The sequence below is a fragment of the Callionymus lyra genome, chromosome 9, assembly GCF_982586985.1.
Source record: "Callionymus lyra chromosome 9, fCalLyr1.hap1.1, whole genome shotgun sequence".
Lineage (NCBI taxonomy): Eukaryota > Metazoa > Chordata > Actinopteri > Syngnathiformes > Callionymidae > Callionymus > Callionymus lyra.
In genome coordinates, this window is record NC_141826.1 from 10,415,866 (window position 1) to 10,487,954 (window position 72,089).

Here is a 72,089-nt window from a genome sequence, read left to right on the forward strand (position 1 = left end):
ACTTGTTCCTGGTATTAAGCTATTTTTTCACTATACATAAATACAAAACTTAAGCAATCGTCACTTCATGAGAATGTGATACTAATGCAATACTTCTTAACTCCATGTGTTCTATTTGAGACATCATTTCTTCCCATACATTATTCCTGGAAAAGTGTCTCAAATGTATCAACATTAGATTGTAATTACACGTTAAAGGAGCATGACGAACCTTGTCACAATGAGCTAAACTCATAAATCCTTTCATAACATGTCTATTGTTTATCTTCTACCGTGTTTCTCTCAGTAAATGAAATCACCAATCAAGTTTAAAAACACAACAGGTTTTGATTGTCCATCATCATTAGACTACAAGACAGTTATAAAGCTCTGGTGCAAAACAATCTAACGTGACAACTCAGAGCACAGATCAGAAGGCAGAAGTGCAGTCTTCCACACTCTTCTGCCCTTCTCCTGCAACAGCCACCTGCCTTTAACCACATAGAGAGGGTGAATCTGCCCCGCTTAATAAAACCAAGAACAAATGTCTGCAGTAGAAGAGTTGTTAAAGAAAATCGAACTCAAATAAATACTTCCACTACTATTGTAGAGGACAGGAGCATTAAGTGTGGATTGTTGAATATCCGATCCCTGTCCTCAAAAGCTGCACTAATTAATGAACTCATATCAGATAAAACCATTGACTTATTCTGCTTAACTGAAACCTGGCTGTCTATAGATGATTATGTATCTTTAGATGAATCAACACCACCCAGCCACACTAACTTTAATGCCCCTCGACGCTCTGGTCGAGGAGGTGGAGTCGCAGCCATCATAAACTCTTGTCTGTCAACTTTTACTAGATTATATAATAATAATAGATTTTGGGCCATTTTTTAAAGTTTGAGTGAAAAAAATCGGTCGAATTATACCTTTTTTCGAGCCTTCAAAAAACGACATTTTACGCATTTTCGTAACAATCTTTTGCGCTCACATGATGCGTCTGATATCATACTTAAGTATTCCGACCTTTTTTTCCATTTTCGGACACGTCGATTTTGGGCCATTTTTTAAAGTTTGAGTAAAAAAAAATCGGTCGAATTAGACCTTTTTTCGAGCCTTCAAAAAACTACATTTTACGCATTTTCGTAACAATCTTTTGCGCTCACATGATGCATCTGATATCATACTTAAGTATTCCGACCTTTTTTTCCATTTTCGGACACGTCGATTTTGGGCCATTTTTTAAAGTTTGAGAAAAAACAAATCGGTCGAATTAGACCTTTTTTCGAGCCTTCAAAAAAACTACATTTTACGCATTTTCGTAACAATCTTTTGCGCTCACATGGTGTGTCTGATATCATACTTAAGTATTCCGACCGTTTTTTTCCATTTTCGGACACGTCGATTTTGGGCCATTTTTTAAAGTTTGAGTAAAAAAAATCGGTCAAAATAGACCTTTTTCCGAGCATTCAAAAAACGACATTTTACGCATTTTCGTAACAATCTTATGCGCTCACATGGTGCGTCTGATATCATACTTAAGTATTCCGACCTTTTTTTCCATTTTCGGACACGTCGATTTTGGGCCATTTTTTAAAGTTTGAGTAAAAAAAATCGGTCGAAATAGACCTTTTTTCGAGCCTTCAAAAAACGACATTTTACGCATTTTCGTAACAATCTTATGCGCTCACATGGTGCGTCTGATATCATACTTAAGTATTCCGACCATTTTTTCCATTTTCGGACACGTCGATTTTGGGCCATTTTTTTAAGTTTGAAAAAAAAATCGGTCAAAATAGACCTTTTTTCGAGCCTTCAAAAAACTACATTTTACGCATTTTCGTAACAATCTTTTGCGCTCACATGATGCGTCTGATATCATACTTAAGTATTCCGACCTTTTTTTCCATTTTTGGACACGTCGATTTTGGGCCATTTTTTAAAGTTTGAGAATAAAAAATCGGTCGAAAAATACCTTTTTCGAGCCTTCCAAAAACGTCATTTTACGCATTTTCGTAACAATCTTTTGCGCTCACATGATGCATCTGATATCATACTTAAGTATTCCGACCTTTTTTTCCATTTTTGGACACGTCGATTTTGGGCCATTTTTTAAAGTTTGAGAATAAAAAATCGGTCGAAAAATACCTTTTTCGAGCCATCAAAAAACGACATTTTACGCATTTTCGTAACAATCTTTTGCGCTCACATGATGCGTCTGATATCATACTTAAGTATTCCGACCTTTTTTTCCATTTTCGGACACGTCGATTTTGGGCCATTTTTTAAAGTTTGAGTAAAAAAAATTGGTCGAAATAGACCTTTTTTCAAGCCTTCAAAAAACGTCATTTTACGCATTTTCGTAACAATCTTTTGCGCTCACATGATGCGTCTGATATCATACTTAAGTATTCCGACCTTTTTTTCCATTTTCGGACACGTCGATTTTGGGCCATTTTTTAAGGTTTGAGAAAAAAAAATCAGTCGAAATAGACGTTTTTTCCAGCCTTCAAAAAACGACATTTTACGCATTTTCGTAACAATCTTTTGCGCTCACATGGTGGGTCTGATATCATACTTAAGTATTCCGACCGTTTTTTTCCATTTTCGGACACGTCGATTTTGGGCCATTTTTTAAAGTTTGAGTAAAAAAAATTGGTCGAAATAGACCTTTTTTCAAGCCTTCAAAAAACGACATTTTACGCATGTCTATTGTTTATCTTCTACCGTGTTTCTCTCAGTAAATGAAATCACCAATCAAGTTTAAAAACACAACAGGTTTTGATTGTCCATCATCATTAGACTACAAGACAGTTATAAAGCTCTGGTGCAAAACAATCTAACGTGACAACTCAGAGCACAGATCAGAAGGCAGAAGTGCAGTCTTCCACACTCTTCTGCCCTTCTCCTGCAACAGCCACCTGCCTTTAACCACATAGAGAGGGTGAATCTGCCCCGCTTAATAAAACCAAGAACAAATGTCTGCAGTAGAAGAGTTGTTAAAGAAAATCGAACTCAAATAAATACTTCCACTACTATTGTAGAGGACAGGAGCATTAAGTGTGGATTGTTGAATATCCGATCCCTGTCCTCAAAAGCTGCACTAATTAATGAACTCATATCAGATAAAACCATTGACTTATTCTGCTTAACTGAAACCTGGCTGTCTATAGATGATTATGTATCTTTAGATGAATCAACACCACCCAGCCACACTAACTTTAATGCCCCTCGACGCTCTGGTCGAGGAGGTGGAGTCGCAGCCATCATAAACTCTTGTCTGTCAACTTTTACTAGATTATATAATAATAATAGATTTTGGGCCATTTTTTAAAGTTTGAGTGAAAAAAATCGGTCGAATTATACCTTTTTTCGAGCCTTCAAAAAACGACATTTTACGCATTTTCGTAACAATCTTTTGCGCTCACATGATGCGTCTGATATCATACTTAAGTATTCCGACCTTTTTTTCCATTTTCGGACACGTCGATTTTGGGCCATTTTTTAAAGTTTGAGTAAAAAAAAATCGGTCGAATTAGACCTTTTTTCGAGCCTTCAAAAAACTACATTTTACGCATTTTCGTAACAATCTTTTGCGCTCACATGATGCATCTGATATCATACTTAAGTATTCCGACCTTTTTTTCCATTTTCGGACACGTCGATTTTGGGCCATTTTTTAAAGTTTGAGAAAAAACAAATCGGTCGAATTAGACCTTTTTTCGAGCCTTCAAAAAAACTACATTTTACGCATTTTCGTAACAATCTTTTGCGCTCACATGGTGTGTCTGATATCATACTTAAGTATTCCGACCGTTTTTTTCCATTTTCGGACACGTCGATTTTGGGCCATTTTTTAAAGTTTGAGTAAAAAAAATCGGTCAAAATAGACCTTTTTTCGAGCATTCAAAAAACGACATTTTACGCATTTTCGTAACAATCTTATGCGCTCACATGGTGCGTCTGATATCATACTTAAGTATTCCGACCTTTTTTTCCATTTTCGGACACGTCGATTTTGGGCCATTTTTTAAAGTTTGAGTAAAAAAAATCGGTCGAAATAGACCTTTTTTCGAGCCTTCAAAAAACGACATTTTACGCATTTTCGTAACAATCTTATGCGCTCACATGGTGCGTCTGATATCATACTTAAGTATTCCGACCATTTTTTCCATTTTCGGACACGTCGATTTTGGGCCATTTTTTTAAGTTTGAAAAAAAAATCGGTCAAAATAGACCTTTTTTCGAGCCTTCAAAAAACTACATTTTACGCATTTTCGTAACAATCTTTTGCGCTCACATGATGCGTCTGATATCATACTTAAGTATTCCGACCTTTTTTTCCATTTTTGGACACGTCGATTTTGGGCCATTTTTTAAAGTTTGAGAATAAAAAATCGGTCGAAAAATACCTTTTTCGAGCCTTCCAAAAACGTCATTTTACGCATTTTCGTAACAATCTTTTGCGCTCACATGATGCATCTGATATCATACTTAAGTATTCCGACCTTTTTTTCCATTTTTGGACACGTCGATTTTGGGCCATTTTTTAAAGTTTGAGAATAAAAAATCGGTCGAAAAATACCTTTTTCGAGCCATCAAAAAACGACATTTTACGCATTTTCGTAACAATCTTTTGCGCTCACATGATGCGTCTGATATCATACTTAAGTATTCCGACCTTTTTTTCCATTTTCGGACACGTCGATTTTGGGCCATTTTTTAAAGTTTGAGTAAAAAAAATTGGTCGAAATAGACCTTTTTTCAAGCCTTCAAAAAACGTCATTTTACGCATTTTCGTAACAATCTTTTGCGCTCACATGATGCGTCTGATATCATACTTAAGTATTCCGACCTTTTTTTCCATTTTCGGACACGTCGATTTTGGGCCATTTTTTAAGGTTTGAGAAAAAAAAATCAGTCGAAATAGACGTTTTTTCCAGCCTTCAAAAAACGACATTTTACGCATTTTCGTAACAATCTTTTGCGCTCACATGGTGGGTCTGATATCATACTTAAGTATTCCGACCGTTTTTTTCCATTTTCGGACACGTCGATTTTGGGCCATTTTTTAAAGTTTGAGTAAAAAAAATTGGTCGAAATAGACCTTTTTTCAAGCCTTCAAAAAACGACATTTTACGCATTTTCGTAACAATCTTTTGCGCTCACGTGATGCGTCTGATATCATACTTAAGTATTCCGACCTTTTTTTCCATTTTCGGACACGTCGATTTCGGGCCATTTTTTAAAGTTTGAGAAAAAAAAATCGGTCGAAATAGACCTTTTTTCGAGCCTTCAAAAAACGACATTTTACGCATTTTCGTAACAATCTTTTGCGCTCACATGATGCGTCTGATATCATACTTAAGTATTCCGACCTTTTTTTCCATTTTCGGACACATCGATTTTGGGCCATTTTTTAAAGTTTGAGTGTAAAAAATCAGCTGCTTCTTGGGCGTCCACCTCAACCTTTGCTAAGGCCTATCTCCTCAACGTGACGGCGGGATCAGTAGCTCATACGGTTTTGAGTGCTGCTGTGCACCCCTCGAGGCCCATGGCTCCAGTAGGACTTGGTTCCTGGTCAGGAGGGGGCCCTAGCAATGCTGCTTCAGGAGCGGCGTCCAGCTGGGGGTACATTTATCCAGTCAGGCTTCGCCTTGGGTTTCAACCAATAGCGAAGCGCTTAGAGGGCGGAGCACCAATATGAAGTAGAACCCCTGAGTTATCTATCATAGGCCGCCCTTCTCGCTGAGTTTTCAGTTGGAGGAAGTGCGGCGGGTGTTTCCCGCCTTTATAGGAAGTGGACTGCCCCCTGCTGGTTGGCGAGTTCATTAAGCTTTCTCAGAGACGAGGCGGTGCCTCGGAGTAAACCAATAGCGAAGTGGTTAGAGGGCTTCGCACCAATTCGTAGAACCTGAGATTATGATAGATAACTCGGGGGATTTACAGGCCAAGACAAAACAATCAAAGTCCACAACAACAATAACTAAAACACTCACAAGGAAAGCAAAACACTTATCTTGAGAAGAACACGAAGACAACCAGGAAGAAACGCAAACAATTACCATTCGCATGAAACTCTTCGATCGCTGGTCTGGAGGCCGAGGCTCCTTCTGCTGATTACAGATCAGCTCCAGCTGTGTGCCATTAGTAGGGTTGATGTGGGAGGTAAGGAGGAAAACAGGAAGTAACTATACAAAATAAAACCACAATAAAAGAGAAACATCAACACAACGTATGTTGATCCGACATTTAAAAAAAGGGGAAACTTTTTAAAAATCTGCCAAAAGATGAGCCGTTTGTTCTCATGGTGATCCTACTTTTTTTTTTTTAAATTGTTTAAGCGCTTTGTGACCCTGGTCTGGAAAAGTGCTCTATAAATATAAATGACTTACTTACTTACTTGTGTAGTCAGTTATTACTGCTGACATCAATACATAAGTTTCATTTGTTTCTATTACAGTCTATTACAGTTCTACTACAGTAACTACACGAATCCACCTGTTGCAGAACATGACCAGACAGAGGTAGTCTTTGCTCTTGAGGCTGTCGTACTTGTATACTTTGTCTGAATCTGCAAGTTCTAGCACATTGATGTTACTAACTTTCTTCATTCCTGATTTAATAGAGGCGTTTCTACAAGAACTCCGGCAAACTTTGAACGATGAAAACATTGACTGTGTGGTAGAAACTCCGGGACCTTCTGATCGGGCTTCTTCAAACTGGAGCAGAAAAGGAACAACCCATTTCTGACGGTGTCTTCATGGCAAAGGATGATGACATCACAGGTTCCGTGAACTACATCCACAGCAAAATTAAACATGTAATGAAAATCTTAAATTTATATTTAAAAGGGAGCACTATTATTTTTTTGTTTTGTTTTTGCATGGAAGTGACCTGCAAGAACTGCCCAGAACTGGTAGGTACCAGACCTTTTTCAATAGATTTTACACTTCAAATGATCAGAATCATACGACTTCATTAATACAATGTTTTCCAGGTTCTGTTGACTTTCGGACAAAGAGGATTCGACGTTGTTATGGCAGTAAGGAGACGGCAGGAAGTGAAAGATTCTTGAGAAAGAGATGAACCAACACTGGAAGTCCCTGTCAAGTCGTTGTGATTCCCTGAAAGAGTTGCCTCACATGGCAGCGTCACAGCAAGGTAAGAGTTTATTTAGCAAGTGAAGAACAGAACTAGTCCATGTACAGCTCCTCATTCTTTTTGTCTTAAAATCTATACATAAGTTTTTGTAACAGTGCATTATATTGAAAATATTGATGAAAATTAAAAAACGATTTCTTTACTTCCACTGTTGGAATAGAACGAGCACTTTATGGTTAAAAATACATTTAAATTTAAATGAAAATTACATTGTGACTTTGCATTTATTTATTTGAGTTATAAAGATTATTTATTGCTTGATAACAAGATAGCAATGGGGCCTCACAAAGGGGCCACCGCGAACACATACTCTAATATGATTGGGTATAGACGCTTTTGCAGCAGTGCATTATGGGGCTTGTAGGAGGCGCTCATTTCATATCTTGCATTTTAAATAATGAAAAGAATTCAACAAACAATAGCTTTTGTTTGAGATTTATGAGTCAGTTGACTGTTTTTCAAACCTCTCAATGTCAAGTATCAACATTATTAATAATTATTTATAAATTGTCATCAGTTTGTAGTTTAAGACACATCGTTATAGTACATGTCGGTACAACATTCATACATGTCTTGAACTCAATATATATATCAACCATATAGTTAGAATCTATCTAAAATGTCCATGGAGAAAGTATAAAGAATATATTTGCAATGTTTCAGGGCAACCCTTCATTGACCCCCCCACCAGCAAAGACATTGGAGTTCGTCCTGCTGGGAGTCGTGGGCGGCCTCGTCATTGTGTTGGTCGTCCTCATCACTTCACTCCTGTGCACACGCAGAAAGTAAGTGGGCCGTTTGTCTTCGTCTAGAGTTGTAGTCACATGCATGCCTCTGTCACGGACTGCTGATGGTTCTTTAAGCGACAGGACCCCGCTAACCTGCTGATGTGACTATACAGTTACAGGAGGAAACTAAAGGCTGCCAATGCTATGAAATCCGCATCTATGGTTGCTAATGGCATTATTTTTATTTTTATTATTATGGCATTAAACAACATTAAATAACTTAAATAAAATGGAACTGAAAAGTCTTGAGGTGTCTTTACTTAACAGTTACAAGCTTATTATATTGGATTAACTGTTTCTTTCTTCCCTTTTAATCATCATTAAAAGCTTTATAACTAATAAACCTGTAAACTGAGTCACTAAAAGTGTATTCACATCCATATTACACAATAATCACTCATATAATTATGTCTAAACAACACATTAAAACCATACACTTTTTATGAAGCCATAAACAGGTTTAATTCATGTGAAGCGATATTTAAACAATGAGAAAGTTTGAATTGAAGATTCCTGCTCTCACAAACATGCACATTGTGAGCAAATACAAACCAAAGCGCAGCAGTTATACAGTCACGTCGTCAAAATTGTGTCACGAAAAGCTCACAATTCAAAACTTGAATGAAGAAAGAAGAAACCGTGATAACATTGAATAAAGCACATTTAAAATGATTTGCATCACAAATTATATCACCAATGCCTTGCAAAAACTAGCCATGATAACTCAGAATGTAATTTCATTGTGCTTTTGAGTTTTCATTTGAGCAGTAAAATGAAGGAATAATGGGGATGATATTTTACTGACCCTGTATGATCCCCTAAAATATCTGATCCACTTAGAAATATACTGATCTAATTTACTCAAATGATTGTTTCTTCTTATATTTATATATGTACAGTAAATAGTCAAGTGAAATTTAGCAAAAGATTTCACTCACGAATGAAACAGCAGAGGGCGCTGTTGTTGTGATATTAAATAGTGGATTTGACTTTGGAAATAGACAATACATACATTATAAAATAATATAACTCATATATTGTCAACTCTATAATCAAACTTCAATATATCTTAAGGACGGTTTTGAAGTTATTTTTCTAACATTATAATGACATAAATCCTCCTTGTGGTGAAACGATCTGGTGCTGATTATCGTGTCAATCATGACTAATCGTCGTGTCAGGAACACCACAGAGGTGTCACCACTTTAAATTATCAGCATGGATTATACAATTTTATATTTAAAAGGTGCGAGACAATTGTAGCACATTTTGGTGTATTAATTCATTCGGCTCTCCCTCTGGTGGAATGAAGCCTTTTCCAGCTCTTTGGGTGAGATGCAGCGGACACCCTGGACAGCCGCGGACGGCAGTCCATTAGTTCATATTGAAAGACAACTACTTGTTCCTGGTATTAAGCTATTTTTTCACTATACATAAATACAAAACTTAAGCAATCGTCACTTCATGAGAATGTGTTACTAATGGAATACTTCTTTACTCCATGTGTTCTATTTGAGACAGATTGTAATTACACGTTAAAGGATTATGACTTGTCACAAGTCTTTTCATAACATGTCTGTTTTCTTTATCTTCTACCGTGTTTCTCTCAGTAAATGAAATCACCAATCAAGTTTAAAAACACAACAGGTTTCGATTGTCCATCATCATCAGACTCATTACACTTGAAGACAGTTATAAATCTCTGGTGCAAAACAACCATTCAAACATGATTGAAAAAAATATTAAATTATCAAGGCTGTTAAACAAACTTTTGTGATTCATTAAAATAAAAGTCCAACACGAATATTAGTAAGAGAAAATAAAAAAACAATATAAGTTTAGGGTTTAAGTTTTAAGTAAGTTAAGTTTGCACTTTACCAGGCATTTTGAGTGTAACACCAATGAGCAGTTCAATAATGTGAGCACCAGATTAGGACTGGCAGAAAACATCAAGGAACCAAATTCTTTAAACTATATTAATAAGTTCAAAACACATAGACATAAAGTTATTCAGAAGTTCACAACATAAAGTACCATCATCTCTGACCATCACAAATGGACAGACAACTATAGCTGTTTCATACAACTGAGTCCCTTTACCTCCTTCATCGAAACTTGAACAAAACAACCTGATTTCGTTTTAAAAGCTTGAAAAATTGAAAATTAGGGAAGAATGGGAATTATGTTCAGGAATATGACATATTTACATCTGTTTTCAAAAGATCACATGCAGAAGTTAAATGATTTGGTTAAATAAAAAACTTGACCTGATGTCAGTAAGATAAAAAAAACACTTAATAAATAAACGGTGATTTTGTTGACCAAGAATCTAATTCTGAGATTGTATTGCCTTGTAAGAAGATCCACGCCCACATTAGTTTGCAGTCACTTGTCACGTCTGTCAAGAAGGTTATTTTAAAAAGTTGTGTTCCAAAATGAAGATCTGGATCAGGGATGGGCAATAAAATGTTCTCCCGGGCAAATTATATACAGTGACTGTTGTAAGGGACCACCAAGCCAAGAGAAAGAAAGAAAAACATCTTAAATAAAAAAAAGAAAAGTAAATAGATTATCATTACGCCATGACATTTTATAAGAAAGCTAAATAAAATACACTTAAAGAAATGTATAAAACATGACCATAAAAGGTATGGTTATATAAAAATAAAAAATAGTTCCTCACAAAAAGGACACATAAAAAAAGAAAGAAGGAAGAAAGAAGGTCTAATAAAAATATGAAACAAAGTATGTGTTATGTGAGTTAAAAGGAACAAGACAAATAAACCAAATTGTTAGTAAGCTATCGGAGGAATTACTACACAAACATATTTTGCCTTTATTAGTACCGCATAAATATTAACTAAAAAGTTAAAGGGCTGCAATTTGCCCAGGTCTGATCTTGATCCACTAACAATCTCGATCAATTTATTCTGTGGTGCAGAATGAGCTTGCTCCTTTGTCGGTGTTATGTAGCTACGTTGCGGAAAGCAACGACCACCTGCTTTCCAAATTAGCTTATTGCTATCCACAGATTTTCAAAAGAAATGATTGAATTATCATCATAAAATAAATGAATGGCAATAATATTAAGGAACATGATTGCAGGACTCTTAAGACAAAAGTCAAGACTGGTCAATATATAACATGACTGCTGCTCTCATGCACGCATCAATGTAGCTGCTAGTAGCGTATAAGTTTGGATTCATATGACGCAATCGTGAATGACATCTTTACTCCAACACTGGATGGTCAGACAGTCACACGGTGCTTCACTGACATCGCAACGTGACTCGGAGCACATCCAGTAAACGGTTACAGTTCCCTCCGAAAAAAAAGTCAATGCCATTTGGATAAGAAACTTCATCCGACCCTGGACGTGTGAGATTGAGATCAGGGTGATGCGGCGATTAGAGTCTGGAGCAGCTGATGGTATAAAGACGCACTTGTTGCCATGGCTGCGTATTGTCTGAGGTGCTTATGAAAAAGAAAAGCGTCCTGCGAAGATGACTCACTGAGCAGCCAGGCGAGGAGAGAAGCCGATGACCTTGATAAATCACCTGCAGCTAGAAGTTCAAGTTACGTGGTACGTAAGCGTTCTGCGGTCACTCTGTGCTGTGGGCTCTGGAGCAACAATGTGGCTGCTGCATGTTCTCCATCAAACCACGAAAGGGATTTTTCCTGCGTCTGTTCCCCTTCCCATCCCTCGCTGCTCTCTTCCCTGCCCGGCCTTTCCCGAAACCAAGACAACCCTTGGCTGGTTCTGGCACCAGAGGAGTAGCTGAAGGGTTGAGTGGAGGAGGCGGTGGCAGTCCCTTCTGCTTCTTCACCTGCTTCTCCAGGTGTTTCTGGATTGCAGATCCCAGCACCGCCACCTCCACCACGGCTCCGTACACCTCCCACGTCATGCCCTTCTCGTCCCAGCTCACCTCCTGCACCGGCTCCTCTTCCTTCTCACTACAATCCTCCTCTACTTCTTCAGGTTTCTCTTCCTCCACCTTCGGTAGCTCCTTTTCAACCGGGACTTCCTTGATAGTCTCAGGAAAAACGGTGGCGGTTGGTGTCCTGGGGGTCATGGGAGCTGTACCCACCGAGCGGTACTCCACATCTTTGGTTTCATTCCCTACAGAGCTGATGAGAGACGCCGGGAAACTGAAAGCTTGGTCACCCTCTGGAGGGGTCATGGGGCTCGTGGCCACAGACTGACACTGAACCACTTCCAGACTGACTTGTGTGCGGATGTTGTGGCAGCCGAAAGGTGCCGGAGATTCAGGCACAAGTGGCTTCGTCACCGAGTCGTCTTTATTTTCTTCTGCAGAACATTCCGTATTGCTTGACGCTCCCTCTTCATCATCCCTTGGCTTCTCGGTTTGTTCGTCGGTTTCTATCACAGGTTCTACAGCGTAATCATCAGGCTCAGCATCGTCGGTCTCGTCATTGCCTCCGTGGTGGGTCACGAGGATGGTGATGTCCTGGTCCATGCTCCCCATCCTCCGCTGCTTGTTTGTGTCACTGCCGTCCAGAGGAGCTTTCAGCTGGGTGTCAGACCCAGGATTGCTTGAGTCTTCCTGATTAGGGGTTGGATCCACCACGGTACGCTCCTGTTTCTCACCTCCCCCCATTGACTGCACCTCTGGAAAAATGGTGGGTTTAGGGGTCATGGGTGACGTGGCCACTGAGCAGAACTGCGCCGTTTGACGGGTGTTCAGCTCTTCAGTGTCAGTCGCAATGGCAGTGGTGTTTGGAAAGAAGAACGTGTGATCCCCCTCAGGAGGGGTCATGGGGCTGGTCGCTGCGGAACAACACTGGACCACCTCGAGACTGACCTGCGTGCGCATGTGGTGTTGTCCGAACGGTGCGGGGGAGAACGGGTCGGTGGCCTGGGAGACGGTAACTTTCTCCAGCTGGACGATATTGTTTTTAGGAACATCCTCATCCTTCGGGGGTTCATTGTTATTAGCTTCGGTCTCCTGGATCTTCGATACCGGCTCGGTCGGGTTACAGTCCTTCCCCCTCGAGTCATCATCGATGGACTCAGAAATGGTATCATCTTCTGACAGGACGTTGCTTTCTGCGGAATTACTCAGGAGCTCCGACCCTTGACTTCCTCCCTCCAGCGTCCTGATGCTGGCGTCGTCGCTCTTCTCGCCGGGCTGCAGACCTCTCGTCTCGTCCTTCAGACTCCCCATTCTGCTTGAAAGTGGTTGACGCACCTGCAGCACAACCTCCGTGTTAATATCACACCAGTTGTCAACATCTTTATTATGCAAGCGTTTTCCCTGCAATACACCAGTGCGGTAACATGTATTCACCACAGAAGTACAAACACAAATACACAATAATAATCAAGAATCCACTTTTCTCTCAGCTACCTTCCAAACTCATGGTCAATAAAACGCAGCAAGAAGTTTGAATTTAAACTCTGAAAACAAGTCGTACCTCAGCAAGTCAGAGAGCAGCCTCCATCACGTTGTCTCCGAAACGAACTTCTCAACGGTTGTCTTGTCCGATAGTTTGTATTTATAAACTCATCGCTGTGGAGATTTTTAAAAAATGAGCGCAGCAGCAGCAGCGGCAGCAGCTCCAGGGTTGTCTCCAGAAGAATCTATCTCCGGCGATGCTCGCTCTTTAAGCTGCGCCCCTGTCTATTCAAAAGCTCCTGATTCCTGTTTCCCTGGAAACCACAGTTGGTTTCTGCCAGCGAGCGCTAATGTAACTACAAATATGTGCTCCACTATCTAATCATCAGTAAATCATAGTAATTAAAGAATGGTCTCCATAGTAACACAGTGCTGACGACGCACATTCAGGGTAATTTTTTTAATTTTAAATTTTAATTTTTTTAAGTGAGTAGAGACAAGGCGGGTTAACTGACCACATCCTTGACTGGCTTAATCCGTGCTAACAAAGGCAGACGTGAAGCTGTTTGACTCTTGAAATGGGGATATTTGGACGAGCGCTGCTGCCTGTGAAACCAGAGCGGTGCTCGCCGAAGGCGCCTGCGGGAACCAGAGCTGCACCTCCCACACAAACAAACACTTGTAAAACAGACGTCGTCTTTCATGCTCCTTCCAACCTCTTCACTTTCTCGACGCAGATCCTGCTCTGTGTGACGACTTGAGTGGGATTAAAGACATTTCAGTTCCTGGTCTGTGCAGTACAGTAGCAGCTTTCGAGCCCGAACAACGTGTACCTGCACAAGTATTCTCGCCACTAATTCAAAGGCCTCCACCAACTCTGGCCTCCACAGAGTTGTGTTGCCTAGCAACGGGTTTGTGCGATGTGAGGGAGGTGTGTAGCAGAGGGCCAAGGTAGAGCTTTGATCACACTCTCATCAGGAGCCATCAGCGTGCCAAAGGCCATGTTCTCAGCAGTGTGTGGCGAATAATGACCGAGGCTGATTCACTGATGAGGACTCTCCACGGAGCAGAGATGCAGCACGGTTGGATGCTGACAGACTCTCCCGAATTATCTCATTTTAGAGTGGATTTTAGGAGATTTCCAGTCCCACTGTGGATCTGATACATCAACTAAATGTATCATGTGATCAGTTTAGCAGATGTCTTTTTACATCTTGCTTTTTTATTTCTACATGCTGTTTATACTTTCATTATAATTGTTATACACAAGTAGCTTTTTGTTCTTTTTATGTTATAGCTATAGACATGTCCTATGAGTGATTGATTTTCCCCTATTTTTTGATAATTAAAAATGACGGAGTTCTTGACAGCGTAATAACTTAAATGGTTAAAAGCACAAAAAGATCAATTTTATAACGTGGAAACAAACTTGAATTCAGCAACAAAAACTATGTCTTCTTTTCATCTCAGTGAAACATCCATCCATCCATCCATCCATCCATCCATCTATCCATCTATCCATCCATCCATCCACCATTCATCCATCTGCCTTCCATCCTTCTGCCATCCATCCTTTTGCTATCCAACCTTCCTTCTTCTAACCATTTATCCACCTTTCTGCCATTCCGTCCGTCCGTCCGTCCGTCCGTCCGTCCGTCCGTCCGTCCATCTGTCCATCCATCCATCCATCCACCCATCCATCCGCCATTCATCCATCTGCCTTCCATCCTTCTGCCATCCATCCTTTTGCTATCCAGCATTCCTTCTTCTAACCATTTATCAACCTTTCTGCCATTCCGTCCGTCCGTCCGTCCGTCCATCCGTCCATCCATCCATCCATCTTTCTGCCATTCATCCATCTGCCTTCCATCCTTCTGCCATCCATCCTTTTGCTATCCAGCCTTCCTTCCTCTAACCATTTATCCACCTTTCAGCCATTCCGTCCGTCCGTCCGTCCGTCCGTCCGTCCGTCCATCCATCCATCCATCCATCCATCCATCCATCCATCCATCCATCCATCCATCCATCCATCCATCCAATAAGTTCCCCGCAATGACTGGGGACAAGAGGATACAGTCGACTACCGCAGCAGCTTTCAAAACTGATATTTGGACATATTTTCGGTTTCAAAACAAATGAAGGCAGTAACGACTTCGTAATGAGTCATGTGGTCTGTAAATTCCGAGTCAAGTACTCGACAATACTACAAATATATCACAGTTATTTTGGTGGATACCGTGGAAAGGTTTCCAGCAGAAGACAGGAAGATGTGATATCATTCTGACTTGAGGTAAAACTATGTTATATATAGTGTATATATTTTCTGTTCATGACAAAAAGGAAAAAAGTTTTATCCTTCTTCATCATGATGAAGACATTTCCTGTTTGTCTGTGATCCTAACTCACAGCAACTTGTAGATAAAGGCTCTCTGGCCTGCTTCTTGTCGAAGAACATTAAGTTGGCTTCATGCTGCACTGCTGGAGTGAGGCCTGGATCACCTACGCTGGTGTGGGGGAGAACTTTGTTTTTGCTGCCGGAACAGTCGAGGATCAGGGGCTGGTGAAAGTTGAAGTGAATCACTCAAATACACAAAGAAAGACTTGAAACAAACATTTGAAAATGTAAAATAAATATCAAAACAATTGTATTTGACGTTCAATGCTTTTTTTTTCACACTAAAATGTTGAAATCCTACAGATTTATTGACTTTGTTACTTTATATTCATACAAACTTAAAGATCATATATTGTTTCATGTCTGTGCTTTTTAGTTTTAGTGTAGTCCAGTGAAAATAGGTTTTCTTCTGAATTAATTTAACAAAAATATGACAAATTGTCCCCTTAAGAGTGTTAACATTTGAATAACTAAATTAAACAGTTTTAACCTTTTGATCATGAGAAGGGAAGATAATGCAATTATTTTAGTTTTCATACAACGTTATATACAAGGTGTGACGAAAAAAAAAGAGTTTTATTTCCTTAAATAATCACAATTATTAATAATAAAAACATACATCAGTTCCAAAGCTTCACAATCCAATCATCACTTGCTCTCCAACTTGTGTCCGAAGCCCTTGATGGACCCGGCTGCCTTGTCAGCAGCTTTTCCTATCGCAGCTTGGGTCTGTTTGTTGGCCTCCTGAGCAGCTGCAGGAAGGAAAAACACATTTATTACATGACAACATTTCAACTTTTCACTTTCCCTCTAGCAATATTAAAACCTAGAATTGAGTTATATCCACTAATGCAGATGATGTTCATTATGTGCCGCAGGGTCCTCGGGTAACCTCGCCGCTGTCGTCATCGAGCGCAGCGTCTCTGCTCCCATCTCTGCTTCGTTCGACACATTTGTGACGGGTAGTCATTAGTATTTCGTTGTGTCATCACTTTTTAAGGCTAACAACATTATGCCTGAGTTCTTGTCACAGGAACGGTGACTCTGGCAGGTAACTTCCCGCAGCCTGACAATCATTTTAATGAGAGATTTTTTAATAAAAATCTGATATCAGTTGGGAAATAAACAATGTTAGGGATGCCATGTTAGTGTTGTAACTCTAGAAAAATGCTATTAAAACACGACCTTTATACATTATATTATAACAGATATTATTTACCTATACTGATGAGGGTCCCCAAGATTCTTTTAAAAAATGTTATAAAAATCAATCAACAAGATTGAATGTCTGCTTCTTTTTATGTGTTGATAGTTTATGACATGATTTATGCTAGAATAAATAGCATAGAAATTAAAAGATTAAACATAAATCTAAGTATAAAAAAAAATGCTAATGACAGAAAACTGTCCAGGGAACTTTTGACACTTTTCTTTTCTGTTTTTCTAAATTGATGTGTAAGATCAATATTTACCTTATACTTTATATAGTAGCAAAATAACCATTTTTGAGCTGGAAGTTTTGAAGAAAGTTAGTTAGATAGTATATAATAATAATACAAATTTTGAATTGAGCAGAGATTTTGGGGATTTTGAGTGTGAAACTCTACAGAATGTAAAACAATACCAATCAAAAATTAACAAATACATTCTTAACACACATTTTTAAAACTTTTTTTTTTCAGACGAACAAGTATTTAAAGCCAAATTTAACAAACATGATACATGTATTTGAAATAAACAATAAATAAAATAAAATAGTGGATCGTTACTTTTCACGCTCGTTAGCAAAGGGAGGATATTTATGAAATACTGTTGGAGAAAATTATTTAAAACTCAATGTATTATATTATTTGTTCGGAAGGAGCAATTACAGGTCAACATTTCTTGATGATTTAGACCTTTATTCATTCATTCATTTGTATATTTACTACCGGTTATTGGGGTTTAATTGAGTTGAAACTTAACCCAGCTGCTTAGGTCAGGAAGTTCCTCTCACTAAACCATGTAAAAACCAGGCTAAACATAAAATAAATATATATATATATATATATTTTACAATAATTTAAATCATCAGAATACATAGAATAATCAAATTATATATAATATATATCTGAAAACCTAAAAACAACATTTTGGTCTTAAAGCATCTTAAAGCGAATAAACTTACATACTATAATAGTAATAAAACAGTTCATCTTTCATATGATCTACCTGCTAATCCAAAAGGTCACAAACATACATCCTTATGATGCTTAACAAAAGCTTCTTCATAACTTTGGTACTTGTGGTTGTGATTAAATACATAACACAAAAATAAACCAGGAGTGTGGATTCATCCAGAAAAGGACAAAGAGCTGTGATGTTTTACCAGTGTTGGCTGTTTCCTTGGAAGAGTCTGCAACCTGCTGCACGGCCTCTTGAGCTGCCTGCACTAGAGACAGAGAGTTTCAGGAGGTTGCATTGAAAAGTTCAAGTGACTCCATACTTGCTGTTTCTGTGACTCCTTTAGCTGCCGAGTGACCCGAACTCTTCAGACCCCCAAAGGTCTTCTTGAATGAAGCCATGTCTCCGTCCCAGCGGCGTCCTCGCACCAGTCTGAGGGCAAAGCTGCTGGACCTAATGTTTAATACTGTCGGGGTGAGACTGAGACAAGGGAGCTTACACGCGCCGCCTGGATTAACTCGGACAAAACAAGCCCAAAGAGGCCAAAACAGATTGGCATCCGAGCAATGGCTGCCCCGTGCCAGAGTATTCTGCACGCTCAGCAGATTCTGCAGTAGCCGGCCTTTCACGACAGGAAAAGAAAAACTAGACACATTGAAAATTATCTACCACTTTCATATGTTTCAATTTCACTCTTGAGATGTAAATCATTTTGTTCTGAAAGTTAAAAATTGTCAGAGAGTTTAGAAAAATAAAGAGTTTTCTCAAGGTTTTTTTCGTTAAGAAATAATTCCATGATTCCAGTAGTACTAGTATTTTTTTTTTGATACATCAGGGCAACTTAAAACAATTAAAATTAAACAATCATAGTGTTTTATTCTACTTTCATGATGTGTTTTTAATAAAGTTTTATATTGCATTGCTTCAACATTAAGACTTGAAAGAAAAAAAAAAGGAAAAATACTTCTGGGGGCTACATAAATAAAAACTACGAATTTCATTGAGAAATTAATTATAAAATACAACTTACCTTCTGTGAACTTCTTATGGTTTATTATTTCTCTCCCATTGGATTTTTCTTTTTAGCATTTGAAATATTGTTATATCAACAAGCTCCATTGGCAAATCGCAGTACTCGGTCACACAACAAACTTTTGTTGTTGCTCACCACAAATCCTACAAATAAATCTCGGATCCAGATGGTAATCCTGAACAACCTTGACGCAACAGATGATTTATTTTTTTGTACCTCATATATTATATACTATATAACTATCTTAATCAGTCTCTCTACCACTAGACCGGTTGATTGTTAAACATAAATCCTCCAATAATAAATAATAAAAATAATAATATTAAACGCCTATTCTGAGAATGCAATTTAAGAATCTCGCCGCTAGATGTCGCTACTTCACGTAATCAAATCAATCATCAATCATCATCTTCAACAACAAAAGTTGGTGTTTTTCTTTTATTTCCTTTTTTTAATTTTTATTTACAGACGATTTGTATATCTGGCTCAACACATAAACCTTTTATATTGACAAGTCCTGCAATTTAAAGCACATTTTGATATGACAACCATTATGATCTCAAGACTCGATATATTGACTTTGACCTGTTAAAATCTTCAGTACGCACAAACACACGCACACACAGACATGTTTACTCTGTCCATTTCTAACAGATAGTTTACTGGAATGATTCACAAGCAACTATAAAGATACAATGTAAAAAACTTCATAAAACGTCCAAATGAATTCCCAAAGAAATGTAAAAATAAAAGTAACAAACGAACCCACAAACAGGCATTGTCGACACTTAAGAGGATATTATTGTATTAATATCTGCTTGCAACCGCACATATTTAATTTTTTTCCTCTCCCAATGTCTCATTGGAAGATGATAAACATCTATTGCACGTCTCTAAATACAGATACACACAACGTCACAAGCCCTGGCTCTGGTCTCATTTCATTGGGAGGGAGTCAAGGAAATGAGACAGTGAGGACGGTCCTACATGTCAATAAATACCTACATCCAACACATTACAGTAAGAACAACATTTACAATATAGAATCATAAAAGATTTGTCTTGAAGGAAGAACAATTTCTGTGGGAATGCTCGTCTTTTTGTGGTTTTGTTTTTTGCAACGGGGGGGGGGGGGAATTGTAGTGGTATCAGCATGTCCTTGTTATTATTAGAAATGTTATTGTGCTGCTGGTTAGACGGTGATCTGGAATGATGGGTTTATGCCTCTGGCTCGTAGTCTTGGCTCTCCTGGGGAGAAGAAAGACATTGTTAGTGGAAAGTCGGGGTAAAGTTGGTTTTAATTAAGGATTTCTTGGATGGTTTGTGGACTGGAAAAGTGGCCAAATAGTAACTGAGAGTAAACATGGAAACCCTCACCCTTACGAAAGAACAGTCAATCTATGTCAATTTAGAAACAAATACAATCCGTCCTGAGGGTTCTCAGTCTTCCACAGAAAACTCATTTGATAGAATCAAAGCCTTTCAGCTCAGCTCTTTCTTCACCACCAAGCTACTTATTTGTGCTCATATAAAATGCCTGAATTGAAATTAAATAAATAATAACAATTAACAAAACAATGTTATCAATTAGATAAGTTATTATAACAATGACTTCATTGTTTGGAATACGCGTTTAACCTTTGAATTGCAATTAAATAAAACAAATGATTTTGCTTATTTTCGTTCAAATTAGTCAGTTAGGTCTAGGTTGTGTTATCAGTCATTATTTTTACATTTGATATTACCGACAAGCGATAAATTATATAAAATGACCTAAATGAGAATAAAAAAATCTTAGAATTCAGAATTCTACATAAATAATTCCAAGTACAAAGATTATATTACTGAATATGCCATTATTATATAAAGTCTAAAAAGGTCTAAAGCAGGGGTGAGATATTGCATTTACACAGGGGCCACATTTTATACAGGCTGTTGTGAGGGGCCATCCAGAAAAAAAGAGGGGAAAAGTACAAAATGAAGTAATAATATTAACCTAAATATGTTCAAAAATATTATTTTTTTTATATTTAAATCTATTCAATCACTCACAAAAATGAAAAAAGCGGAAGACAAAAATCCTATAATAAAAACACTACAGTCATATTCAGAGACTAATAATGATAATATAAATAAATACTGATACTTTCTACGTGATCTTTGATCTCACGAGGGCCACACAAATACAGTCAAAGAACTCCATGTTGCCCCTGGACTGCAAATAATTTTCATGTTATCACATTTTAATGTTATGCTGTTGAAACTTATTGATATTGAAAACATTACCTTTGTTTAAACTAAATAGAACTAATAAATATTAATTATAAATTATATAATATCAACAAAAAATAATATGAAATCAACCCAGCTATAAATGAACAAGCTTTTATTTATAAAAAAAAAAGATTAACTTATCAAGACTACTATGACACGTTTGTTTTTAACGCAGCAGTGCAAGAGTCAGTAGCTCTCTAGCGCCTGCAGGTGGCAGCACTGTCCTTCCACCGGACCACTGACGTGTCGTGATCTCCCAGCATGCGTAGCTGCGCCTCCTCAGACGTGCTCACGCAATAAGGACACAGCTCTGCTAGAGAGTAATACTCTTGTAGCTGGTCTGAGAGCAGATTGGAGTCGGGCGAGCGGTGACTCACCGGTTGATGCTCAGCCTGCAGATCAGGCTCTGTATTTACAGCAATGCAGGGAGATTCTGATTTTTTTTACCCAGAATGCACAGAGGCGGCGTTATTACCACACCCAGAGTGAGGGCTCATGCATCTCTGGCTAAGGATGGGGGAGGGGAGAGAAGAGGCAAGAAGAGATGGAAAGCAGGGACAGAACTAGTGGCTGCTGGGAAATTGTCATTTACATCCAACTAGATGACATCATCATGAGTGTTTCACTGATATTATATTGTTGTTTTCCTCTGACAGTGAAATGATTTATTCTGATTTAACTTAAACTTTAAATAAAATAATAAGCTGGACGTGATGATCTAGTTATCTGTCATCTTCAGTCGGGGGCCCTTTGACTGTATTTTTGTGGCCCTCATGAGGTGAAAAATCGTGCAGAAACTAACAATTTTTATTTTGTATTTATTTCTATTATTCATTACTACTCATTAACGATGACTATTTTGATTTGTTTTATGACTTTGTTTTAAAAAACTTTTGTCCTCTTTTTGAGAAGATTTGTGTTATCTCGGGGTCAACGAAACAAGTGTAAAATTTAGTAATAAAATCAAGCTAAAAATGCTAAAATTAGTAGTACCTTTCCCCCAAATATTTTCACTCAACCCTTGTGTTATGACTTGGTCAAGGTGACTCGCAGGGCCGAAAACAAATGTTCGAGGTATCCCTTGTGTTGTCTCTGGGTCAAGATCATCGACCACTGATGCTGCATATGTATTTCTGGAAGCCACACTGAGGTGAAAACAATTTGGAAAAGAAAGTACTATGCTATGCTAACTTTAGCTTTTTTAGCTTGATTTTATTGCTTGCTTTTATACTTTTTCCTCCTTTTTTTTATTTTTTATTTACTCACAACAGTCACTGTATAAAAATGACCCCTGAAGAAATATAATTTCTCAAAACGCTCTTAAACTAATCAATTTAATTATTTTATTTAGTTTATTATGTTTAAAATGTTTATTTCGTTTCAAATCATAACCTCTTAAATGTTGCAGGTAAATTCCCATTAGTACACAACATAACCTAAATCTTTCCTGCTAGCATGTTAGCATGGCTAAATCTCCACTTCTAGTAGCACCTGACATTAAAAAACCCTCGGTCCCGAACACACGCCCCGGTGACTCGTCTTTTTAACTCATCTCAGCAGGAGCCACGAGCAGAACCGTACGATCCGTCTCGAACGGTGTCACAACATCGAGCTGCTGGATGCCGACGCCGCCGAGCACGAGTGGAAAAGAAATGCAAAAAGCGATTGTGTCGTGCCGATGGATCACCTGCTGGGAGTCGTCATATGTCTCCCCTTCTGGCTCCAGCATCCCCTCGCCCTGGCCCTCCATGGCCTCCTGTCCGTACTCCTCAGGCTGCAGAGACAAACACAGGAACACATGACACTGACTCAGTCATATTTATTGTAGCAAGTAGTGCTACAGACTGCTCGCACAACACACAGTCAACAAGAAAAAATGGCTGTGGCATTTTAGCTCTCAACCTATCAAAGATTTTGAAAGTCCTTCAAAATATTTCAGGATCCAGATGGTCATCTGAAATTCCAACACAAATAAATACACTGTTTCCCATTATTAGAATTTGCAGTAGAATTCATTTAAATTTAGTCATCAGTTGGTAAGTTATTTTGTCAACGGACAGATGATTGCATTGTTCTCCTTGGCAGATGTATAAATACCTAAGGACTAAGTATTAATGATGTTTTTTTTTAATTACAATTTCAAATCTTAAGACAAATTGTCAATGGGGCAAAAAAAATGAATCTTGCATTATAGCTTTCTTTCTATCACAGAAGTTGAAAAATCCTTCAAAAATACTGGAGGATCCAGATGGTCATTTGACATTTCAACACAAACAAATGGAATGTTTCCCCATTATTAACAGTCCCAAATAATTAATTTATATACAGTCATCATTTTTCCAGTTATTTTGTCAACGCATAGACAGGCAGACTATTGCATTATTCTTCTTGGCAGATGTAAAAATACCTTTAAGTACTAGGTACTGATGATGTATGTTCAATTCGATTTTATTTCAAGTGTCGAATCATGAAGTTATCTCAAGACACTTTACTGTTTAAAAAGACAAGATAGGATAAATGAAAAAACTAGTACAACAAATCAGCGATTGGTGAATCATTGTGACAGTGACAAAGAAAAGGCAGAAACCCAGAGCAGAACCAGACTCAGTGTTGATGGCCTCCTGCTGGTGTTAAACTGTCAACAGTATCAACATGGGAATTGACCCTAGATATTAATTTTAAGAAAATGCTGGATGAAGAAGCAAACTATTAAGTGATGTACTAAATTACCGTCTGGATCTGAGTGATTTGAAGGATTTGTAACTACCTGCAGATCATCTTCACTCTTGCTGTGTGTGCTCTGTGAGCGAGCTACAGATCGCTGCCGGTACCAGTTGTTCCATTAAACTCATTGCAATCATTGATTTTTTTTCCAACCCTCAGGGGCCAAATTCGGCCGACCAAATCATTATATAGTCCAATAAGAGTGAAAAATAATGTTGAGACTGATAAAAGATTTTTGGCCCCTTCTGTGATTGAGTCTGACACCGTTTTGAAATATAAAAATATACATTTGATCCTTAAAATAATTGAAGGCAAGAATACAGGATTTTATTATAAAACTATACTAAGCCCCATAATGCACTGCAGCAGTTGACGCTCCTATATGTCACAGGAAGAAAATATAAAAATATCAATCAAAATAGTATCAAAAGATACAGATTGTTTTGTGTCAAATATATGCTTTTGCGAAACATTTCAAATGACAGCAAAGCATGCTGGGAGCCTCGGCTGAACTCATCCTGACCAGTGTCAAGCACAGACGTAAACCTTTAATCCATTTACGTCTTACACACTAAGCAACTCAACGAAACATAAACATGCAGAGCGCAGATGTTTCTTACACACAAGAGCCACTCAAATGCAAAATATGAGAGCAAAGGTGTGAATAATCTTGTTAGTCACAGTTGAGTTGAGTTTTTTCTGCTGAAGGCTCCTGGTCATGTGTCCCACTGACTCACTCCGTCAAGCCCACTCAGGGCACTTGGACTGCTGCAGCTCTGTTTCTAACAGCGGCGGTGGTACTATCTCGGGTCGAGGTCCAGAACTACCTGACGGGCTTTCACACGCTACCGAGTATTGCTTCATCGTGGCTGCATCTGCTACCTGGATCCCTAAAAACAAAGCTAGTGGGTCACATGCTTATTTTTAAATCTGAGTCAAGTCAATTAGGTCAGAGAACAGACCGTAATCCTGGGTGTGCTGTTACAATGGTGCCACAGCCATGAGCAAGTAGAGCCACAACGAAGCAGTATTGCTTCCAGTTTGCATCGCATGCACTGATTAAGGGTTGTCAGGTTTCAGAAAAATTAAAAAATCAAATTCACTTTTTTAATGTTGATCTATACCTTAGAACTAATTTAATAATTAATTTCTCTTAGTGTCTACATTGAAATGTTATGTGGGATAGTATCCTACATCTTCTATGGCAGATCTATGGCAGACATTGAATGTAACCTGGAAAATAAATTGATTTATTGCATGATAAGTCATTTTTTACATTCATGCAACATAGCGAAAATATTACTTTTTAATGATCAATTTCTCTGAAATTCTACATTCATCGTTTTGATATTGTTTCTAGGACAATAGTCTACATTTTCAAGAAGAGATCCAAGGTAGTCATTGAGAGTAACTTGGGATAATTATTGATTTATAGCATCATAAACCAGTCTTCTTTGACAATGACATTCACGCAACATAGCTAAAGTATTAATCTTTAAATGATCAATTTCTTAAAATTCTACATTGAAATGTTATGATATTTTGTGGTACGGTAGTCTACGTGTTATATACAAAATCTAGGGCAGTCGATGATTGTAAGTCGGAATAATTATTGATTTACAGTATCATAAACCAGTCTTCTTTGACCAATCCAAGCTTGTAACATAGCTACGTTTTAATGATCAATTTCTCTAAAGTTCTACATTGAATCATTATTATATTTCTCTGGGATTGTAGTCTATGTTTTCTAAATGTGAGCTGAAGCAGTCAAGGATTGTAAATTCCGATAATGTGGGATTTATAGCATCATAAACCTGTCAATAACTATGTATTAATTTTTGATTATCAATTTCTCTGAAATTCTACCATTCTTCTAGAAAAATCTGAGGCAGTCAATTATTTGTAACTCAAGGAAAGTATTGATTTGTTGGATCTTAAACTTAACATTTTAAATGATTGGAAAATCTATTTACATTTTTAAACAGTAGCTAGAATGACTGTGACAATGAAGGATTACAAAGGCAGGCGAGCTAAATTAAAAGCAGGAAGTGTATTTTCTACATCTGGCGTTTGGGGAATTTATCATAAAGTTTAACAAGAACAATCCAGATTAAAGTGCGGCTCATGAATGGATAAAACCCAAGGACGGATAGAATAGCTTGACCTGCAGTACGTTGTTATTGATGTTGTGTTAGCCAATTGTTCTGTTAAGATGTTATGTACAGTATGTTATCTATGTTTTGGTTTAGTGACATAACGCTTGATTAAAGATAGAATTTGAGATTGGTTCTTGGCTTCTGATTGGTTTATATTTCATGGTGCCCTCCGTGGTTGCATAGATTTAGACAAAAAGGACCATAGTTGATTAAAAAAATAATGTATATAGAGTATTGAATGGGTAAATATAAATATATAGAGTATATAAATATAAGAAATATCAAGTGTAGCGTTTGGTGTAAGAAAGGTTTTTCTTTTTTAATATTTGTGCCGACACATTTACAATTTAAACATCCTCCAACCAAATCCACGATGAGCCACGATGAGCCAAGTGAAAGCATATAGTATAGTAGCAAGTAGTATTCAACTGACATATTTAACTTCCAGAAATGTGTTATAATAAATTTGATTACGTCGCCAACACTACATTTACGGATTTGTTTGCTTCCGCTAGCCTTAATCCAGGCCAAAACATGACCTTTAAGATAACAGCTAACCTTTAAGACAACCTTTAAGATAACTCCAGTTTTGCCATTCAATCTCTTTGTTTACTTCAACAGACTATATTTTGGGAAATAATATAGAAACCAATCTTTTTGTAAACCTTCACAGAGAAACAAGTGAAGTGTAGGATTAGGTATCGAGCTACAGTTCTTTTGTGCCATTGACCTAAATGCCTCTTCTCTAAGTGCAAAGTTTCAATACCTGCATGTGATAAAATCTTGATAATGTGTGGATCTTTCTGAAGAAAAACTAATAAGTGAAAGAGACAGTAAACATCAGATTAATTTGACACTTGTTAGCGATTGCTCTTTTTGCGCTTGAAATTATTTTTCTGCAAGAAAACCCCTTGAAGTGGCAACTTAACAAAGCTGAAAACTTAACTTAAGATTTGCATGAAATTGGTTTCGAAAAAAATTATCTTTCAGTTACTGATATTGAAGTGAAGGTATTGTTATCATCACCTGTACTGAACATTTTTTTTAATGTATACCCAGCGCTAGTGATGTATCCTAACTCATTTTTATCCCTCAAGCACTGTTATGACAGGGATCAGCCTGAGAGTGCTAATGCAGCCGAGCTCGGTCCCGATCGGAACAAAGCAACAGAATCACGTACTTAATAAGAGTGTCGGCAGTCTGAGTAATTCTCAGATCGACTCGTTAAGAAGCCCATTAGAGTAATCTGTCAGATCTGCAAGATTAGCTCGAGAGGAGAGCTTCCAACTCGGAGGTTTAAGACGGGGACAGGGCTTTCACGTGTGATCGACAAATATAGACAACGTGTCGGCAAACATTCAAGACTGCCAATTGAATCTCGTTTCAGATTAACAACGGCAAGTGTGAAGCGTCTACGTACGTTCATGTCAGACGGGAACTCGTCCTTCTTCCCCAGACCGGTGGCCGCTACGATGTTTCCCATTGCTCCGGTGGTCTTCTCCGCCACTGGAGACACACAAACACACATGTAACAACACCTCTACACATTTAACTCTTTAAACTTAAAACTTTTTTTAAAGCATAAATAGCAACAATGTATTTTACAATGTATCAGATTTACAATAATTTGCGAATATCATTAAAAACAACCTAATAAGTACATTTATGTTGTTGTCTTTTAGAGAAGTTAGCTCATGAGCTGCTAATTGTTACCATGTTTTATTTCATACTTTTATATGTATTAATAAGTACTTATCCATTTTCCCTTCTATCGTGCAACCTACACATGATACCACATGAAAGAATCAGTATTAGTATGTAGCATGTCACTTGCTCTACTTTATATGATATAAATTCTCAGTACTGTGTCATTAGTAACTGTTTTAAATGCTATTAAATTACATTTTATGGCTTGTAAAGTACTTATGAAGCAAACAGTGCATTTATCATTTAAGACTTTATCATTATTTACTTTTGTAATAAGGCTTGAATACGGTTTAATCTCAAGTCCAGTTGTTCAGATTCTGCACAGTTGCATCTACAGTATCTAGTTTAACCCTTGTGTTATCTCTGGCTCTGGGTCACAAAACAAATATTTTTTGTGGCCTCCGGGTCACCTTGACCCAGAGATTACACAATGGATACCACAAACACATTTGTCTTTGGGTCTCCGGGTCACCTTGACCCAGTGATAACACAATTTAATCTCTTTCCATTAAAGAAACCTCAGTCTACTTGATAACTTTGGTACTAAATAACTTAAGGTCTTCTGGTCCTGGTAAACTATTTAAAAGTCAAACTTGAATGAATCTGCTTTTTAATCAAGGCACCTTGACTTTGGAACGGCCTTGATAAGTTTCTCACGCTTTATTTTACCTGCTGGAATCTCATTTTCATTGATTTTTTTTCCATTTTATTTACCGTTTTCTGTGTGTATTAAAACTTTTTTATAGGATTTTCAATTAGATGTTTATCATCTAATGTCATCTATCCACTGACGCAGTTACTCTTCATGTCCTCATTCATTGTATTTCTATTTAACACATAGTTTTCTACTAATTTATGCTGATATTTAATCAAGAGAAGAAACTCACCTGTGCCCACACTGTCTTTGGCCTTGTTACCTGTGTACAAAAAAAAATATATTAGACATATAAACGACAAGTGCTAAACAAGGTTTTGTCAATAATTTCATTGTTCGTATTTGAAATAATGCTTATAACAGATGATGAATAGCGAAAACACACGCTAGCAAGTATTCATCTTATGCATCCTGGTTGACATTTCAAACCTTGAGTCGCATGTGTTCACAATAAATCCAACCTCACGACTAAATGCACATCCGAACACGAAGGCGGTGAGCAGAACAAACCGAGCTTCTCTGATGAGTGGACACTCAGCACGAGTGTCTGACTCTCGCTGCCATAACAACAACAACAGGTCGGCGCTCTCGTCCACCGGCGGAAACGTTATTGTCGGATAATCATCGGTGAGGTAAATAACAGCAGCTGGAGGTTCATCATTTATAACCTCACACTTAACACTTTTATTGGCTGATAATGAATTGGTTGTCGGGGGTCAAACGAGGACGCTCGAGAGTTTGTGGCTCTGCATTGATTCCATTAAATGTCAACAGTCTCTCTAACTGGGTTTTTTTTAAAAAGGTTTGAACATGTGCCGCACCGTCACCCGTCAAAGGGATTTGCTTATTATGTCACAGCTCCAACTGTTGTTTCGCTTCCACCGAGATGAGTCAGTGAACTTTCTATTTTTTAACTGCATCACATCGTTAAGCTCCCTGACCTTTGGCAGAGCACATCCATCATGCTTTCGTCGGCCCCGGCACCGCGGCGCACCCCCGCTGGTCCCTCGGCAGCCTCTCCACTGGGCCGACCGCAGAGAGGAGGGACTACCGTTAAATACCAGCGTCGGTCCGGTGCCGATCAATTAGAAAACGTTAAATAATAATAAGCTTTGTTGCTATGATGAGCATCTCACCAACTGACACAGCAGTTTTAGTCTAAAACTAGGGGTTATATAAATGAGGGGTCCCCAACTTTTTTTTTGGCACCAAGGACCGGTTTAATGTCGGCATTATATTGACGGATCAACCTTCAGATAAAAACTGCAAAAGGTAAATAGCACGACCGGTTGATGAACGTTAAATCATGAAAAATAAATTTCTCCGTAGTGCAGAATCAGCAATAGATCTAGACGTTGTTTATGCAACAAGATTGTCACGTTTTCTCTCGTTTAAACTAGTTTACAGGTTGTTTTTTAATTAAACTTGACTATAACTAAGATCTTGAAGTGTCAAGAATCAAATGCTAATGTTAATTCTGAGAAAAAGTTTCATCTTTCAAACAAAAATAAGCATTAGAATAGAAATTATTAAAAAAAAAAGTCTATGTGGTCCGGTAATACATGACGCATGGACCACTAATGGTCCCCAGAACAGAGCTTGGGGACCACTGATACGTTCTACTGTTTGGGAGGTAAAATAGAAAAAGAAAATTTAAATCTTATTTTTATATAATTAAAAATACAAGCAACCAACATTGGTACCAGTTAACATTTAATAAATAAGTATAAATTCTAAACCTCCTTTAACAATAGTAGTAGTAAATTATTCATTTACTAACTAAACATCAAACAATATTATAAAAAATATTTTATCAATAGTATAATGTAGTAATCTTGATCTTTTAAAAACATTTTTTAGATTAAATACTTAATATAGAGAAGTTATTACACGTTAAATAATAGTAATGAATAATATGTTTGTAAATTTGCCCCTTTCATAATCAATATTGTGTCCAGAGCTCTATTGATTCTATATTTATTTAAACATTCACACTGTGTCTCCACTCACAGATCGTTTTATTATCACAATCCTTCAGATCTCACAATAATGTGACGGATTAATCCCACGTACTCTTCGTGTTTAATGTCCACTTGTTTTCTCATCTCCATATATATGAATAATTCATGATTCACTGCGTGACATCATCCGAGGGAAACTATGTAACACTTCCTGCGCTGTGGTGGAAGCCCCTCACTCTGTCAGTCCGTGAGTGATAATTATCGGGGTCTCATCCTCGCCGTGCTCCGGCAGACTCAGCTGTCAAAAGGTGAGCCGCTGACCTATCAGAGCAGCTTCACCCCTCCTCCAATCGTACCTGGCTTCCTCCAGCAGCAACGTGCTCAGAGAACAGGATCCAGACTCGTGTCCACACAGAAACAACGAGCCTGGACCTTTTCTTACAGCAGCTTGACATGTGGCACTGAATAATTGGGGAATCGAGCTTCCAATTTTTTCCGGAACAGGAACCAGCAGACGACTGGTTGATGGCGGCGCTGACAAGAATATAGCAGGATAGACTGAATCCCATGACATGGGATAAACTAATGAATGACTACTGAGTTTTGTCACATGGCTTCAATTACATTACAATTAGTTTTAAGTTAAATATTGATGCAGAAAGAGTACTGTGAGGCCTTCGTTTCATTTAGGGTTTTAACGCTGATTTAATAGATTCGATTAGATTAGATTGACTTTATTAAACCTCTGGAGATCTCCTTCGGGAAATTAGATTTCAAGTACACAGCAGACGATAGACGGTACAGCAAGTTTTATTAAAGCAAGAACATTATTCATAAAGATATTAACAGTTTTGAATACTGTCATAAAAAAAGAGTATTATATTGTTTTGCACAAATATTTATATTACATAACGAGCATACATTTTTGTTATGCTTTTAAAACATTTACCATAAACTATTATTTGCCTTTATTTGAATCTAAAACTGTGCAGATCATTATGCTGGAGCCCTTACCAGCTTTCAGCATACGAGGCAAGAGTCTCTAGTCCATCACAGGTCACATAAAGGGAGCGATATATATATATATACATACCAATGAATATGTTAGAACAGAGGTGGGTTCATTCATTTCCTTAGGGGGCGCTATATCTTTTGTGACTATTGTGAGAGTATGTGTCTGTTTGTACAAAATTATATTTCTAACCCACTCTGCTGTGATTGGTCAACCTGTGGTTAATCCTGGAAGTCTCCACCTCCAAAGGACTTGTTGTATAAACGAAGCGGGGTGCAATTTTAGCTGGCTGGAGGTGAATGAAGTCACCTTTTGTAACCTCTTGTTCGCCAAGATTTCAGATGGAGGAGAACTTTATAAAGTAATAACTTCGAAACATGGTCATGAGGATATTTCATACTACATTTTGGAGAGGAGAACTTCAACATGTGAGTCAGGAAAGTGAGTCAGGAAAGTCGGATTATTCTCATAAAAAAAATTTCAATATTTAAAAATAAATTACAGGGGAAAAAAGGCGAGTATGGTCTGTAACCAGGATGTTTGAAAAATAAGACAGTGTTATTCAATTATTATTTTTTAATTATTTAAAAGATCTATAAAAAAAAAAACATGTTAATATGACATTAATCATTTTGAATAGTATTTACGTGTAATTATTTTGAGGGACAAACACTCCAAAAAGGAAAAATTAAAGGGGTGGATAAATGGATTACTCTAAAATAAAGATGTTTAAGAAGTTAAATTAAGAGATAATAAGTACAAACAAAACCAGTTTGCTGTCAGAAATTCCACTGGAGTTTTATAATTTTTCTATAATTGTGTGAGGGTGGATTACTTATAGTCAGAGGCCAGGGCAGTACTTTGCCTTATTTAGATTTATGTATTAGTTTTTTGACTGTGGGAGTAAACCAGTGACTGAATTAAATCAAGTACAGGTAAAACAACCTCCACAAAGATATAAGGATTCATCACTGTATACATTTTAAAGTATTTCATATTTGAGTGACCATTAGATGGACTTTATAGGCAGTTGTCAGAAATCTAAACTCATATTTCCCTGCTTCCTCCTCATCTAAGATAAGAATCCAACTCTTCTTAGATCATCAGTGTTTCCACGTCTGGAGCGAGTCGAGTGGTCTGTCCAATCAATCGTCGGTCACCGGCTCCGGTCGCTCTGACCTCTGGAACAGTGTCCATTACAAATTAGGCGGAGCCCGGACAAAAGCAGAAGCTCTGGTCGTCTGTTTCTCACCGGGAGGTATAGCCGACGCTCTTCACAATCCGCTGCCATCTGATGCAGGGACATGTGGCAGGAGCTGCTCCCGCTGACACTCGGCCCCACCCCCACCACCACCGTCGCCACCGTCCTATAGCTCCAGTCAAGTCAGGGCGACAGGACGTTCTCGGAGCATCCATCACTTTCACCCACTGACGTTAAAACTCATAAAGCCTCTCCTTCTCCATGAATCATCGGCGGAATCGATCGCGTCGGGCGTCACCGGGAACGTCACCTGAGACCCAGCGATCGATCCGTCTCATTGGGTGTGGAAGCGTGCGAGGGGGACCGTCTTACCTACAAACATGACTCCTTCTTTGGTCTTCTCCGCTGCCACGGCGACCCCTTCCTTGGTCTTCTCGGCGGCCACGGCCATCCCTTCTTTAGCTTTTGACAACCCCTTCATGAACACGTCCATCTTGGCTACTGTGAAGAGGGGCGACACTTTCAGTCACATGTCCAGCTCTTTTATATTCACATTTCTTTCCCCATTATGTGATGCAGGTTCAGTACACAGCGCCTCTAGTGGACCATCGTAACAACTGCACCTCACCTTGTAGTAAAAAAAAAAAACGAACCCATCCCTTCTTTTTTACGCATTAAATATTAACAGGTGAAAAGATTTGAATGGAATGCTTAATTGTGCTCATGAATTATTGCTCGACGCTAATGTTACTCGGATCTTTTGGGCTGCACATCATGTCCAGGACAGTAGCTGGGGGAAGGGAAGCTGCACACTTTCCTATCTGCAGGGGGATGAACGACGCGTTAATATTCGCTTTATTCCAGCTTGACGCGTCAGGTTAACACGCACCTACACACCAGTAAAAAATTGGTTAAAAAAAAAAAAAGAATATTCAGCGCAGGCCGGCGAAGCGTCCAATGGCGACGGTGATGCTTTTGCTTGTCAAATGGTGGTGACCTCTATTTTAGGGGATTTAGGAACGAGCGTGAGCGACCGCGGGGGGTAAAAAAAAAAGAGGGATCTTACCTTATTTACAAATAGTCCTCCTTTGGTCCCGTGGTGGCTCGGCTGCAGGTTCGACTCGCTGTTTAGGAGGAGGGATCTTCAAATGATGACTAGGTGGGCCTTCCTCGGGATGATCTTCCTCCAACAGGGACGGCCCCTTTCACGGTGCGGTTGAAACTATCACGTTCCCCCCTCCCTCCCTCCTCCCTCCTCCCTCCTCCTCCCTTCATCACAGAGTCTTTCCACGGATCGATCTGCCAGCAGAAGTTAATACTATTACAGACGTGGGTCGTCATCTTATCGCCTCGTTAACTGTATCAATCACATTTTACATTTCTCATTAACTCTACTGCGTGACGTCAACGATTCACAGGCAGAAAAAAAACATTAAAAAATGTATCAAAACCATTCACAATCTGCTCTTAGAAAATCTCTGGCTCAGGGGCCACATTTGGTCGTTTGAGTGTCACTATCTTGCCACCCAAATGGGGAAAAAAATATACAAGTAGACATTTTATTAGAATCATAAATATGTTCTTAATCTTCGATTAGATTGTGTTATCTTATACTTCTTTTTATTTATAGAAAATGTTTTCTTGTTCCATATATCTATCTATGTATGTATCTATGTATCTATGTATGTATGTATGTATGTATGTATGTATGTATGTATGTATGTATGTATCCATCTATGTATCTATCCATCTATGTATCTATGTATCTATGTATCGATCTATCTATCTATCTATCTATCTTTTAACTTTTATTGCCATAGGATTTTTTTGTGGTGGCAGTACAGAACAATAGAATGACATACTACTGTCCAGGATGTCCCCTACCTCTCGCCGAAGCAACTGGGATAGGCTCCAATGCCCCCCATAAGGGAATCAGCGGCAGAAAATGGATTGGATGGAAGATAACACAGAAAATAAGCAGTAGAAAAACAGAACCAAGTACCAAGGCAGACATTTTATTGCATGAGATGTTTTATTTTTTATCAAAGAAGTAGTTGTTTTTTCATAGTTGTACTTATTTTCTTTTTTATACTGTCCGGTGAAGTTCATTATTATTTAAAATGTTATGTATGTTCAGATTTAGTTATTTTTCTTATTTTAAGTAGCTGGAGAAGACTATGTGTAAGAAAGCAATACAGCATAAATAAATTAACAATAAATTGGCCCCGGGTACAATAAGTAGTCTCCTAGTAGGTTAATATAACAGGATATAAATAAATACATTAAATATGGAAAACAAGTACATTTAAAATGTTTGACAAAATTATTTTTATTTATGTCACATGATATGATGATGGTTATAAAGTATGTTTAGTCAAAATTAATTCAACACTCAAGTGGCTGTTGAGATTGGATGAAAATATCAAATACTAAATGATGGTACATGTATTAATACAAACCAAAAACAGCACGTCTGACATATATGATGCATTTATAAGAATATAATGTACTAAGATATCTTAAGGACGAGTATTGTTGTAGAAAAATTGTTATTCAAATCTTATTAACGGACTTTAAATACATATGAAGCAGTTCAGACATAATCAATACACAACACTCAAATCGATTTAGATGTAGTTTTATCTCAGGGATATGAGGGATAATTGTAAAACAAACACAGTTACATTCACTAAAACCACTGCACTGAGCAAACACGTGCGATCGCGTGGGCGAGTCCATTCTACGCAGGGTAAGGGGGGTGTGAATCGATTCATGCTGTAACCTCGTGACAATTCGAAAATCGATGATTTTATTCTGGTGAAGGACACGCCACACTGATGACTTAACGATACATTAATGGAATAAATAAAAATAATAAAAACATCTTTATATTTTCTCATCTTTCTGATTCTATTAAGAGTGGAACATTCTGGTTGGATCCGTCACGCGATCGTTGCGATTTGTCACAATGATTCTTCATCATTTGGAAGTCGCTACAGTCACTTCACGTTTTTCCCACGTATCACTGTTTTACTGGACCAACCCCCCCTCCTCACCCCATCACCCACCCTCTGACGTATGTGCGGTGACGTAATCCTGGTTGTAGTGGGCGAGGGATTGTGACAGCCTTCCCCTCACATCCCCTCTGGATGAAAGGAAACCCCTGATATCTACCTCTGCTTGGATTTTTTTCCCGATCTCATCTGCGTCAGTGGTTCTGACACGTGGGGAGGGGGGGATGAAGGTGCCAGACCACCATGTTGTCCTACTTTGAAGATGCATAAAACCTGCTGTGGTCGCGCTGGCAGCCATGACTGTTACACCCACTCAGTAAATGGCCCCTGAAAATAACCACCGTGACCCATTTTTTTTTATTTTTTTAATAACACAGTCAAATTGAGATTAACGTCGTACAATACATCACATCCAAAGCAAAATGGCCGTTCTTGTTATGATTCCTTTTTTCTTTTTAGATGATCATGTCATTTCATCGTATGAACAAGAATTTATCTTCTGTCATACTTCATTATTAATTCATCAAAACTCGCTCGACTTGATTAAAAAAACAAAATAAATTGTCGCGTCAATAGTGTAAAACGCAAAACTGATATTATTATCTAAATATCTGTAATAATAAAATAAATAACAAACTGATGCCAGACGAGGGCACTAGATGTGACAAGGAACGAACTGCTGTACTTTAAATGTTGATATAATATGCTTGTTTTTAATACGCAGAATAAGAGATTTCTTATTAAACTAAAAGTCAAACGCTTTAAATAAGTAACAGATCTTAAAGCGATTGAAACGCGTGTCTCTGTCCATGGTGCTGAAAACGACTCTGTCCATGGTGCTGACTCCGATATATTTCCAGACTCATCCGGGGTTTTATCCTACGATATCCGATCAATATAAGAAATCATTATAAAATAAACCATGACGCTTATTTTATTATCTCATGCCTGTAGTTAAAAGCACTGAACGAGCCTTTAACGTTTTGTAAATTGTTAGCAACGCGCGCCATCGTGTGGCTTCTTTGATAATGACAGTTTAAAATTCGCTTGCATTCTATTGATTTGTAGAGATCCAAGTTATGAACTGAACCTCCTGACGTGTTTCTCAGAGCATGGTTTGAGGCGAGAACAACACAAGGGTTTATTTGGCTGCCATCTCACAGCATTTTGGGTCTTTAAATACTGACCCGGTACTGACAGAATCCAATCCACTTAAAACTAACTATATGTTTGTGCCGTCTGCTTTTAAAATAGCAGCAGAAAAACCTTTTCAACCTAATATTGTATTATTGCCATTTTGCATTGTGTAAAAGCAAACATATAATTTGTTAATTTAATTCCTAATTAAGAATTCTGTTTAAAGTTTTATCATCATCAAATAAATAACTTCTAAATACAGATCCAACACGTCTCTCTGTGGTCCAATAAAGCTCTTCTATCACTCTCATCTGTCACAGATCAGCCGTCTTCTATGTTGGCGTCAGGGAGGAAATCATAACAAGATGTAATTCAAGATATGTGTCACATCTACAGCAACGCATCAACATCTTAATGTTTCCTACAGCTTCCTACGATGTTCTTTGCTGGGTCGAAGGCAGAAGACATCACACTGCAGAAATGACTAACTGCTCATCAAATTACCCTGAACATCTTCTCAATGTAGCTCCAGATAATTATTGTTCCGAGAAAAAAAAAAGTCTCATTCATCAGAAATATAAACAATTTTCCGACCACAGACTCTTCTTCTCCTTCACATTCTCAGATCTATGTCCTTTGCTCTGAATGATGGACCCGATAGTACCGGTGGAACTGGTAGTACTTCTTCAATCACTGCGTTAAGTTTGTTATAAGTGCTGTCAGGAGATTAAAACAAATGTTTAGTTAAATCTCATCTAACATTACCGTGAAACTCAATTATCGCAGCTTATAAGAAGATGGATATTGTATATATATGAAAAACATCTTTATAAATAACTTGTTTGTATTTAACGGGACTCAAAGAGATGCAGTCATTAATATTATAATGTTTTTAAGACAACTATCAAGTGTTGCCTGCAACCTTTCAGTTCCACCAGAAGGGGTAATTATGGCTGTGTTTTATTGACAAAATAATTAGAAAATTAAATAAATTTACTTAAGTTTAACATATAGTGCTGTAAGTTAACACATTGAAAAACAAGTGATACACGATTCACCAGACAAATTAACTAACACACATTCACACACACAATTGATAAAAGGAACAATAACTTAACATAAAAACTATAGCTAAAGATTGAACATTTTTTTGAATGATGCACATTTTTTTTTTTTTTACATATTTTATCATTTTACAACCCTAATTCTAATATTGCTAGATTATTTTAATTTAAAGTCATTATAATCCAAGATTATTTTATCTCAACATTTATAGATTATTTAATGTCCTGTCATTTACTCCTTCAAGTCTCACTGTCATGTGTTGTTGCTGCGTTTCAATACTAATTTAATCTACATTGCTCCAATCCCTTGCTATGACATCACATGACACGAGTTAAAACAGATAAATAAAACATACCTGTCTTTGTTCACTCACAGCCCAAAACATCACGGATCAGCCACACGTTGCTGGAGGATAACTCTATTCAAATAACAAATAAAACACACATAATGAAAAATAAAATATAAATAGCCTATTCAGATATAAGAAGTCATGTTTAACCTTTTTTTTCTTGTGTGACTATATCTTATAACAAAGTTTCAATATAATACTGACAGAATAACAAACTATGACGTGTGAAGAGATTGTGACATCCACTGGACATTATAGTGAATCATCAATTATTCCAGTGATTGTCACGTTTATAAATATGTATTCTTATTTGCTTAAGTGGTACAAATCCACGCTTCCTCCTTTCATTACACTATCTTCAAAATAAAATAATAACAATAATAACAATAATAATAATGATAACAATCATCATAATCAGCATACATTATTCTTTTTTGGCATAAAAAAAGACAGCAGACAACTACGGTCCATTACTGCCCCCGCATGGATGTGTTTATTAATGCAACGAAGAAGTGCATTGTGGGTAATATACCGCTCTGAAGTGGACGTCAATATTGACTCGATCCCTCAGCCCTTTAGGGGGTTTACTTCAGCTCCTCGGAGAATTGCAACGACCCTTAAGATGTGCTTAGGGCGAGTGAGCTAAGGCACATGAATCGAGTATTGAAAGGTAGACCATGTTCCTGTCACATCGACTTCCTCTGTTCTCCTGACCTTATTAACCTGGTGCATGTCACCTGTGTGTTCCTCACACCTGCTCTCTCCATTGTTCCGTCGTTGGTTTTTGTTTAAATGAAGAACTTTACTCTTCCGTTCTGCATCTGCGTCTGGCTTTATTTAGAGCTGCACGGTTTCATTGGGAGGATAACACGTCATATCTCCCACAGACACTCAACAGCTCTCCACCAGAGGGCGAGAACCGCCGACTCTGGAAGATGAAACTTTTTTTTTTGTTGTAAAAGACAAAAATCCACGAGCAGAATCATAATTTGAGGATTATTCATCCGCCTCAAGTAGGAGCCGTGAGTCTATAAAAGTAAAGTTGGCAGGCGCAGCAAGACTCAGAGCTTCAAGGAATTTTGAGAAGAAAAACAACGGTGGGACTTTGTGCTCGTCTTTTGTCACCGCTCACAGGTGGAGCCTCTTCAGAACGAGAGCCACGTTCCTCTGAATTCAAGACTTCACGTGGACGTGGAGCTCATTCTTGACAGCTTATTTTCACGTTGAAGGTTTTTGTGGAGAAACAATAAACACTGGAGGGAAGGACAAAAGATGAACTGAACCATGAAGAAAATAACTTATTTAGGTGAAAATGAATCTGTTAAAATTAAACTGTTCTCTTGATAAGCGAGTGAAGAAGGTGAACACACATTAGGAGTAATTTGACAGGCCACAAGATGGCACTTCCTGCTTTATAATCTTTAACTCAGTTTTGCTAATTTAATGAAAACCTGAGATCATTTTCAAATTTTCAAATTGTTTCAAATTCAGAGCGCCATCTAGTGTTTTTTCCAAATAAAGACACTGACTCATGATACAAAATAAAGACACTGTATCATTCTTTTGAAAAGCCACTAGATGGTGCTCTGTGCTTTATAATATTTGGCTTAAATTTACTAACTCAATGAAACCTGGCATCAGTTTTCAAGTCACTAGATGGCACTCCCCTGCTCTGTATTCTTTCTATTAAATGAACTACTTCAATTAAATCTGGCATCATTTTAAAAGTTCAGTGCCTTTTATGTATCATGATTCAGTGTCTTTATTTTGAAAGGCCACTATGGCACTCTCTTCTTTATGTGTATGTATTCATTAAATTAAGTTGAAAAAAATAAAGCCAAGCTTCATTTAATTAATACATTTAAGGCAAATGTTATAAAGAAGAGAGTGCCATAGTGGCCTTTCAAAATAAAGAAACTGTATCATGATACTTTGCTACCTTGCTCTTGCAAGGCTGTTTCATGAGGCCTAATTTGTAAATGTTTATGGTGTTGCAGGTGAAACTTGGTTATCGAACATTAGTTAAAGTCCTGTTAAACTGTATAATGTATAATGTTTATTAACGCTGTTTTCAAATCTCTCATAATGCACTGCAACAGTTGGAGTTAAAATCTGAAGGAAACCTTTTTGTGTTGTGTCCTTGAATAAGGTAAAAAAAAAGTCTGACCTTTGGGCCCCTCTGTCAAGTTTGATGCCTTTTTTTTCTGAAGTAATTAATCATTACAGGACATTATCAAAAAACATAAGAGTCCTTTGGTGATGAATAGTTTCTGTCAAATGCTCTGCAGGTCACAGCAGTTGATTTGGTTCTTCTCAGCCGAACCAAGTTTCCTCAGTAATCAGGAGTGTAATGAGCATCACCCTGTAAAGTCTCGCCTCCGCAGGGTTTTCTTATTTCAATGAGACTCTCACTGTTACCAGCTGACTACAGTCCATTGTTCCGACGCCCTTTTAACCACATTTGAATTTTTTTTTAAATTGCAGCAGGGGTCGATGAAACCACTCGTATGGAAGCACATCAGTGCCATTAGAATACTGTATGGTTAAACTGAACATTTAATTTCATCATTTAATTAAAAAAATAACAATGATTTCAAGTGATTCATTGGTTTTTTTTACACATAGAGTTCAATACTTTAATTTCAAATAATTCAAATAATACCTTTTATTCATTCAACAATTGACATTTGTAGCCTTTTAGATTCAATATAAAAAGGTTGGTACAATAGGGAGTATTTAGTGTTCAGTTGGTCTTGTCAGGTGGCATTACTACACCAACATTTTAAGAAAGAACCTTGATGATATTCAAAATATTACATACCACAGTGGTCCCCAACCTTCTCAAAATCAGGGCCCACTTTTAAGTATCAAAAAACTTTGCAGCCCACCTCTGACCCAGTAAATACGAAGGCATTATAATGTGTTCTCAGTTCCTTGTCACATGTATAATACTCAAAGGAAAAAGAATATAATGAAAAGAATATTTGAAAATGTTTAATATACTTTTAAACTTAACAAGTTCTAACATTTAAAACATTATTATTTGTGTTTTTATTTTTATGTAATTACATCCACCCTCCCACAAAAAAACGATACCATTTTGGAAACGATTTTGTGGCCCACTTGCAATACCTTAGCGGCCCATCAGGGGGCCTCGGCCCAAATGGTTGGGAATCACTGACATACAATATTAAAAAACAAGTTCATGTTTCAATTAACAGTTATTTAATTAAATTACATATACGCCATATTTTCCACACTGGATTCAGTGGTCAATGAATGTTTTTTTTCAAACTGTTTCCATATATAAAGCGCACCGGATTATAAGGTGCATTAAGGAAAATAAAAAAAGTCAGATACAGCTAAATTTAACATTTGCGAATTAGAAAAAACTATCAAAATTGTTACGTTATAACATGTACAAGACATTTCGCGTATTTTTTAAAATGAAATGCTTTAAATTGCGCCCTACAATCCGTAAAAATTCTGTATGTAACACAAATTAAATTCCAAAAAAAAGAACAACAAAGTAAAAATAAAATTTAAATCCCAGTTTTAGCATTTGAAATGTTTGAATGTTGAATTTTACCATGTTCATCTGATATACTTCCATACACTGGGAGCATTTTCGAAGTCAAACCCATGAAAATTGGATGAGATGTGCTTTTTTAACTCTCAACTCTCCCAGAGAATACGACCGCTCAGGTTGTGAACAAGTTGTCGGGGCTTTAAAAAGTGTAAGTGCAGGCCAAGATGAGAAATGGGCTTCGCTGATTTATACCACTTGTGAAAGAAAAATTGGGAATGGAACGCTCCATCTCCGGCTCTAAAAAAATCACTAGACGGGCCAGATCTCTCAGTGCCACTCAGCCCCCCCTCCCCGGGAACCGACTTTTATATATCACATGCTTTTACGACATGAGCTCCAGCATGATGCATCTGCCCATACAAAAGTCAGTCACAGCTCCGGTTATACAGCACCGATCAATCAGTGTCTCGACTCAGGCTGAGGGGGCGCTATAGCTGCACTTTTACAGCTGCTTTAAATGAACACTAAACCTGGTCAGACTTTTTTTTCCCCTTCTTTTTTTTTCCCCCAAACAACATGCAAGGCAGGCAGTGGACCAACAGGTGGCAGCAGACACCGTCGCCCTCAACACGTGAACCCCCTCATCATCATTCCATCAGTGAGCAGCATGATCCCCAGCACCAGATCAATGTTTCATGGGCTGCTGAAGGAAGATCTCCAGCAGAAGCCGTCAATCATCGAATCATTTCAGTTTGGAATAAAAACATTTTGATAGAGGCTTTAAAAGGAAGCTTCGCCTCACTGATCGCCAGGAACTGGAGAGTCCTGACATTTCGCTTCTGTTCCCACTCACTTTACGTTCCTGTCATTTGGGGTTACGCCCCCCCACCTCACTCCTGTCCACCCTCCACGCTCTTCCTACTTAGCTCTCCACACCCGCTTATCCCAGCTGTCCGTCATCCCTTCCTCATCAGCCCGGCCTGAATTAAGCATCTGCCCTTGTTCCCCGAACCGCCTTTTTTCTCCCGTGTGTGGCTCACTCTACACCTTGTCTTCTGTGAGGGACACTAGGTGGAGGACACCCTGGACAGCAGGCCATTTCACTGTAAAGCACATAACGACTGAATTATTCTCAGATTTACGGACAAATTAAACTCACTTGTTAACCATATTTTGGGGAAAGCACAGAGTAAACTAGAAAACGCTTCCAAGTAGATTTGTTTAGATGGCGACCTCTGTGGCAAGGAGGGGAACTACACTAGATATATTTCTATTATGTAATTTAAATAATAATAATAATACATAATATTTTAAGGCGTCTTCTGTTAATTTGTTGGCATTACTACTATGTGACGTTAAATTGTAACGTTTTTATTATCATTATTATATTGTTATTATTGTTATTTTCATTATATGTATTTTTTGTATGTGGACTGTAGGTATATTTATTTTTGGTTTCTACTGCGACATTGCTGCTGTTCAAATGGAGATCTCCCCACTGTGGACCAAATAAAGTCATATCTTACCTTATCTTTTGTTGTACATGTATTTTTGTATATTTCGATTATTATATCCATTACATTTGAAGGAATAAGGAAAATGACAGTCGAACACTTTAAGATATTTACAGATTTAAATATACAAACAGACCAATAATAATATTGACTTAAAGTAAAAAACAATGGGCTTAGTTTCCATTTGACAAGAAAATACTCAATAATAAACAAAAATAAAGAATCAATATAGAGAAACAAGCCCGCCGCCATGTTGTCCTGTACAGGGAGGAAAGACACTGGAGAATGTTTTTTTTTTCAGTGGACATTCAGACTGTTACATGGGTTCACCAGTTTGGTCAATTCAGTTCATTTTGTTTCAAGTCAGACATATCGAATCAAATAAATATAATCACTCGTGTTCTGCCAGAAACACTAGTACAAACAGCACCTGGAGGTGTGATATAACAACAGAAGCTGTGGTTCAAACCATTCCAACAGCATTAATAATCGTCCTGCAGTCTGTATTAACAGCTCTAACTGGCAGGAAACCTTGTTTTGAGCCTGTAAATAAAAAGGAAACATAAAGAGGGCAGATCTGCATCTGTTCATAAGCTCCAGCCTTTCTAAAGCTCTCGGGAACAATTAAAAAAAGAAAGTGTTTATTTTGTGTTGCTCGCTCACTCCCTCCCTGGTATTAGAGACATTCTTTTATTCTACAGTTTGAGGACAACAATAACAGGTGCTTTTAAGAAAATCAACAAATTACAGATGATGTGTCTCGACTAATGTACACGTTGTTAACATGTTTGTTAAGTTCTACAGACGTCGTAGCCGCTGTGTGTGTGCGCTGGCGTGTGTCTACAGTCGGCTGATCGAACTCTCCTCTGGGTACTATAGACCATGTACTTGAATGAAAGGCATTATGCAAATCATAGATACAAAGTGCTTACAGCTATTCTCCATCTTCTTTATGCATGCAGACCTAATTCAATGAGTGTGTGTGAGAGCACTCTCACCAGTGATGGAGCCGGATATACCGCACCTGAACGCAGGCCAAGCCATACAGATTAACAACGTGACATACTGGAAGCAATATTGCAATTATATCATCTCAATTTGTTTCGGCAGCCCCGGGGGCTGACCACATGAGCGGACGGATGACTTATGTCGCATGCATGTGTCATCCTGCAAATGAGCTCCTAACCGCAAAAAAAAAAAAAAAGGTTGCAGACGTTGCTCTCATTCGTTTATTTTTGGCAAGTTACATAAACTCATCCAGGCTGGGAGGAGGCCGACACTTCCATGGACGTGTCGCCGAGCAGCTCTCCTGCCTTAGACGGTGGCATGAGATTGAATCTGTATATTTACAGGCCTGTGATTCTTCTTATTGATGGTTGGGATTTTCACCTCGGAAGCAGCTGATTTATTGATATCTTCTAATCCCACGACTGCTAATTTAAGCAGAGCAGTTGTACAATGTCATCAGTGACAGACAGAGAAATCAATCCGGAGCGAGGGAGTTATAAAGACGGGGGGGAGGAAGGGGAGGAAGGGGAGGAAGGGGAGGGAGGGGGAGACAGTTGCAGTGTCTGCCTCTGCCCTTGGTTTCCCCGCCAGATGGTACTGCAACATCGCAGTGGAGCAGAATGCTGCAGGAGGGATGAGTCGCCTGCAAATGAACGCAACAGTTGCTCCTGATGTGAGAAAATAATTCCTATACCTTCTTTGTGCTTTACATTGAGCAGGCGGAGGGGATCACGAACGACTAGCTATTGATGGTTCAAAACCACTCGCATGCTGCTTGGAGTCGAACGCTGGTTTTGTGTATATCAAACACTGTGAGGTTGTCTTGTCAAGTTCCCCCGCAGCCACATAAATCTGAGGTTATTTCATCATCTCACTACGCTTCTTTATGCGACTCATCGGCAGGAAAAGTGCACTCGGAGAGAAAACGACACCATCTTAAAGGCAAAAAAATGTTGATTACAAGAAACATCTGCCGCTTAAAACAAGCACGACTGAGATTTAGAATCCATAAAGAAAAATCTTTTAACAACATGATGGTTTCATGTTAAAGCAATTCTATGTAATATTTTCACATTATTATCATTTTTCCTGTTTTCTAAATGTAACAGTCCACTACACCACATGGCTCAAAAATGAAAGTAGATTCATGTTCACAGCACAATGTTGTCTTGCTGACGTGAGGGTCATGTGACTGACAAACAGCCGTGGGTCAAAACATTTTTATATAAAGTTCTGAAATACTTTTTGAAGTAACCAGGTGAAGAAAATCTAAAAAAAACAATCACTTGCAAGCACTTATCCTTTCATAAACAAATAAGAAAAGGTGAAACTGAGAATTTTACGAAATTGCTGTTACATTATTCCGTCACCAGGAGGAGCCATAAACACTATTAAACTACCTATAGATAGGCTCTTTAATTCACCTTTTTACATTTTTCACTTTCTTTTACTTTCAAAACACATTGTAAGGTCAAATTTGTATTTAATATGATATCAGCACTTAACACAATGGCAGAGAATCTTACCTATAAGATAATCTAACACTGATGTGTCAAACTCAAGGCTACCATGGCCAAATGAGGCCCATTGACTGGTTGGATCAAAATCAAAGTAGATTAATGTTCATGTTGATAGGGTAACCTATTAAGATACCAGTGTTTATGATAAGATAACAGACATATTAGGATATTTTGCTGAAGGAGGACAAACTAAAGTATATTTAAGATGAAATTAATTAAAATGAACATATGTTTTTGCCTATAACTCAAAAAAGGAAAGGAATACTTTCATAATAATTCCAACCCTTGGCTGACATTAGGGTGAGTAGAAAATAAGTGAAGTATGAATTTTGGGTGAACTATGACTTTTGTGATTAAGTAAATAAATCCTGTCAAAATCAAGGACGAAGGGCAACATCTGTTTGTATACATAATCATATAGAACATGCGACACATAGATACTATAAGTTCCATGATGCACAGCAACAATGATATTCTCACTGCGCAATCATATTTTGTCTCAAAAAAGTCCTTCAACACATGCAGTACAACTACTTATATCTTGGAATAAACTGTGATATGACAACTACAAACCCATTATTTTATGTTTAAAGAATCTAACAAACTATGACGGTCATGTTTTATCGCCAGTTTCTTTTGCAGAAATGAGATAAAAACACAAGAAGACTTCACAACATTCAATGCAAATTTGTAACCGAGGTTGTGAAATATCTCGCCGTCTGAGATTGTTCCTGTCACGAGTGCGTGCCGAAGTGAGAAACAAACCCGCTCATGAATCCGAGTCTCCACAGAAGTCGAGTATTGTTTCTGTGCTTTATTGCCAGTCTTGGGGGAAATATACGCTTGTCTTTTTAGCTCCATATTGGTCGGACGCAAATAGATGCACACTCTGAAAAGTGCTTGAAGAAATTGCTGTGGAGAAAGTTTTCAAGCGGCAAAAACAAAATGATCTGCGATTAGCCTGAAGACAACAACTGTCTCGTGGAAGCAACGAGCTCGACTTATGAACACGGCATATTTACAATAAAACACTTTTGAAATAAGTTCTGGACTGGAATCTGCCAAAGTGGTCTTTGTAGTCTACTGAAAAATGTCTCTCATCAGAGCGAGCTTAGCAGACTGAGACACCCGCCAAAAAGGCTGTGATTAGAAACCTGGTAAGCTAATGAGTTTGCACTTCTATCTTCTCAATTTGTACGCTCTTTGTGCCAAGGCCTTTGAGGCGTCGCTGTGCCAAGAATTGTAATAGTCTTCTCATTGTTCGCTTGGGAGTCCAACAATTTTTTCTTTTGCCGCGGGAACTTTGGGGAATCCATCTCTTAACTTTTTTCACATGGCAGGAACAGGAAGAATAAATCTCTGCAACTTATCTAAGGAGAGAAACTCGTCGAGCATCTGAGCTGCAATGCGGCATCAGAAGCGAAAAAAAGCTATTTCTGTTAAATATCTCGGAAAAGTTATTTACTTTCTTCTTATTATCCGCCTGAACCCCTGAGCCATCGGTTCTATAAATAAACCGGATATTTTCCTGAAGGCATTATTCGTACCTTCCCGTCGTTAACTGCACATCTATCTGATAAAGCTGCAAACAAAGAAGCCTTTTCCACTCGGGACTTCCTCAAATTAATGGAAGGGCAGCGAGCACAGCGCTTATTTACGCTTAAGATGCTGGCTGGTGAGATTCGCTGGGAGCTAATCTAGAGGCTGGTTGAGTCTTCAGGCATGTCCAATCCTATCCATTCAACCATTAACGCCTGTGAGCAGACCAGAGGAAACATTACAGCCCTCAGAGAAACTCAAGACGAGGTCTCTTTATTCCCAGAACTTGCTGTTCCCTTAAAGTAGCCCCAGTAATAGCCTCGGTCACGAGGAGACAGAGAGGACATCGAACCCTTCGACTCGCTCATTAGTCCGTGTCTTTACCAAACTGAGGTGACTCTGTTCTTTTTGTTTGGTCGTTGATGCCATGATTAAAACTTTTGAAAGTTCGGCGCTAGTGTGGGCCGATACTTTTCTCATCCGTTTGATTCTTTGTCAGGAATGTCGAACATAAGTTCTAAGGAAATATTTAACCATCTATTTAAAATTGAAATAACTTAAATAAGTTCACGCGTGTTGAAGAAAACCGCTCATTATTTCAGCTTTTTCGCATCAGTCATGTTATTCGGACAGGGGAGGTCATTATCTGTTAAAGGCTCTACAACTGATGTTAACGTGTGGTCTTTAATCTTAAAGTCGAGTTGGGGGAGGTGAATAATAAAACAGGTCTTTTGTTCGATACTTTATGAGCGCTTAAAGATTCACAAGACTTTATAGAAAAAGTACTAATAGTATATGGTCATGTAAGGTAACTTATAACGAGCTACATAAAGTATAACAATTGGTGACGAGACATCATCAGCTGTTTGTATCACGATAACACTTGTTTTAATTCTAAAAAAGTAGATGGCACTCTCTGCTTTATAATCTACTCATTCAATGAAACCTTGCATCATTCTGAAAGAGTGCCATCTGGTGGTGAAAATTCATGATACAGCATTAAACAGCTGACACTGTATCATGAGACCTCATCAACCCATCACTAGTATCTTGTATTTGAAAATATATTACATTCTAAATAGATGTTCAAAGCAACTTTATACACTGTAAAATGTACATATAATATAACTACAAGACAGTGTTCACACTTCCCTTCAAAATTTTAACATCCAACACTAAACTTAGAAGATAACTTACATGACTATAAACCATCATGACTTATTAATAATAAATGCATTTAAATGAGACCTTCATTGAAATTCTTGAGTAAAAACAATTAAAGGTGAATTAGTTTAATTCACATTATGAGAACAAACAGGTTTGTTTGAAGCTTCCTGTATTGTATTTTTGCATCTTCTATTATAATCCATTTACTCATTTTCATACACATTTTCAAAGAACCTTGCAGTGATATTTTGTTATTTTAAGATTTTGCACATATTTTATACGTTAGATATTAACAGATTCCAACATGAAAATGAGCACAAATGTCATGTTTCTACTTTATTCATCTCTCTCAGGTGATTCTGGATTCAGATCAGCCCTGAGATCAGAACAGCGACTCGTGTGCACACTTACACACTTACACACACACAGATATGGCTCAAGGTTGTTGCGCTGATTGAATATATCAACTTAAGCACTGATGTCATTGATCAAAAAGCCAATTCCAGTTCTATTATTATGTTAGGGGGTAAAACAATCGCCCGGTGACTTTGCGAGTTGCACTCACTTGGTAAACAGATCTGGGATCCATTAAAAACCTCAGAGATTAGCAAGCCTCAGTCCAACAATTTGTGGAGATTGCTCCCAACACCTTGCAGGTAACCTTCATCATCCAGTTCAAAGTCAATGGGAAATGTGGCAAGGAGCCCGCCAACGCCACCAACACCCCCCCCCCTTTTACTGTCTCACTTTAATTACTTTCAGTTCCCACAAAAGCAAACTACAGCGTCTCCTTTATCCAGGCGTGTGTCCTCATCAGGCTCGCGAACTGACTAATGTTGTCGGAATATTCCATCGGATTATTAGCCTCCATGACAGCGACCGCACCGGATCACAAAATCTCTTTTATGATATCGGCGACACAGACTGAACCTCATCTCATCAATATTAATGCTCGCCGCTGCGTCTTGTGGTTTTCGTCGTCGCTGACCTCCGAACGAGAGAGGAGGATGTCTTCCATGCGCTTAATCATAATGCAGGGAGTCGACTGCATTGATAGGTTAATGCACCTGGTAGGATCAATGCAGCCTCTGGGACGTCTGGAGCTACAACGTTTAAAGGTTCTCCTGCGTATATGTAAGGATCTAATGAAGCCGCCTCAGCAGTTAGTGAGCAGACACAAGACTGACGATAATACCCGGACAAAAGGTGGAAAGCAAGTGTGTTAAACGCAACAAAATCTGTCCCCGAGTCACTTTATGTGGCGCGTTGGATGGTTCAAAAGCAAAAAAAGATTAATGTTCATGTTAACATTGTTACCTATAAAGATTACCCATACAAACACTTAATATCGAGTTGTAAAGTTCACATATTGAAGCAATAACAATAATAAAAAACAATACAAACACTCCGTGTCTAAACTTAGAAAAATTATGTCACAACATGATCTGGAGATTATAATCCATGCGTTTGTGTCTTCTCGTCTGTACTATTGTTACAGTTTATTTTCATGTCTAAACAAGAAGGATCTCACTCGCCTGCAGTTAATACAAAACTCGAGAAATCTGACCTGCTCTAGTAGAAGAACTCACATTTCCCCGATCCTTAAAACTCTTCAATGGCTTCCAGTTTCTTTCAGGATCAATTTTAAAATTCTGGTTCTTACTTTCAGAGCTATTCATGGTCAGACTTCTCCTTACATCAGTGATCTGATCCAGACTTACACCCCAGCTCGGGCTCTGAGGTCTGTGGATCAGAATCTACGCACACAGTTCAGGACCAGAGGAGAGAAATCCTTTCAGGCGCTTAAGATCTTCCTCTCCCTCTGTGTTTGATGGAGTCAACCGACTCTCAAGACCTTTTTATTTGTGCAGGCTTTCTCTTAAATTTTGGGGGCTACTGTGTCTATCTTTATGTTATATTTGCTTTTTTAAGTATGTATTTTAACTGTGTATTGTTTTTGATTGTTAAACTGCTTTGTGACCCTGGTCTGAGAAAGGTACTTGACAAACAACAATTGCTTACTTAGAAAACTAACTAATATACTATAATAACAATACAAATAAATACTAATAATAATAATAATATACAATGAAACTAACAATAAATAATAATTATAATAATAAAATGAAACAAGTATAATAATAAATCAAATAATTATAAATATCTCAACAACAATAAAAGTAAGTACACGCACACAGATACACATACAGAATACAAGTACATACTAGTGGATTAGATAACTTGACTGCAGTGTATAGGAAAAAGCGACATAATCTATCCTTCGCGTTAAAGAAAGTTTGGTAAAAACACATTTTGACTTATTAGATTTTGGCTGTTGTTTAATTAAGATTGACACACCTGGTGTTAAAATATGTGAGGGTAGAAAGGTAACAAGCACATCATTAGAAAGTCACTATTGTGTAAGCAAAAGTATGATTTTTGTTGCATGTAAACAGCTGATTTTACAGTTTAAATAATACAAATTTAATAAGGGATTCACTATGTTTAATAAAAACAAATGTACTTGTATACCTAAGAGCATGAAATATGACACAATCAGAAAAAAAATGTTGCAGATATACAAAATAAAATATATTGAATCAAAAGAAATGCAATACAAATAAAATGAAATATACAAAGGAAAAAAAAAAACTTCAACATGTTCTATAATTCAAGAATTTATACATTTATATTAAATTAAATGAGGCTGCTGTAAGGGAATTTAACTCCCACTGAAAACAACAAATATACCTTCTAACGTGAATATTCAACAACAAAACATTTCCTAAGATTTTCATGCAAATCAATATTGCTATTCAGGAACAAACAGCTGAACCAACACAACCTACTTGGCAGAGGCAAAAAAAACAAAAAAAAACCCTGTCGATATGTGAAAGGAAATGTTTGATGTTTGCTCATAAACTCGTGCACGTTAATCTCTCATCAACTGCTCAGAGTTGCGGGGGGTCTACAGCCGAGGTCAGCAGAGAACAGCCAGGAGGCGGAGCCACCTGTCCATCACATAGGACACAAAGCCAGCCTTGCATTCAAGGCCGAATCACAGCGAACTTCCATGTATGTTTTGTTTGTGTGGGAGGAAATCGAAGCACAATCATAGAAAATATTTTCAATTCCCACAAGTTTCTTGTGCAACAACATTTGCTTCAGACGGATGAATAATGAAAGGAAGGGATGTTCTTTCAGAGGAGAATATGAGGAGCATTTTCAGTTTATGGAAACAGAACATTTTTATCATTTATCTCACAGCGGGAGTCGACATAATGCTGCCAAGTGTGTTGGAGGAAATTGAAAAGAATGACAGGAAATTAACCAGAACCTTTGAACATATGTTTCATTTTGGAAAAAAAAGATTTCTTAATAAGATATGTGGGAGTTGATTCGGAAAATTGACAATTAAGTTGTTTATTTAACTGGAATCAAATAAAGGGATGAATAAAAGTGTTTTGTATCTGCACATGGTGGTGTCAAAAGTTCAGCTCTTTATAAGCTATTCAGTTACATGGTGTTTAATGAGGTTCGAATCCCTGTTCTTGCAGGCCTGTGTGCAAGTTTCTATCTTATCAGGAATATTCAGTAACATAGAAACAAAGAAGAGCAGCAGGACTTTGTTTTAATAATGTCATTTTTTAGGGTTTTTTATAATACGGAAGCGTCTTAAGACCAGAGGAACCTGATAATAAATAACCCTTGTAATTCATGCTAGTCTGTGTTGTTCTTTCAACTAGGATAATCAATGACTTCAAGACGGGACTTAAATTTATTTTACTTAAGAATGAAAATGGGACATTCGGTGAGAAAGTTCTGTAATTCTCTCCTTGCAAGTAAAATAATTGTGACTTGAAATCCATTGTGATATCTCATGTTCTTCTTTGTCTAAATTCACATATTTAAGTCATATTAACTTGATAACCTCAACCTTTTTTTGAGTCAAGGTTAATGACCTCCCTGGCTTCCAGAAATACATACCAGCAGTGGAGGTTGTTCATCTTGACCCAGAGGAACCACAAGGGATAATACAAACACATTTTTTTCCGGGCCTTCGGGTCACCTTGACCCTGAAATAACAAAAAACATAAATTATAAATAAACATAAATTATTTTTTCTTTCTGTGCGCCCGGTAAGAAGACCAAAAAAAAGTCCACAGACCAGTGGTTTGGAACATTGATTTTTACATTTATTCTATTAGAATAAAAGGCAAAAGATGAACATGTGGATATGCGACATTAAAAGCTGGAGATAACCTGCGGAAAAAAGAAAACACTTAATAATGATTCAATAGATATTAGTATGAAATGTATATTTAAGTCCCATTTTATATGGATCAGAACATGAATCAGACATTTCAAACGTAATGACCAAGACCATAATCTGGTATAATCTCCTCCTTGAGAAGGAAATCTCTGGACACGAACACATAATAATTTCCCCCAAAATGCAGGGCAACAGTAGAAGATTTAACGCTATTTGAGCCAATTGTTTCTATGCGTCATGTCGTTGAAAACGATTATTAAATCATGTTTGTACTTTCGATCCAAACTTTTGATTTACATGGTTATAAAGTAGCTCATCAAGCTAATGTTTCAATAGTAAATAAGTCAAGAGGAACACAATAAAAGGAAAAAAGACAATAATGTTTCATGTTGTATTTAGATCATCATGATTCAATGAAATTATCCTGGATATTTTTTTACCTCTTTGGCACAGTTGTGGATTATTTGACTGTCTGTCAGTTTTAAGGGTATCTGTGATCAATATAACTGTAGAATCAAACATCCACAAGTGATGTTTCTCTTACATCACATGTTTCAAATCCCATGGCCCACCCAGTCATTTTACGTGTCCCGCAGGATGGTTGTCTGGAAATCAAAGTAGATGAATGTTCACGTTGATATGGACGATAAAGATAAAAGGCGGATTATGGATTTGTTAGCCGAAGAAGGACAAACACAGAGATAATTAACATAAACCGAGGCTCAGAGAATAAAAAAACAGTATTAAGAAAACACTTATGATTCATAATAGACTGCATCTAAATGATTTTGCCCCCGTGTGTGAGTTTGATTCCCCTGCCTTACATCCTACATGAACATTTTCTCAATATTTCCAAAAGCGATCCTACAATACGCACCTCAGTTGCTTTGCAATACAAGACTTGCCTGTTTAACACATCTGGAAATCAGCTTTTTTTTTCAGTATGTGTGGCTCACCATGACAGAGCTTTTTTTTTCTTCTGGAACCTCTGCTGTCCTTTTCAAAACCCTGAAAGCAGACAGAGTTGAGTGTCAGTGTCTGGTCGGTGTCAGCGGACATTTATCTCAACCGGCCGAGGCACAATGTTAAAAAGATGTCGGATTAGATATTCCAGCAAACAGCTCAGCAGAACAAAAAAAAAGAAAAAGAAAAGCATGAAACTGTGAGTTAATGTCTCAGCAGGTATCCTCAGAGCAGCAGAGGCGCCTGCAGCAGTCTGGAGTTCACTTCTGTCCACTCCTGCGTCGCCAGCGTTCTCTGAGCAAAGTGCTGAGGCATGTCGTTATAATGAGCTGCAGGTAAACACTTGCCGCAGCACCAACGTGAAGGAGATATTCGTCACGATTACAATTACATCACAGCAGTGGAAAAAAAAGAAGCAAAAAACAAATCTTAATCAGAGCCTCAAGATAGACGAGATGATCCAAAAGATTTCAAGGGCAACAAAATCTCAGCCAATACATTATCTCTCACATTAGCCAGTCGGCTGCTGCAGGAGTGCACCGGCTCGCTCGGAGATAAAGAACGTGATGGGCATTAAATAACTGTAGCTGCTGGTTGTTTAATTAAAAAAGCCCAAGTCAAGCTGTTCTTGCTTTATTTCCACCCGTGACGAACATAGATCATAATTATGTGAACGTCACGGTGTAGCAAATGATTCTTCCATTTTTTTTCCTTCTTTTAAAGCGACAGTCCTGGGATTCACCGCTTTGTTGGCAAAAATATGAATTAAATAAATATAAAATTACTGAATTGACATGTCAGTTAACAACATGTCAAGGAAAAAACGTGCCCCAAATTGTGCACTGACACTTTTTTTGAGTATACAAGTGCGTTGACACTTAGCATTGTGAGAAATGCTCACTCAATTGGCGCACTCGAACGGCCCGAAAATTGAGTGTGAAACGATGGACACTTTCCACCCCCAACGGCCGCCATCTTAGTAAAGTGGATGACGCCGCTATGTCTAAAGGTGAGTCGCTAAACGGATGATGCGTCACTACTTCGGAGCAGATACCGGAGTAAATAGAAAACACTAGTTTTACAACAAAACAAAACTATAATAAAACAATGATACAACTTAATAATTAGTTTCGATTGGCGAAAATCACTGTCAAGTGTCAACGATAAGGTTCAAACAATCGGTTGCGATCAGCGTTAAAAAGTAGTAGAAGAAGAAGCTGTCGAGTCATTTCCGGCAAGTGCGTAGCGGCAGTGTTTTATTTGAGGCAGTACTATCCTGTTGACATTTGAGCACTTGGCAAGTAAGTGCACTGTACTAAGTGTACTGTAAAGCAGTGCACTTAGAGAAGTGCACGATTGAGACAGCATAAATTTAGTCAGTAGTTTTCAACTGAAGTCATTTTTGAATCACACATTACAAGAACATTCTTTAGCCGCTTCTAAACTTTTTAGTTTCTCCACCTCACTCATTCAAACATGGGACAACACTAATCATTGAATAATGTACAGGACATTTTAGAAACATGTTCGATAGGGTCAGTTTTCTTTTAACCCTTTTTGGTTTAACCCATTTTTTGTTATGTCATTTGGTCACATTGACCCAGAGATAAAACAAGATTTAAAAGTCATAACGGTCTCTGGAAAATAGTTTCTTCTAATTTTCCAATCAATTAAATTAATATAAATATATATTGATTAAATATTTCTATAAATGTGTTGACAAATATTAACATAAATACAAACAATGAACCCACAAATTCTAAACAGAATACTTTTTTCTTCTTGCTATATGGAACTGCTGCAAGCTCAGTCTCTTGTGTGCTAATGGTGTCAGGAAGATTTGCCACAGTGACAAATGTTATAGTGATGATGAAGAAGTACTGCGCCTGCCATTTTATTCTATGTCATGCTGTGTCTCTTCAAAAACCGAAATTTGTAGGGTACAACACCAAAATAAACAACAACACAAAGATGTTATAATATCATGCAAATGTGATAAACATGGAGGATGAAATAAAAGAAGAAGTAAATGAAAATTATTAGATAAAGTTTTATAAAAACTGAAAAAAAAAGTCTTTAAATGAAATAATAATGTCAAGAAGAAAAAAGACTAGCAAGCGCCGACACATTAGATGCTAACAAGCCTCTTCCCTCCATAATACAAACATTCACCAAGAGGCAGACATGTTTCCATGGTGGCACCGCCGGGTTTAATAGTCAACTGAAGTGCTAAATAAACAGCAGCATAATTCCGCGCAAATCCACGTAGCATCGGCATGAATTCAAATCAGTTTTTCCTGGGTCACATTTACGCTAACTGCTGCTTAAAATGTAAATTACAGTGAGCTACCAGGCTGACGGGATTCATGTCAAACATATAAAAGTGTAATTGAATGGTTCTGCTCTTTGGGCAGAACTAAAGCTCCTAATTGTTAAGTGATTGTGCAACGTGAGTCGTCACGAGAGCGCCTCTCCATGAAGCTGTTTAGTTGGTCCAACAGATGGCAACATTGTTCCTCTTGTTCGCAGGTTAGCGGGCACGCAGCCAGTGAGGTGCGGGTGCAAAGACCATCCCTCCAAAATAAAAACAGCCATAAAAGTACAAGTGTGGGCGATGATGATGTGACTAATTGTTGCCATAGCGATACGGTCTTGTAGATAAGGCAGGAGTGAGGGAGCGAGCGAGTCGTGCAGAGGAATCAGAGCGGGGAGAAGATGAGAGGAGCGAAGGAAGAGGTGCAGAGGAGAAATAAAAAGGACTAATGCTTCATGTGGGAGAAAAGAAAAGGAGTGAAGTAACCTTGTAATGAAGGGTCAATTCAATGTCCCCCAGCGATGTAAATACCCTTCAATTCATTTATGGAAGAACTGGCCTTCATCCTTAGAGACTATCACTTCTCATTCTGCAATTACTGGGCTTCCAAGCTAACTCGGGTCACCATCGCCAAGGTTACCGCGGGGAGGATTCATCTCTTGCTTCCGTACTAAAGGTGTCACCGACTGCACGGGAAAAACGAGAGCCATGGGGTTGTTTAACCCGGGTTTAATTATGTTTATGAAATTCTAGCCGTGCCTAGGCAGACCTATCTCGCTGCTGCTGTGTCAGCAGAGGCTGCAGCCATTATTGTTCCGCTGGAGGGGGGAAGACGTGTGGCCTCGCTCGTCTCCCTTTCAAAAATAGTCTTCGCGGAGCCCAAAGATGTAGAGACGCTGTCCCTTTAAAGTATATATAACCTGTTATCTCGCTTTAATATATGCATGTGGACATCGTTGGAGCAACGTTTTCTTGGCTTGTGCGATGCAGTTTCCCACAGCAACATCTGAAAAAAAAAAAAAGAAGTGAGTAGGCGAAGGATGCTGGAGCATGTCCAGATCGGGACGGTCGAGTCTGCATCCATTTCCTCCAGACTGATGAAGTGCCAGTAGTACGCGTAAGAAAGCTGTGGTCAATCCAAAAACGATCACGGGGCCCTCAACAAAAAGCTCTGGAAAAGACATAAATAACGTGCTTATGTATTGCTGACGGAGAGAAATGGATTTACATCTGGCAACCGGAGCGATTTACAGGAGGCACTCAGTGTCACGATGCAGAATCGCTTCATCACATTTGTCAATAGAGACTCCTGGTGGAGGTGAAGGACCAGGAGAAGCTTCTGGTTGGCATTTGTAAAAAAAATATAAATGCCAAATTGGATTTTTTTATGATAAAGATTTGTATTTTTCTGGGACACACTGTTTTCATAAATATAAATAGAATAGAAAATGTTTCCTTAAGAGCACACAAATGTACAAGGATATTTAGTTTTTTCCTCTCAAGCCACAGTTTTAAACTAATATGTTGATTTAAGTGTGTCTTAAATAGATCTTGGACTCTATTGTACTGATGATTATATGTCTGTTTGTACAAAACTCTCTTTTCATTAAAATATTTATGTTAGAAAATGTATAAAGCCCCTCCCACTGGAAACACTTGGTTTTTCTGGAGATTAAATTGTGTTTATTATAACCACACCAACTCTGCTCTGATTGGTCAAACATTGAGGTTTGTCACCATCATAAAACCTAGAAGTCTCATCTCCAAATGATTTGTTGTATAAACAAAGCGGGCATGTTTATAGCTGGTAAGGTGGACGAGTAAAGCCCATTATTACATCATAAGGGACTCTGCTCTCGTAACCTCTCGTTCGCCGATATTTCAGATATGTGTGTTTATGTAGTTGTGTGTACAGTATGTATGTGTGTGTGTGTGCATGAATTTGTGTGATTGTATGTATATGTGAGTGTGTGTGTGTTTGCATGAGTCTGAGTGAATGTATGACAAGCGTGTCTGTGTGTGTGTATGCGTGTTAAAACCTGTGTTTGTGTGTGTAGATGTGTGTATTCTGTCCAGATCTGCAGCTTCAATTGCAGCGTCAGTGTCTGCTGTTTTAATGTCGTCCCAGAGAGACGCCTGGACACAGACTGTTGCATCAGCCCTTTCCTAGTGTTTGATAGGACAGTCAAAGTGTTCTGCTCAAGAGACAGTGAAAGTGAGGACACAGAAAAGACAGTGGGGGGAAAAAAAAGCAGAAAAGACTTTTCTGTTTCAGCAACATAACATCATCTGGCCTGCGAAAATCTAACTAATCCAAGTATCCCCACAGTCAAGGTTAGCTCTTTAATAATGCAGATATAAATCACCACCGGCTTCACATTTCCCCTCAATGCTATCTGAGGCCCTCCAGTCCTGTGTGGGTTTTTTATTATCGCACCGGAGCCGCCCGTGGTGTGGCAAACTATGTCGGTTGTTGCGCCGCTGTGTGTCATATGACAACCAGCTACCTGGCAATAGTTTCCACTGGGGTGTGAGATAAGAGGGGAGCTGCAGATAAGATAGCTCCTTCTCTCCATGTGCCGGGAGCTTCTGCCATTTACACCAGAGAAAAGAGAGTAAAGTGAAGTAACCAGGGCTGTGTTTCAGCAGGTCTTAAAGGGAGAGTCCACCAAAAAGAATCAAAATAATCCTCAATCTAAGTCAACATAAGTCAAGTCAAGTTCTTTTATTGTCATATATGCATGTATTAAGACATACTTTAAGACAACTTTTATCTGTGCATTAACTTTGTTCTTTGTTTTTTTATTTATATTTTGTTTATAAGTTGATTATTTAAGTTTGTTGATTATTTATTTCGTTTTGTTGGTTATTTATTTTTATTTATTTTCTTTAATGTCTTAATCAATGTCTGTTTAAGTCTTTAACTGTTAAGTCTTTCATTGTTTTAAGTGTTTAATATCTTTAATGTTTTTTATCCTGGGTTAATTTCAGTAGAATCAACTCAACATTATGTTGACTTAGAGTTAGGAATATTTTCATAATAATCTGTTCCTTTTTAGAGTTATAGGCAAAAATGGCGGTCGCAAAAGGTGGCCATATTTCTTAGTCGCTTTGTCCAAAAACACAGAAAAAAACATCCAAATACCGCTTGTTTATAATGTTCCTCTTTTAATCACTCTGTTTGGAAAAAGATTCAACAAGTCTATATTTTAAGCTTCTTTTTAGCAGATGCTAAAAGGGGAACCGTGTTCGTGTCTGTGTAGCATGCTAGCCTTCTAGTACCTGCTACAAACAAGCTTAAAATATAGACTTTTAAAAACTTTTTCTGGACAATTTCTCAAGTTGAGGCTTCAATACAAGAGGGACATTACAGACGAACATTATGGAGGTATTTGGATGTTTTTGTGTCTGTTTGGAAGAAGAAAATTGGTCATATGCACATAGTACATTTCTGACTATAAAACCTAATTTTAGGTGAACTATCTCTTTAAAGTACATCTTGTATTGCTACGGTCTCAAGGAGCATCCGATGCCTGAATTGTCACTGATGACTACGTTTCAAACATCTGCTTCAGTCGTCATCGTCCCCTGAAGCGTCTGATAACCACGCAGGGTTTGTGGGCTCCTCTCCGCCGCTGCTAAATGACAGTGACGCGACGTTTCTGACATGATACACGCCACTTTTCACACAGCCAAATTCTTCAGAAACACCCGTCACAGCGGCACTTGTCACGCCGCTCTGCGGCTGGTCGTCCCGCCTGTCACGGCAACAATAAAAGACTGTTGCGTCGCCCTCTTCCCCCCCACAGTCTTCAGAAAGATGGTTACACTGGTGGAAACAAAGCCTCCACTGGACCCTTGCGTGACGTCGTTGCTCTCTTTGAGTTCGCACGACTATTTTGTTTCTGCAAAAACCTCACAGCGGGGTTGTGTTAAATTAGTAGGTCATGTGAATCCACAGGCCTGTGTGGGCACATTTATGTTCGGCTGTGTTTGTACGACTTTTCATAAACTCAAACTGAGGCGAGGAAAACTCGGCAAAAAAACAGCAATCAGCTTCATTAAAATGTAAATTCTCCTCGAGCCGCTTGTGCGTCTTCACTCCGAAATAACCAAGTGAGAGTCTTCTGGGGAACTATTGTATGATCCATGCCTCCAACTTAACCCCCCCTCCACAACCTCCCTCTTCTTCTTCTTCATCTCAGGGAGTACAGACCTCTTAAAACGTGGCCAGACTTCAGATTGTCCTGCTTTTTCTTTTTGTTTGTTTTCCAGAGCAGCACAAGCTAATTACAGAGCTGCTGTCAGGTCGGCTTCTGTCCCTCAGTTTACTGCTGCAATTACATGGTTACAGGGTCAACATCAGTGGCAGGAAGAGCTTCTTTGGAAGGAGCAGAGTGACCATGTTTACCTGCACAGATCATCCCGAACAAAGCACGGGTCTGGAGCCACGTCCAGTGCACAGAAGATGAGCAAAACTGAGGAAATAATGAATGAAAGATGTGAACAAATAATTAGTGCTGTCAAGAGATCCATGAATGTGATTCATTGTCTAATTTATTCCACCTATAACTGAAGTAAAGGTGTTGAACTTTACTTTTCTACTGTGAAAATCTGCGTAGATGCTAAAGGGAAATGGAAGAAAGAAAAAAACAAGATCTCGAGATCTTACAAAAAGCCTTAATTGAGATCTTTAAAAAACTTGGATTGGACTTTTACTTTAAGTTTGGCCTCAAGTGCATTGAAATACGGTGGGTTGTTGAGGGAAGAGAATGATTATTGCATAAGTGAGAAACACCTGAAGTGGATTATAGCTGTAAAAGGACCTGTTCGTCCTGACCTGTACTTTAAAAAACAAAATGGGCTCATTTTCACCACTCACTGGTTTAATATTGGCATTATTTTTTCATGCAAAGGCCTTTAAATAAAAACAGCGAAACTAAAATGGCATGACCTGGAGAAGCCAAATGTTAAGTCTTTAACGATAAATCTGACTATAACGCAGATGCCCTCGGCTGGTTTCTCTGCAACAAGATGGTCACATATAGAGTTTGTGTATTTGCTCATTTTCACTACTTTACTTGCTTTTCTGAAGTTACTCGACCGCGATAGTGTTCTGTGTGACCTGGTATCAAATGCCTCGCAGGATAAGAGAACACAAACTTCAGGGTGTGTCTGACCATTGTTTTCACCACCGACAACTCAAGCACAAAAAAAGACCAACACAAACGTATTTAAAAAAAAGACAATTGCAAAGATTGTGATTTAAAAGTACGACACATTATCAGTCTTCGTTATGAGGTTTTTTGCTCACAATGAAAAATGACTGAATTCGAATAAAACCATCATTACAGTATGATTCACGACAGCTCCAAATATGTAGGTCACTAATATATTCACTGTGTGGGGATAAAAAACAACATTCACATGAAAATAATTGAAAGTATTGCAAGAAGCCTGTCCATACGGCGACAACCTTCCATGAACTCTGCTCGGTGACAGCCTCTAAACTTTCCCAAACTGTCATCTCGGGAGCACGAACTCGACCGGAAAGCTGTCAATATTTTAACAAACCACCAAAATGCTGAAACACTTACGTATTCTCCTAAACTCAAGGAGAGTCTTATTTTTTAAGCACCATTTCCCCACAGATGTTTTTCTGTTACGCTTAACGGTCAGAGGGTAGGAACTCTTTTTTTTTTTCCTCCATTCGTTTTAAATGGATTCATGAGGAGCAGAGGAAAGTGGTGAGGGAGAGAGGTTGTCAAGTTTTTCGGGTTCTGAATAAAACATTGTTGGAATATTGAGATCAAAAACAATAATTGTATTTACTTTGAAAGGATGACCCATAAAAAAAAAGAAGAATCAAGGTTGTTTCAAACGTCTTTCTGCATTTTCCACCTTAACCTCAGTGGTTATTCAGCCTATAAAAGAAAGTTTATTGGATGAAAAAACATTTTAAGTTAGTTTTATAACAAAGTAAGTGTAGAACGTTTGCCATCATAGCAATGACCTTTTGTACCTTATTTGATCATTGTTTTATGTCCGTCTATTTTAATATATTTACAGGAAACATTGATGGTGGGACAAGAAACCAAAGTTAAAATATGGATGGTTTTCTGGATGTCCTGGATCCACCTGGATCCAGAATGATTTTGAAGGGTTAGTTACAAATTTGTATGGCTTCTAACAGTTACTGCAAGAAACATTTGCTCTTTTCAGAACTAGTTAAAAACTTTTTTTTGTTGATGCAACATTGTTTTAGGGTTGCTAGATAAGATAGCTGAACCCTTTGTTATCACCAGTGTAGTTTTATACTTTTAATTATATGCTGTTTGTATGTAAAATCAGGCCTTTTGACAGAGGTTCACAGTCTATATTCTTTTCTAATTATACTCATATGATTGTAACATAGTTCAAGTCAACAAAATGATTTCAAGTAACTCAAAGAATGCACAGTTACTACCAAAAGGTGCCTCTTCAAAAAGATGCTTCTTCCAAGAACAAATATAGTCTCCATGTATATAAGGAATCCGACATTTAAGTGAATTCAGGTTGTGATTAGATCCAAAACCTGAAACACACCTGACCCCAGCTGTACCTCTTACAGGTGCTGATCCAACTAGAGGATGCATGCTTTACGCAGGTGACACACTTCTGTCGGCTTCATTTACATTTGCTCACTGGATTTATTTATATCCGAGGCTGCAAGTAAGCTCCACGGACCACAATGTCAAAGCCACCAGCATGAAATTTAAACCCTCTTTTCACAGTATTTTAAGAACATCGATATTCTCGCCGTGTGCCTGGTTCACAAAGACGCTACAGTAGCTGCAACACGTGTCTATTATATTAACTGTGGGGATCTTTTGAAAGTTTCTTAGAAAATATATATTGTGGTCATTAAGTTTCCCTGCTGTTTACCTCTCGCGGACACAGCGGCATGTGCCTCTATTCTTATGACGGGTATATACTGCACAGTTACAGTCTGAGCTGTGCAGGAAATTGCCAAATGAATTCTATGCCAGCACCACAGTGGGAATGGCTTTTTATGATTAACCAAATTGGAAAAAAAAAGTCTTTGCCTTAGGAAATGGACTCAGATTGGAGCGACTTTGTTATGAGTTAGCCCTACCACGCCATGTGGCATCATAAGAGCTTCAAAGAAAAAGGCAGAGCTTTGCACTATCTGTCCAATTTCCATTGCTAACCTATTTGGAATGAAGCCAATACAAGCAGTCATAATGCCATCCAAGAATAGAGCCTGAAATTCGCCCAGTAAATTGTTGCTTCGATTGGGACTCGTGGCCAGCACCACATTTCATTCTGTTTCGGAGCCGATTGTTTGAAGCAAACCAGTTGGCTTTCAGGTATAAAGGAATAAATCAACTCTCTCCCTGCCTGTTTGTCAGGACTCCAAACCAGGGCTGGACAATGACACTTCCAGGAGAGTCACATGGGCTGTGAAAAATCAAGAAAAGTAAAAGAAAATGAATATACTTAACATGACAAAATATAAACTCGGGAAGTTATTTGATGTTGCTATACATTTATATATTATTCTTTAAACATAAATGTATTTAAATAATCAAAGAATGATCAAACCTTGTGTTATCTTTGAGTCAATGTGACCTGAAGGCACGGAAACAAATTTGTTGTGTTGTTGTCGGGCCTTTGGGTCACCTTAACGCAGAGGGTTAAGTAAGAAACAACATTTTGGGCAAAATAATAAAAGGTAAATTAAAATTTAATGTTTTTATTTTAATTGAAAATCAATTAATCTGCAGGAAAATGGAATATGAAAAAATATGGGGGTGTCGGGGTGGCTGGAGTCTATCCCAGTTTCATAGGGCGAGAGGCCCAGTCTGTCGCAGGGCACAAAAAGACACACAACCATCCACACACACACTCATACATAAGGACAATTTCCCTAAGAATGTTATGCAAAATAGGATTAAAACAGTTTCACACTCCTGATGGCAGCTTGTGGCCCCTGGTCAGAAGATTTCTATGAAATATAGCCCTTGGCATCACGTTCCTACAGTGGACCTGAAATGAAAAAAAATAAAACATCCTTAGAATGGAGTTTCTCTTCGCCCTCTCCTCACTCCCCCCTGTACAAAATCTGTCACTGAAAACATATCTGATCCCAAACTGTCAGTAAGTGCTGATGCCCGAGATTTAATGGTTGGCACTTTCCAGAGCAATAGACAAGACATTTTCCAGACAGAAGACCCCCCCCCCTTAAATGTTAAAACTTTGTCCACCTCTGCCTGTGTGTCCATCATTATTGTTGCCTGTTAGTTTTATACGTTTCAGAACTTACGAGGGAATAACGTGACCAGTGATCCTGTGACTGGTTCTTTTTTTGAGTCTGTTGTGTAGAATATATTTAAACTAATATTGATTTGAGTGCCTCTTAAATGGTTCCTCTATTGTACTCATATATTAACATTGGAAAATGTGATCAAGCCCCGCCCACTTCAAATAACTTCTGGAGCTAAAATCTTAACCATCGTAACCACACTGCTGTGATTGGTGAAGGTTTGTCACTGGGTGTCATCAATACCAGAAGTCTCCATCTACAAGGCAATTATTGTATAAAAAAACACGGGGCTTCATTCCATCTGGCTGGAGGAGGATTGAAGACCATTATTACATCATACTGGACTTTGCTCTCGTAACCTCTCATTCGCTAAGATTTTGGACAGGGGGAGCTTTATAAAGTAATAACTTGAAAACATGGTCATGATGAGAGACTTACTGCATCTCGGAAAGGAAGACTTACTTCGGTATAAATAGATATACATTACATTTGTATTTAAATAATTGAAATAATATGCACTAGTTGTGGAGAATGACTTTAAATTATATCTAAAAGTAAAGTACATGGACATTTATTTTAGTAGCGGAAAAACATTTTTCTTTTTTTTCCACTTCACTTTTTCACAGATTTTTTAGGGGGATCTCCAGAACTCACGAGAATGAATCGTTTCATCAGTTGTGTAGTTCCAAAATTACCACAAGTACCCCAAGGCCAAGTTTTACCCAGTTTTGCTAGCATAATAAACCACCTACAGTATCGGAAGTCAAACAATCTCTCACCCTAAAAATACCAACGCTGAGTTAAGCCATTGTTTTGTACTAATTTATGTAAAACATATTCAGAACATTTTCTACACAGTCAGTAACTTCTCTGGGAGGAAAAATTCATCGACATGAAAAACATTGTAGCAAACAGTTGCATCACTGATGCCCTATTTTCGGGCGTGACTGTTTTGTGAACTTATTCCAGGCAAGAATATCAAAAATATCCAGAAGTTAGTGAACACAAAATTTAAAACACAGAGAGAAAAACTTTCCTTTAAACCTTCAGCGTCTCTTGTAAAATAAATCACACAGCCATTTGTTTCCCGACGGGGCCTCAGCGCAGGAATTGTGATGATGCTATTATTTTACATCATAAGCTGGAGGAAGCTTATCATTGAAAAAGTGCTTCGTGTCCCATACTTCAGGATAAAGGAGGCAAGAGGGAGCGTATGGATCATGTGCTATCATGGAAACGGTCCACAGCTGAAATACAGTTCAGCATCACATCCCTGCTCCATCCTCCCTCTGTGAGTGCAGTAGATTTGAGGACACCACTTGAGAGCGATTAAACTTTGATGAAGCATGTGTCTGTGCACAAATAGAAATGTGTTCGCGTTCCCAGGGGACACCGAAAGTATTTTTTGTGCTTCTTTTTTTTTCTTTCATTTTTTATATGATCTTAGTACATCTATACATTATTTAGAGCGCAAGGTTTATCAAAAAATACTTACAAAACACATCACAACATTTCTAGAAAAGTGCTATAATGAGAATATGCAAAATAATTGAACGTTACTTTCTTTACAATGTCTGGTCCATAAAATAATCTCTTTTACCTCAATCTATCGTGCAAAGCTTTGGGTAGTGACCGTCATAACAAGATCTTAGATATGAGTTTTCTCAGCAGGTTGTCTGGACTTTCAACTTAAGACTGGGCGAAGAGCCCGGTCATCCAGGGGATGCTTGCTGCAAGGTCAAGTAAGAGAACCTCTCAAGCGCCTTCGTGGCGAGGTGCTCTGGGCCTGACTCTTAGTTGTCCATCATTGAAGGTAAAGTTTGTCTGGTTCAACTTGGAATGAAAAGGAGGTAAGACGATGAAGGTGTTCCTCAACCATGAGCAATGTTTTTGAGCATTTAAGACAGAAGGTCGACCCAATGACTTCCATGTGAAGGCAAAGATTTGATGTAAAATGTCTTATATTTGTTAACCATAGTGTTATCTCTGTGTCAAGGTGACCGGTGACTCTAGAACAAACAAGGGATCCCTGGTATTCCTATTTCTGGAAGCTAGGAAGGTCGTCTACCTTGACCAAGAGGAAAAACAAGGGATGCCACAAACACATTTGTTTATCGGGTCACTGGGTCACCTTGATCCTGAGATAACACAAGGGTTAAGCATTAGCCAAGTACTTTGGCCATCTCTACGTTTTACGTTGTTGTTTTACTTTGACACCTCCTGTTTTCACCCCTTTATTTTGGAGTTTAATCAGGACAACTGCGCCTAGTTAACACAACATCTGCACAGTTTAAAGGCGCCTCTTCCCCAGCAAAAGGCACCAGATTGTAACCTTTGTTTTATGCTACGTCACGCCTGCATTAATCTCCTGATATTTTTTTGGATTACATTTTTGTTGGAATTGTATGTTCTCCCTGTGTTGTGTGGGTTTACTTCCGTCACTCACGTTTCCTCCCACAGTTCATAAAACTGATTGAGAACTGGAAAAAATGTGCATAGTTTTTTGTCACTCTCTTCTTACAGTCTTCCTGAGTTTGTTCGTGGTGTTTTAAGGTTTACCTTTCCGACTGTGATGTTGACACTGGCATCTGCGAACCCTTTCTTGATTGACCTTGTATTTGGCAAACTTACATTGTATATAAACCTTTGTGTATTTTCCATTTTTTGCCCGTTGTTTGGTGTCTTCACTTTAGGTTTGGATTCTTTGGAGCTGTTTACTTGAATACTAAAGATGTTCTATTCCTGACCAGAACTTCTTGATGTCTTTCAAAACCACCTGGTACATCTCCAGATTTAGCTGATGTTTGTCATACTGCTCTCCGCCTACATAGATCATTAAAGCCTCCTTTCCATGGTTGGGATGGTTTACTAGCTGGAAGTACCATTAGTTCAGGACACTTAAAGTCCGACCAAAGTAACTGCACTTAACCCTCTGAACGTTGACTGAAACCTATCTTTAGAGGATGATGAAGATGATTATAAACCCATTTGTCTCTGATTTTAAAACAGCCCACTAAGACCTCAGTCTAAGACACTACACATTCAGGATCATTGGTAGTTCATCCATCTCCTCTGTATACAGGTCTGTCAATGGAGAGAACAACCTCTCTTTCACTCTGTTCCCCTGAGAGTTTACACTGGCTCAAGTATTCACTCAACCCATTAAGAATCTCCTCCTGTGATGTATTCGATAGATAGATAGATAGATACTTTATTCATCTCCTTAGAGAAATTCACGCTTGTTTAATGTATACTCCTTGCTGGTTAATCTGACAGAAACAAGATCACAGTTGTTTCTTTAGTCCAAAGTATCTGTATGAAGGGATTTTTTTCAATATTACTTAATTTCCTGCAGGGCTCGAGAAATATAGCAAATCTTTTTGAATAACTGCAGTGTTTTTATTTTTTATCAACATTATATTGTATTCTTAACTGTTGCAGTTGTAATATTACTTTTATTTTATATGCAGATATAAAAGTAATCTATGTTATAACTGAGTTTTTATCTTCACCTTATTTATATCTTTTCTTTCTTGTCTTCTGCCTTCGGAGAATTAATATACGCAGTATAAATATATGATGTTTATTTTTATGGGATTAGATTTTGGTTTGACCTGGTGGTTCTTTGGGAATGTCCAATTCCATGTCCTTTCCACTCACCAGGTACATAATCCAGCTCTTTCGTCAGTTCTGATCCCAGGCCAAGTAAGAGATAAAGTCTCCCCAGTTGGTCCTGGGTTTTCACTGTGGTCTCCTACTAGTGGGAAATGCCCTGAACACCTCACTATTCAAATCAACTAATAACTCTGTTTGAACCTCTAAAAATCCTGCCTTATTTATCGATTTATTAAGCCCTTTTTTATTTGATTAGATAGTGCTTTATTCCACACCCTGCAGTTGCCAACCATGAGTTAAAACTTAATTTATGATTTATCATTACTTATGTTAACCTCTGTAACTCATACAGATTAAGAAAGCGACAAATAGGATTAAAATGAGCTTCAAAATTTGGTCTTTTTATTTGCTGGCCAAACCGAGCAGATGGTCCTCCACATTCAAAGGTGTGTCTTGAAAGCAATCTTGCCTGCAATTGATGTAACAGAAGACGGTTTCAGACATAAAAATGTAGCCGAGCGTTCCTCAGCAACATGGCGTAGTGAAATTAATACAAAGAATCATAATCATTCTACAGCTTGCTCGTTCCAAATTGTGAAATTTGTCACAAAAAGTAGAAGTGGACGTCGCCATCCCCGGTGAGATGCTCGCTTCCAAAAGAGATGGATCAAGAAGAATCTTATTCTCACCGGGTTTCAGGCTTTTAAAAAAAAGTCTTTTGAAAGCAACATTTGGTGTGTCGAGTATTCCCTCTCATAGTGAGCTCTTCATTTTTCTGAAGTTACTCATAATTTATGCCGAGGCAGACTTTACATTCATAACAAGAATTGGGTTTTTGGAGAACATGTTATCAGTGTAAATGTCTCTTAAGACACAGTTTTAACAGCATTATAACTTTTACATTTATGTAAATAATCCCCTAATTTTCATCAAAAGCAAATTAATAATACAGGCTCCAAAGAAAAGCATAAATAAAATGGGAAGAACCTTTAACGGATGTAATATTGAACTGGGAGTCATGGGGATAGTAACGTGGCCATAGGTGTGAATAGCAAATCTGGGAAAAACTGTAGGATTTCGGAATATAAGCAAGTTTTGAGCTAGAAAATGCATTGTGTTCCGTCTATTGTCCTTATTTTCCCAAGTTGTAATGAATTAAAATAATTGATAAATAAAGCTTAAACTAATGAGAAATCCCAAGAAAAAGCATAGAAAGTCTGTGTGCGCCACAATTCTCAGAGATGAGTGAAGAAATTACAATCATTTTGTGATACCAGTGATTCCAATTTGATTTGGACGGCCAGAACTTTACATTTTTGTCCACTGATTGGCCGATACATAGCATACATATCACCCATAGTTATGGCCTAGTAGGCTTCTACTATAGTTACTATACTATATACTATAAAAGTATGTCTTGTTGGTCCAATGAAACCTTCTGTTAAGATTGAATGTACTTTTTCTTTTCACTGATAATTTTATTTAAACATGTTGCACTTACCGTCTTCCTTGGTACTCTTCTGAAAAGACCAGTAGAACAAATGCTATGTGGCATTAGCAAGTCGTAACTAACCCTAACCCTAACCTAATATGTACGATAGAATGGCAGTGCAAAGATCTGTGGTAAACAACAGGCTTTATGCTAATATGAGCATACCGCTGGTTCTGAGACTTGCTCAACACCCGAGTGAGAAGAACATCTTACATTTTTCAGTCTGGGCTACACATTTAAGTCTGTAATGGCACAGACCCACATCATTTAATTGAGCTAGACTACGACTCGACTGCCTCCAACCGTACCCAATAATTGCTCTTTAAATCCAGTAGTAAATCACAAACACTGCCGATAATAATCACACCACCAGTTTTCATTGAGCTCAAACGAAAGAAACTTGCCGCCCAGAACAAAGCTAGCCGGGATGAGCAGTTGACATATCGGGCGAGGGAGCGGCTACAGACGAGGCTTAATTGGTTTCTTTGGGACTTCTGACGGGTGTCAAACGAAAAGGTCATGAGAGGCCATCAGATGTTCCTCGGACCATGACACCTATTAAGTCCCGTCATCCCCATCATGCTCATCAGTTCATCAATATTCTTTCACAAAGTAAACTTGGCTAAACATACGGGTTTGTATTTGTTGGCCTAAATCACGACACACGTTGAATCACCCTCTTTAATTTCTATCAATTTTCTTGCAATTCTCCCGGATGAGATGACGGCTATATTTGGAAAGAAATCTCATTCTTTGAAATCCTCTCTTTGTTTAGCTTCGTCAAAATTCCAAGCAAAAGTGGACCCGCTTCTTCCGTCAGTCATCCCTCCAGCCCAGAGGGAAACAGTCGGTCTTCATCACTCAAACCCCTTCAAGCCGCCGCTGTCCTTTTGTTTCAGCCTCTATTCAAGGCTCATAAAAGGAATTCTTTATAACGTATTCTGCCTCTCTCCACCGTCCTTTTCTTTTCGCTTATTGAGTTTTCGCGCGATGACCTGTGTTCTCCGGCGGCTCATCCCGCCTCGCGGAGATATAATCATCAGATTGGATCAAAGTCGCACAAAAATACCCATGCCCAAAGACAACCGCCCGGGGAGGACCACAGGTGGGCTGCTCGTGTCGCCTGTCATGAGCAAACAAAATCAATCAGGGCCGACCTTCCAGCTGAGCGGCTGCTTATCAAAAGGTAACAATCAGAGTGACAGAAAAGGGTCTTTTTTTTTTAGTGCATTTTCATTTGCTCCCGTTTCCTTGTAACTGTGCACGCCTGGTCACACTCGGTGTCTGCCTGATGCATGTACAGTATGTGCTCACAAAGTACTTAGCCAGGGGAGCTGTCTGCAGTTTGAATAAGGGCAGTCAGTCAGCTGAACTAAAGAGAACATTCATCAAACACTCGCACAGTGCACACCTGTTTCTGCTGGCTAAGACAAACTAACTGGGACGGCTGCGCTGTCACTCTGCAAGCTTTAAACATCCTGAGGGGGTGAAAGCATCTACACGGATTAGGTCCAATTTGCTGGTAAGATAGTCTGGCTTGATAAAGTCAGCACCACCTGGTGTTGACCTGGAAGAGTAGCCATTTGGACGGTGACGGTCAGCTGGTAAAAAAAAGAACTTCAACTCCAAAACCATATATCATGAGAGAATTCTGAAAGTTCCTTCCCTGTACTGGGTAGTTGGTCTTTTTTGCAGGGGTGATCCAAGAACTCAATAGTGTAATCCCTAAGAATGAGACCTGATAGCTCACAAAACCAGGGGGGGAGTCAACATGTATTGGTCATCCAGAAGCGGAAGGTAAAAAGAGGGCAGTACCAAGTACATCTTTTTGCAACAGCAAGTCTCTCAATAACCTGGTCCCCTCATACTCCACCGACCTCCTCCACCTTCACTGTCCAACAGATCTGCTGATTCCAACAACCTCAATCGCCAAACACAAAAACACCGAACCCTGGGGGATCGAGGAACTTTAAACCACTTCAGACTTTTAATTTACACTTCAAAACCCACCTCTTAAAAATACTTACTCGTAATTGTCATTTCTATACTTGTTTAGCCTTTTTTTTCTCGTGTGTTTTCATCCTTTGTTTGTTAAGAGTCTTTGTGTGTCCTAAAAAGTACTAAATAAATACCATGTAGTATTATTCCATTTTTAACGCTTATTCCCTCCATAGGTTTGGATTGTCAAAATAGTTATTTACACACCAAATTATCTCTATCCGTTTTCCTTTCTTAGTTAATAGTCAACATCTTCACTTACTTTTAACTCCCCCACAGCGCCACCTCCTGGATCCAGGATCCCCATCGCCCTCCCTGGACCCTGCTCTAGACTGTTCTCTCTTCACTCCCTGTCTCTCCTCCCTTCTATCCTTCTCTCTTCCCCCCGGTCTCGCCTTCCAAGACGGTTAAAGAAAAAGATCATTCAGTCTGGTTCTGCTTGAGGTTTCTGCTAGTTAAAAGGAAGTTTTTCTTGCTTGTACCTGTTTTTTCTGTTTGAACTGCCTTGAGCTAACTCTCTCATAATTTTACTCTTTCTACAAAATCGAATCAAATTGAAGTTGAGAAGGTACTACCTTGACAAGAGACGTTGGCTGAAGTAAGTAGTGATGTTTTGAAGACTTCAATTCCATTGACACGTCCTCCGTTAATAAAACTAAAAGCATGAAACAGATATTAGTTGGGTTATTACATG

At 38.3% G+C, this 72,089-nt stretch overlaps 3 protein-coding genes across 3 annotated transcripts; all 3 read right to left on the reverse strand.

The window, feature by feature from the left end:
• Positions 1 to 8,384: 8,384 nt before the first annotated feature.
• On the reverse strand, positions 8,385 to 13,791 carry gprin1 (G protein regulated inducer of neurite outgrowth 1). The gene is made up of 2 exons (XM_087799633.1): positions 13,371 to 13,791; positions 8,385 to 13,144 (listed from the first exon to the last, which is right to left on the reverse strand). The coding sequence occupies exon 2, from the start codon at positions 13,118 to 13,120 to the stop codon at positions 11,537 to 11,539; it is 1,584 nt and encodes a 527-aa protein (XP_087655759.1). The 5' UTR covers positions 13,121 to 13,144; positions 13,371 to 13,791; the 3' UTR covers positions 8,385 to 11,536.
• A 2,543-nt stretch (positions 13,792 to 16,334) lies between these two features.
• Positions 16,335 to 18,297, reverse strand: adirf (adipogenesis regulatory factor). The gene is made up of 3 exons (XM_087799750.1): positions 18,172 to 18,297; positions 18,055 to 18,117; positions 16,335 to 16,438 (listed from the first exon to the last, which is right to left on the reverse strand). Exons 1-3 carry the CDS (start codon positions 18,248 to 18,250, stop codon positions 16,335 to 16,337), a joined length of 246 nt encoding a protein of 81 aa, XP_087655876.1. The 5' UTR covers positions 18,251 to 18,297.
• A 1,009-nt stretch (positions 18,298 to 19,306) lies between these two features.
• On the reverse strand, positions 19,307 to 33,760 carry sncb (synuclein, beta). The gene is made up of 6 exons (XM_087799295.1): positions 33,639 to 33,760; positions 32,945 to 33,073; positions 28,631 to 28,660; positions 27,457 to 27,542; positions 22,844 to 22,930; positions 19,307 to 20,130 (listed from the first exon to the last, which is right to left on the reverse strand). The coding sequence occupies exons 2-6, from the start codon at positions 33,063 to 33,065 to the stop codon at positions 20,101 to 20,103; spliced, it is 354 nt and encodes a 117-aa protein (XP_087655421.1). The 5' UTR covers positions 33,066 to 33,073; positions 33,639 to 33,760; the 3' UTR covers positions 19,307 to 20,100.
• Between the last annotated feature and the right edge of the window lie 38,329 nt (positions 33,761 to 72,089).

Coding starts and splice junctions, on each gene's coding strand:
- sncb (XM_087799295.1), bottom strand. CDS start 33,065: ATGGACGTGTTCATGAAGGGGTTGTCAAAAGCTAAAGAAGGGATGGCC. Junction 27,543..28,630: donor CAAAGACAGTGTGGGCACAG/GTGAGTTTCTTC, acceptor GTGTGTCTCCAG/TGGCGGAGAAGACCACCGGA. Junction 22,931..27,456: donor AGTTCCCGTCTGACATGAAC/GTACGTAGACGC, acceptor TTGTCTCTGCAG/CCTGAGGAGTACGGACAGGA.
- gprin1 (XM_087799633.1), bottom strand. CDS start 13,120: ATGGGGAGTCTGAAGGACGAGACGAGAGGTCTGCAGCCCGGCGAGAAG.
- adirf (XM_087799750.1), bottom strand. CDS start 18,250: ATGGCTTCATTCAAGAAGACCTTTGGGGGTCTGAAGAGTTCGGGTCAC. Junction 18,118..18,171: donor AGGAGTCACAGAAACAGCAA/GTATGGAGTCAC, acceptor CTCTGTCTCTAG/TGCAGGCAGCTCAAGAGGCC. Junction 16,439..18,054: donor CAAGGAAACAGCCAACACTG/GTAAAACATCAC, acceptor TCCTTCCTGCAG/CTGCTCAGGAGGCCAACAAA.